The sequence below is a fragment of the Phocoena phocoena genome, chromosome 2, assembly GCF_963924675.1.
Source record: "Phocoena phocoena chromosome 2, mPhoPho1.1, whole genome shotgun sequence".
Lineage (NCBI taxonomy): Eukaryota > Metazoa > Chordata > Mammalia > Artiodactyla > Phocoenidae > Phocoena > Phocoena phocoena.
Window position 1 is genome coordinate 75,784,882 of NC_089220.1, and position 69,274 is coordinate 75,854,155.

Here is a 69,274-nt window from a genome sequence, read left to right on the forward strand (position 1 = left end):
GACGGAGATGACTGAAGAGCTTTTAAGCAGGGAAGCTATGTGGTCATGTTTATGTGGCTATGTGTAAGATCCTCCAGGAGGATGATCCTGGAAGCACAGAAACTATTTAGGAAGCTTTTTCTGTAGTAGGTGACAAGTGGTGGGGGCCTGAACTAGGGCAAGGATGGTGGTGATGAGGAGAAGACTGATTCAAGAGCAGGAAGAAAATCTATAGAGTGTGGTGAGCATTTGGCTACAGGAAATGAGGAAGAGTTTAGCATTCAGCTTATATGATCAAGTGATAACACCAGTTAAGATGGAAAATTCAGGGGCTTCCCTGGTAGTGCAGCAGTTAAGCATCTGCCTGCCAATGCAGGGGACACGGGTTCGATCCCTGGCCTGGGAAGATCCCACAGGCCGCGGGTGCAACTAAGCCCGTGCACCACAACTACCGAGCCCGCGTGCCTAGAGCCCGTGCTCTGCAACAAGAGAAGCCACCACAATGAGGAGCCTGCACACCACAACGAAGAGTAGCCCCCGCTCGCCGCAACTAGAGAAAGCCTGTGTGCAGCAATGTAGACCAAATGCAGCCAAAAATAAATAAACAAAAAATAAATAAATTTATTTTTTTAAAAAATGACGGAAAATCCAGAAGGGAGAATGGGGGCACAAAGAGAAGATTTAAGGTTTTGAGTGTGCAATATGGTTCTTGCAGGTCTTTGTTCTTTTTAAATATAAGAATCTTGGAGAAGTTAAACACTAAGTTCTTGAAATCTTTCTGATCATATCTCTCTAGGGCATTGGTTTTCATGCCCTATGGGGGGGCACTTTTGCTCCCCACGGGATATTTGGCAATGTCTGGAGAGATTTTTAGTTGTCACATTTAAGGGGAGGAGTGCTACTGGTATTTATTTAGTGGTTAGAAGCCAGGGATGCTGTTAAACATCCTACAATGCAAGGGACAGCCTTCCACAACAAAGAATTATCTGACCCAAATGTCAGTAGTGCCACAGTTGATAAACTCTGTTCTAGGGACTAGAGGACTACTTTACACTTTCGCCCAGCACCGGTCATTCAGATTAGAGAGTATGGATGGGTCTACTAAAAAAACACCACCACCGCTGAGAAACCAAATCTTAGTGTTGGAGGAGAAATTAAAGGTTATCTATTCCAACCATTCAGGTGATATTTGAAAACTTGCTTCAACAACCTATCTGTGCAGAAGCGCATTGCGCAAAACACCTCAAACAGACCCAGAGGTTGACAGCCTAACTTCAAAGCAGCTCATCTTTTGAAAGGTGTTCAGTTTCTCTTTTTTGGTCTAAAACTGGCCTCTCTATAATACATAACCATTGGATCCAGCTTCACTTCTTAGGTTCACAAAGAACAGCTTCTCTTCCTCATAATTATTTTTGAGATTTACAAAGACATCAATCCTGTTTCTCTTATGCCATGACTTTGAGTCCTCTCACTTTACCTAAAGCATAAGAGTGGGTGCAAAGCATTTTCCTTATAAAGCGAGCATCTTCATTATAAAGTGAGCACATAATTACTAAGAAGCAAAACAAATTAAATCATATCTGGGGAGCTTGGACTTGTGGAAAAATATTATAAACAAGAAAACTTTATAAAGGCAAGGAAAAACAAACAAGAATCAACAAAGATGACTCATTCCCTCTGGACAGAACACAGGAAAAGTTTCTGATAAGAAAAATAAACCAAAGATTCAGATGATAAGTAGAATCAAGAATAACATGCAACACAAAATATACATATGGCTGAAAAAATGTATGCAAAGAAGGAAAAACAAGAGAAACAGAAGACAACTCTCATTAAATAAGTGGCATCTGAATTTTAAAGAGCGGCTATGCACACCAGTTTTAGTAGCCTAAGAAATGGCGGAGGCCATACAAGGAGGCCCTTCCCCCTGAATTTTTTTTTTTTTTTTTTTTGCGGTACACGGGCCTCTCACTGTTGTGGCCTCTCCCGTTGCGGAGCACAGGCTCCGGACGCGCAGGCTCAGCGGCCATGGCTCACGAGCCCAGCCGCTCTGCGGCATGTGGGATCTTCCCGGAGCGGGGCACGAACCCGTGTCTCCTGCATCGGCAGGCGGACTCTCAACCGCTGCGCCACCAGGGAAGCCCCACCCCCCCCCCCGAATTTTTATACAGGGAAAAGCAGATTAAAACAAACACTAAAGGTAGCGGTTTCTCCTGCCCCTCCTCCTCCTCTCTTCCTTCCTCTTCCTCTTCCCCTTCCTCCTCCAATTCTGGGGTTAGGTATAAGGGGGGCCTCGTAGAGTCAGGGCTCTCCAGAAGAAGCCAAACATGTGTAAAGCATACAGGTGGGGTTAACAACTAAGGGACAGTTCTACACGTTTACTTTAACAATTGGAAGGTTTTAAACACATTATTATAATGAAAACAAATTAGCACCAAATAAAATTTTCCTGCCTTTCCTCCTGCATGAGTCACTCACTGCTCAGTCACCAGTAACCCAGCTACTAGGGCAGTCTCCTAGATTCCCTGTGCCCTGGAGATGGACCTCTGATCACTACAGTGCTCAGATCCTGTCATATTTACAGGAGACGCTGCCTAACAGTGACACACTGCCACCGTCCTGCTCAATCCAGCAATCAAACATCGAAATTGAGGCAGCACCGCTGGGCAAGTCAAGAATGAAGCGCATGTACACAAAGCAAAATGGGCCTAGACAAGAAAACGAAATCCAGAAACCTGACGGGGTAATCATCTCTTTTCACTAAGATAAAGAATATCCCAGCCCCGGATGGCGAGTGGCGAGAGGCTGCGGGGCATTCATCAGGCCAAGCAGGCGAGGTCAGCTCCGATTACTCCTGGGTAGTTGAGTTTACTGATTTCGTGGCTGGAGTCCAGGATTGCATAACACAGAGGCCCAAGGGGCTGAGAATGACCCGGAAGGGCCCTGCGCCTCCAGCCTACTCGAGACGCACCAAGCGGCATGTGTGGCTGCCCAGGTGGATTCACAGCAGGGGAGGGATTTGGGAGCACGCCCCGCAATGAGCAGAGACTCCTCCAACTAAGCCGATGACACACGCCATTACCTTGCGGGAAGGCCCTTTGTGAGACCTCGACCGGGGCAGCAAAGAGGCCACGAGATGGCAGCAGAGGACGCAGCCCAGGACACAAAACCTGAACCATCTGCAAAAGCAGATATTTCATTGCGGAAAGGTCACTTGTCTATAATCATGTATTCGAGGCCAGAATACATTACTGAATTTCAAAGAAATGAGGGTAAAATTCATCAACATGGAGAATTTCCCAACCACCACAGAATTCAGCTGCATATGAAGCCACATATTTCTCCAATGCTTAAAGCACGGATAGGGGTCAAGGCCTTTAAAAACTGACGTCAGCAGGAACCTTGTCACAGTCACTTCTTTTTGTGAAGTTCCAATGGGCAGCAATTCAAGTAAAATACCAGTGACTTTCACAGAGGCTGCCAAACTGATGAAGGGGCAGATACAGAGGTTGCTGGGCAGCATTGCAGCAAAGCAGAATGCTTTCACGGAGCAGCTAGGGACTCTGGCAATAGGCAGTGTTGGGTGGGATGGGGGGTGGGCATAATGAGGCCCACAGGCCAAGTCTCGCACAGTCTTCACTTGCAGTTGGCAGAGGATAATGCACAGGAAAGGGGGATCAGTAGTACTGGGGCTAAATCTCTGATCTTCCAACTTATCACCTAATGCTCCTTTGGTTATATATTCCTCCTCCCCCCCAAAGCTGTCACTACCAAAAACTACCAAATTACCCCTGGGGGCAAAATGCCCCCTCCCTGAGAACCAATATGAGAGGGATATGATAAAAAAAGGTTTTAAGAACCTAATGTTAAGTCTCTCCAAGACTCTTGAATTTCAGAACAGGCCTCAAGGGCCTACAAGAACCATATTGCATATCTAAAACCTGAATTTCTACCTATGTTTGTATAATGGAGAGACAATAACTGAAGGACTATAGGCCAAATCTGGTCCTCAATTTTTAAAAAATCAGTTATCAATATTTTAAAATCAGAAGATTTCACATTTAAAAAGTCAGAATTTCTGACTTTTATAGGAAAATTGGAACAATGGCAATACCAAGCCCACAATCCCACATGGCAATAGGGTAGAGATGAGTGCAGTTAGTCTTTAAACAGAATGTGGGCTCTCTAGTTTGCCATAGTTCCCACCACGCCCTATTAACTCATACCTAATCTGCTTCACTCATTTACACCACTTCTCGTCCCTATAGGCAATTTACTTTCAACCTCCGAAGTGCTTTATAGCTTTAAAGTATTTTTTCATGTGTGATTTTATTTGAGCCTTGGTACTCCAGTAAGGTAGAGAGAGTAAATAGTATAATCTCCATTTAAGCAAAATGTAGTTCAGAGAGGTCTGACTTGCCCAAATTTACACATCAAAACAGAGTCTAGATTTCCTGACTCCCATTATTATTCTGGGAGGAAAATTTCTATTAAGAACGTCATTTTAGGGGCTTCCCTGGTAGCGCAGTAGTTAAGAATCTGCCTGCCAATGCAGGGGAAACGGGTTCGAGCCCTGGTCCGGGAACATCCCACATGCTGCAGAACAACTAAGCCCGTGTGCCTCAACTACTGAGCCTGCACTCTAGAGCCCACGTGCCACAACTACTGAAGCCCGTGTGCCTAGAGCCCGTGTTCTGCAACAAGAGAAGCCACTGCAATGAGAAGCCCGTGCACCACAACAAAGAGTAGCCCTCGCTCACCCCAGCTAGAAAAAGCCCCCCACGTAGCAACAAAGACCCAACGCAAACAAAAATAAATTAATTAAATAAATTAAAAAAAAAAAGAACTTCATTTTAGTGGTTCATGGAACAAAACCAAAGAAGTAGATATGGGCATAACTGCTGGAATGGATGAATTCCAACTGCTAAGCTGTTCAAGAATCATTGCAAATTACTACCTCCCCTTCTTTTTTTTTTTTTTTTTTTTTACCTCCCCTTCTTTTAATGAAGTATTTCTACTCCCCTTCCAGGCATATGAAGAGATTGCCCTTCTAATCATCCTGAAATTGCGTGCGACTACATGACTTGCTTTGGCCCATGAAGTGTGTGTGGAAGTGATATGTATCCCTTTGAGGCAGAAGCATTTAAGAGCCCAAGAACAATTCTTCATGCTTACTTCACAGCTGGGGAAGGGAGTGGGGATAGGGGGTATTAGTCTCATGGTTACATGATAGGATCTCAAAATGGTGGCACTCCATGGGCTTGGTTACCTGAATCACCTACAAGGAGCAGAGCAGCCTGCCAGACTACCCTAGACATGTAGTGTGAGAGTTACCTTTGCAGTTTTAGGCCACTGAGATTTTGGCATTTTTACCACAGCATAACCTAGCCTAACCTGATACAAGGTTCATCTGCGTGGTGACTGAACTTCTCCAAGAACTAAAATGCAATTTCTAGACATCTGATCATATCACTAAAAGCTGTTGCTCCTAAGTGGAAGACAGTGAGAATGAACTGATTTTTACCACCAGCTTCCTCAGCTACCACCACCTTCTGATTTTGAAGAAAGCATTTTGAGTCCTTCACAGATGAGCTCTCCATTATTCTGGCATTTAGACTGGGAGGAGAAGGGGGAGGCCCAGATCTTGTTTTCACCATTCCAGAGCCTAATCCCAGAACTGTCCCCACCCACTAATAGTCACACAATCTTGTCATAGGGCGACTATTACCCAAGGTGTCGCAAACAGAAAGGAGCTGCCGCTGGCGCCACTGCAATGTCAGGGCAACGCAGCCAGGCTGCGCTCTTTCCTCACTGGTGCCTGGGCTTGGCTAAGCCCGGAGAAGCAGCATTCTCTAGGGAAAGAAGCCTTCTCAAGTGGGAACAAAAATGAGTGTGAGGCGCACACCCATCCTGGGCACTATGTGAATTTGGGGTGAGTTCTCTTAGTACTGCAGCTCTGGTCAACTTCTAGTTTTTCTAGCCGCTAGTAAGCTGTCGGGCTGGTGCTACAGGGTGCCCCCGTTTTCCTGGGCTTTTCTCAAGCCCACCTGAGCCTGCCATCCTTGCACACTTGCAAAGATCATAAACGGTGGGGTTTGAGCAAAACCAGAACTTCAGCAACCGCCCCGCAGCTGGTATCAAAGGTGGGCTGGGCTGCCGAGAGGCTGAGCCTGCGCAGTCCCGCTCCCACCTTGGAGAGAAAGGGTGGCGGCAACGCGGGCTCCTTACACCGGCGTGCTCGCAAGAGGCGGGAAACCTTAGGTCGGGTCGCCGTGTCCCTCCCTCTTCCTGACCAGTCCACCCGTCTGCCCAGCCAGTCCGTCCTCCTCAGGCGCGTAGGCCCCGGGGGAGGGGGATGAGCAGTGCTCTGGGCTTCTGACTCATCATCTCCAACCCCTTTCTCGCGCGCGCTCCAAGTCTCAGGACTTTGCACCTGGGCACTGTGGGAGGGGGCACGGCGACAGCATCTGGGAAACCCTAGCTCTGCCGACGGCCAGCCCTCAGCCCCTGCCCGTCTCCGAAGCTGCCGGATGTAGGAATGTAGACCCACAATCAGCTCCCCGTTACCGAGGTTGGGGTGGTTGCGCCCCCGCGCAGCATAGCCCGTCCGGCTCCTCCCTGCACGCTGGGCCAGTGGTCGCGTCCGAAAAAACTCTCAGCTAAGCCCCGACTTCCAGGGTTTCGCGTCACTTAGCCGATGCACAGCGCCCCTACCGCGGAGGGAAGGTTCTTTATTTCCCAGCGGGCCACAGGGTAGCTGGGCATCCTGGGATTTGTAGTCTCCGCTAGAGTAGAAAGGAACCGGATCGAAGCGAGAGAACGAAAGCACCAGTTGTGAATTGATTTCAGAGAGTGGGCGTGTACGGGTTTTTAGTGGATGGGATTGTGAAAGGTGGAAATCTTGGAAACAGTGAGATGAGGCATATGTGAAGCAGGATGGGGAGGCAGTGGGGAAGGAGGGTGAGGATAGAAGGGAGAAAATGGGTCTCGCTGAAAGTTGGTTTAAGGATATCCTGCAGGCGGGCAGATTTTCAGGGCGGTGAGGTGGTTTAAAACTCGGTCTAGGTATTGCTTTCCGCAGCAGGGGAGGAAAAAGAAAGGGGCCTAGTGTGAGTGAAGATTGAAGGCACTCCACCAGACTTCAAGTAGGTCTCAGGGGACTCCATCTAGTTTGAGTTCGGTGGGATGGGGTGCAGGAGGGTCTGGAGAATGCTCCCGCCGGGTAGGAAAGCAACACCTGTCTGCTTCCTCTTGCCAGCTCACTCATTTGTTCTGTTTGCTCTGCTAGCCACCGTGGGACCAGTCTCCAAATCAGGAACTTCCTCTAATTCTGAGAGACCCTGAAAACCAGACAGGTGTGAAGCAAGCAAACTATAAGGGTGAGAAATGAGGAATCCCAGACAGATGCAGCTTCCTCCTCTCGCATTTTTTTTTCTCGTGTTCCCATAGCCCTTCCAATATTTATGCAGATTTCTAATGCTCTCCCACATTTTTAGCCCCATTTAGATACCCGATTCACTCTTACCCACCACTAGGGGAGAAATGTCCAAAGCCAGAAAACCAACCAGTTTCAGTTTAGGACCCCTTCCTCTCCGGGCTGCCCCATTGTTTTCCCTTAAGTACCATCGACCAGGATAGCCAGTGAAAAAATGAACTGCTAGCTAGCTGCTTCCTCCCTGCCCTCAGTACCTCCTGCAGCTCCTGGTAGTGCAGATTCTGGCTCCAGCAGCATCCTGGCTTCCTCTGGCTCAGCAGGAACAGGGAGTATGCTGAGACCAGCACTCCGCCTAGGGTGAAGGCCTCAGCACTGAGCTCCAGCACCAGCAAGCCGGCTAGCTGTAGGTAGATAGGGCTGAGGGTGTGCTGCAGGGGACCCTGCACCTATTTGCCCCTGCCCTTTCCCCTCCTCTGGCTTCCTCATCCCCCCACATTCTCCTTTATTCACTTGTACCTGGGAGGGGACAGTTGGGGCAGACATCAAGGCTGTCTTCACCACTTCGACCGCCAACGTGATGAAGCCCAAGATCAGATTGAAGGTGTTGAATAGCATCATGGCGTGCACCTGCCAGTGAGTTAATTCAGCCCTGCCCAGCCTAGGGGACTCACTGCAACCCCAAGCCCCACCTGTAGCCTAGCTGAAAACAAAACTCAGCTCCTGGGCTTCCCTGGTGGCGCAGTGGTTGAGAGTCCGCCTGCCGATGCAGGGGACACGGGTTTGTGCCCCTGTCCTGCGCATCCGGAGCCTGTGCTCCACAACGGGGGAGGCCACAACAGTGAGAGGCCCGCGTAACCCAAAAAAAAAAAAAAAAAACAGCTCCTATTCTTCCACCTCCAAACGGGACCATCAGCCCTCTAACTTTCTTGTTTCCCTCCTCAGTCTTTTAGACCAGTCACGGGCAGATAACTAACACAGTTAGAAATCCACTTCCTGGGCTGAGGTGTGTGTGTGTTTTAGGGGGTGGGAGAATAGTACTGCATTCTCTTCCCCTCTCACCTTCCAGAGACGGGGTGCTCTGCGCAGCTCAAGGGTTACAATCCCAGTGAGGAGACCCTGAATGAGAAAGGCAAGTGGTGAGCTCTGGCCCATTAGGGAGGGGCCCCCAGGACCTTCTTTCCACCCTCCCGTATGGTAGTTCTTACCAGTACGCCATGCCCAAGTGGCAGTGCTGTGGCCATGTGACAAGCAGAGTTCAGGCAGGCAACTGAGATAGCAAAGGGCACCACAGCCACTGCCAGCCATAGCTGGCTCACCTGGAGGCCGGGTGCAGGGTAGTTGAAGGAGAACTGTTAGGGATTCCCTTCCTTCCTCCCAAGTGGTGGAGAGTAGTCAACCAAGAGCCATAAAAGAAGGGGATATCATTTAATTTTTTCTGCCTCATGTCATAGTTCAGTTACTTAACTATGTGTTTTCCCCACATGATGGAAGCTACTTGGAGATTAAGGGTCTTGCATTGTTTATTCTGTTTCCTCCACCCTCCTCCCACTCAGAGCCTAGCACAGTTTCAGACAGATGATAGGTGCTCACTAAACATGGGTGGAATTGAACTGGGGTACAAGTTGGGGTGGGGCAGCCTGGCCTCACCGCCAGCACCAAGAGGTGCCCACTCCGCCTGTGCCTGGCCCAGTGCTGTAGCTTTTCCAGACGAAGGCTGGGTCTGTCTTGCTCTCGCTGACCAGCTCTCTCCTCCATGGCTCCCTTGACCACTAGAGCTCAGTGCTTCCTAGCCTGGGAAAAATTCATTATGGCACCTATCAGGAGACAGGACATACAGCAACATCTCTTTCAGCTGCCCCTCTGCCTGCTTCCAATATCCAGGGAGTTGAGGCTCAGGGCCTCACACTTACCTAGTCTGAAGCAGCTGCTCCAAAGGGATGGGTCCCAGCTGGCCCTGGAGCTCCTGGTAGGGCCTGGTAGCTCAGAGAGGAAGACAAAGTTGTCCTGGCAGAGACAGGCTATCAGGGCTGGGGTGTGGTGGGGCAAAGGTCCCTATGAGGGCCTCAGGATCCAGGGAGTGGTGCTGGGTAGACATCAGCCTCAGTTCACTCCACAAGACACCAGCCCTAACTCATTCTGTTCCTGTTTCCTACTGACCCCATCTCTGCCCATCCTGGGTTCCTCTTCTGATCACTCACCTCATTCACTCACCTTATACATGGACACTACCACCCTGGGCCCCAATTTCTCCCCCATTTCCATCTAACCTGTCTCCTTTTTTTAGGGGGCTTCCTCCTCAAATTACTTGCTGTTCCCTAGGGAAATCCCACATTACTCTCTGAATTAGTCCCATCATTACTGCTTGAAGATTTGTCCCAAGACCAGCCAAGACCTGGCTTCCTGTCTCTCACTTTCTGGACAGTTTCTCCTCTCTCATTCCTTTCTTGAAGGATTTACTCTGGATCGGACACTGACTAAGTGGATGGAGAGCTCTATTTATAGTAGGGATTGCTTTTGACTCAGTGATAACCTGCAGCTAGACATGTATAGAAGATGGTCCTTAAATGGTCAGTCTCGGGAAGAACACTATTGCAACAATTAATATTTTTGAGGGACGGAAGTTGCCTTGCAGCCAGGCAAGCTCTGCCACTTTCCGAGCTGTGTGGCCTTGGATACATTATTCTACCAATTTGAACCTCTGTTGAAACTGAGTGATTAAAAGGGGGATAATAATATGACTGTGAAGGGTTGTTGACTCAGGTTAGGTGCATAATAACCATTAATGGTGCTGATGAGGTCATACTGATGTACCTCATATACTACAGGGCTTATTCAGAAGCTAAGCTGGGGTCATTTATTCATACAATAAGCAGAATCACGTGAGCCCAAATATATATTCTGTACATCAAAAATAGGAAAAGTCCATGTTGGTGCAAAGCCTGAGGTCTGGGTGCAATGAGACCTATGTTCAAAGCCCAGATCTACCTGGGTGACCTTGGGCAAGGTACTTAATCTCGCTGTTTCCTTATCAATAAAGGGAATACCAATCTCAAGAGATTGCCTTAAGTATTAAAAGAGAAAATGCATATGAACCAACTCTGTCCAGCACCTGGCACATACATGTTCAATAAATGTTAGTGGCTATTATTATTATTGATGACAGAAGACGACTGAGCCAGAAGACCCCCAGGAGTTAGTACCAGGAGGCAGGGTCCTGGGAGGCAAGTGGCCTTTGTAAGCCACTTCTGCCCTGCTCAGTGCTCGGCCAACACTCCCTGGAACACTGTGCCCACTCTTCTTTCCTGGGTAGTGGAAATCACATTTAAAGGGACCCTGAGAGCTGTTGTGTATCTACCCTCTCCTCGATCCTTATGTACATTAATTTTATTTTGTGGCAATGGCCTGATAGAATGTGAGATGTTGGGCTGAGTATCCCTGAGCTGGTAGGCCAGTGGAAAGCGACTCTTTTAGCCTCATTTCCCTTACCTGTAAATGCAGACCAATTATATTTCACAGTGTTATTAGAAAGATTATATACTATTAAATATGTGAACAGGCATTCGGTAAATATTGATTAAATCTAAGTATCCTACTTACAAGTATCCCTGTCTGGATTACAATCTCTTCCAGAGAGGGTACTACATTCCCCTCATGTGTTCATCCCCCACGGCGCTGAGCATTGGTGCCTGGTACTTAGTAAACACTCAGTAAATATTTGTTGTATTGAAGAGCCATTAAAGTGACTTAAGGAATGAAAAAATAGAATTCGAGAGGAAGGAGCAGGAATTGTTTATCAAGAAGAGAAAGGACCGGAGAGTAACTTTAATAATGTTTCTTATACGGCAGACATTAACTATCTCTATAATCGCCCCTCCTCCTCCCCCAAAAGAGAGACAGAAATTGTAAGGGAGAGGCTTTGAGATAAAACCCCAGGAAGAACTTCCCGAGTCTGTGCATGTTGGGGCAGAAAGAGCGGCAGAGCCAGCTCCTTCCCTGGTATGTCCGGGTTTAGGGTGGGAGGGGCAGTCCGCTTGGAGGCTGGGGGAAGGACGAGATGACCTTTCAAAATCTCTTCCAGTCTCCTGTTGGAATCATCCGTGCGCCCCACCCCCGCTCCCTCCCTCCTTCCCTTCGACAGCGCCCCCAGTCTCCAAACGGCCCGCACCCCGCCCCTGGCGGCCGCCTCTCGCGGCTCCCGGGGTCCCCAGCTCCCTGTCCCCGGAGCCAGAGCCCCGCTCCCGCTCTCGCTCCCGCGCGGCTCCCAGCCCCGCCGCGCCGCCCCCCGCATGCTAATGGCCGGGCCGCCTCCCGCCGCACACAATGCGGGCCAGGGCCGGGGGCGGGGGACCGGGGAGGGGGCGGGGGCCGGGCCGGGGGCGGGGGGGCCGGGGCCCGGCGCATCTCCCCCGGCCCCACGTAACGCTGACGCCCGCGCCGCCGGCCCGCCGCCCGCCGCCGCCGCCGCCGCCGCCGCCGCCGCCGCCCGCTCCGCCGCCGCCCGCCCGGGGCTCGTGAGTAGCCGCTCCCCCCACTCCCGGCCCCCCCTCCGCCACCCGGCCCCCGCCCCCGGCCCCCGCCCCCCCCCCGGAGGGGGGGGCCGTTACGCGCTCCCGGCTCGGAGCAGGTGCAGGGGGCGGGGGCGGGGGAGGGGCGCCGGCTCGGCCCCAAGCAAACTTCGCCCGGAGCTCCTGGGGGGGCGGGGTGGGGGCGGCGGCCACGGAAGCCTGGAGAGCTAGGGGGGCATCGAGGGAGGGGGGGCAGGTGGGGGAGCGGGGAAAGCGGACACCAAAGGGGAAAGGCCAGCGGGGGCGGGGGGGCGGGCGTCTTTGTAGGGGCCCGAAGGCAGGGCGCGAGGGGCCTGGGGGTGCGGGGCGGCAGAGCTGGGAACCAGAGTGGATGAGCGCCCCCCGGCCCAGGTAGGGCTGATGGAGGAGGGGGAAGGGACCCAAACTCTCTGGGAGCGGGGGGTGGGGGAGGGGAGAGGATGGGGGGTGCTTCCCTCTCTGCGTCCCAAACAAAGTGTCACAAAGAGCTCGGCCGGCGGCAGCGGCGGAGGCGGCTGCAACTCAGCTTTTGTTCTCCCGGCCCGGGTAGCTGAGCCCTGGCCTCCCAGTTTCCCAACCCTGTCCCCCATCATCCTTCTGGTTTATCTTCCCCGGGAGGGGTCTGGGGTGCTGCTGGAGGAACCTCTTGCACAGGATGAAATGTCTTGCCCTACTTGCCAATCTACTTCTGGGAGGGAGATTTTCCCAGAGGCTCTCCTACCCACTCCCCACCCCCTAATCTGAGAACTGAGGTTCATATGGGTGCCAAGACTCTGACCTTTCTAGGGTCAGCTCCAGCTAAAGGGGCTTAGGGCTGGCTACATGCCCCCTCCCCCAAATCCAGGTGTTCCAGAACTTTCAGAAGAGGGGTCAAGTTGGGACATGCCCCTGGGATAAGATTCTCCATGGTGGGGTGGCAGTAGGTGAGCAGGTGTACCTTCCTCTCACCTCATGCTGTACATTTGAAACCCATGACTGAGGTCTGTAACCCAACTCAGGGCAGTGAGGATGGAGGGAAGGAGTCTTTCCCAAGAACTCAATCTAAAAGGTGGGCAAGCTATGCTGTGGTCAGTTTGGGGGAGCCACCTGAGCAATGAGGTTCAGAGGGCCATGGAGAGGAGACCATAAAAGTGAACTACTGGCATGTCTGTGTGATAAAGGTGGTCTTGACTCTAGACCACCTAAGGAGTTCCCTTTCCTTTTAACTCCATCTAGTGCAGTGTTAACCGATTGTTAGGGGACTTGGAAGGTGTAAGGATTCTCAGAGGGAAAAACATCAAGTACAATATTAGAAATGACCAGAGGCAGAGACCTAGTCACAAATATACTTCAAGTCCTGAACACTTGCCCCTTACACTTTGACCCTAAAAACTTTTGAACCACAAAGCTTGAGGGACAATCTTCATGGTCCTCCAGTCAGCAGATGCTTCTATGTACTTGTCCCAGTTGTTTCTAAGAGTCTTCTCACCAACCCTTCCATCCTTCCCTACTCAGTAAGGTTTGATGGTCCACACCAGCTCTCCTAGCACATAAAAAGAATTGGCCTGTTGCTTTTGAAAGATTTTGGATCCCTATCCCTGGCCCTGCATCCCTATAGAACCCAAATAAGGGTAAGATAACCTTGATTCCCAGTGGGGGTAGAAAGTAGGTCAGTGCTACTGTCTGGCTAAGTCTCATGGATGGTGTTTAGGCCTGACTATAGAAATTGGCCTGACTATAGAAAACTCTTGACTATTGCCCACAGGCAATACATGCATAATCTAGGTCCCAAGTCAGTTCATAAAATCTGGGGCTCTGTCAGTGCTTTCTCCTATTGAGAAAAACTCATGGGATCAGGTTCTTGGGACCCCATTTGGTGAGGAGATGATTCAGGAGATCTTGACTGGGCCTAGGAGGGTCTCAGTGGTTTTGTTGTTGATTTGAGGCCACCCTCTGGGGAAACTTTCCCTTCTTGGGAATTCAGCTTCAATTTGGGCCTTCTTGTATATCACTGGATTTCCATCCTGGAAACTGCTATGTGCAAAGCAGGTTTTTTGTTTTTGTTTTGTTTTGGGGGGGGGAAGCTTTTGCCCAATTCCTACTCTACTTGCCTTGGGTATGAGGTCAGCCTCCCGTGAGGTATTTTGTTTACTATCCCATAGGCAGTTTTAGGGGCCCTAGAATCTTCTCAGAATCAGAGTATGTGCCCATAGGTTAGTCAGCTATGACCATGCAGTATTCCCAGCCTCCCCCCTCCTCCCCCACCATCTGCTTCCTCTGAATATACCAGATTGGCTGTACACCAGGATGTTCCGGGAATCCCCAGGAGAGCAACAGAATGTGATGGACCCAAATACGATGCCTCAGTAACTCATTCCAGGATGTACAAACTGTAACTGTCAGAACACTCCTTATAGCTAATTAAAATTCTTCTCGTTACATCTATTTTCTATTATATCTGTCTATTTTCAGTGACATCCAAAAGGCCAAAATAATCCCTCTGGTACCACTATTTTTTTCCCCCCTCTATGGTTTCCAGATAGGAATTTTTACAAATCCTCTGGCTTTTCTCAGTGCCTTATCTGTGGTGCTAAAATGGCAAATGTGGCCCCTCTAGTACTTCATTGCTCTATGGTACGGAGGTGGCCAAAGTGGCTCCTCTGGTAGCCCACTGCACTCTCCATGGTACTGAAGGAATGACCATTTGTTTCAGCATCTCTCTGGGGTCCAGAAGAATCCTGTGACTCAGAACCACAAAACTTTTGAACTGGAAGGGACCATCAGTATAAATTAGTCCAACCCTCTTATTTTACAGATGAGTAAACCAGGAGGTTAAGTGATTTACTGAGGATTGCAGGGGCTATTAATGGTCTGACTGGGCCCACAGTAGTCTTGCACCCCTCAGTCGTACTCTAATTCACCTTTCATTATACTACTCAGCGAACTTGGCTAGGCTCTTGGTCTCAGTAAAGGGGCTTATTTGGAGGATCCAGAAAGTGAGGGTGGATGCCTTAATTTGGAGCTACAGAAATACAGATATTAAAAGTGGTGCTGGAGGTTGTTTACTGGTCCTTGGACAAAGACATTTTGTTAATTAATCTCTTAATAAAATTCCCATAACACAGATTCCAAATGTAACAGGTACCTGCCCCTTCATAGAGTCTTATCCTATCTACTAAATGTCAAAAATTAAAGAAGCCTTGGATCTCCAGAGCCTTTTCTCGTTGCAGGGCTGACTCCTGGCTCAGTTCTCTTTTATTAAAGATCCTTAAGCAAAGTAATGCTGAGTCCTTTTCTTTCTCAGTAACCGATTTCAGTTTCACAATGCCTATTGTAAGGAAGTTCTTTATATCTCAAATATTCTTTGTCTCAGGCAATTAAAAAAAAAAAAGGTTAGGCCCACATTTGTCTAGCCTTGACCAGATACAATTCTGTATATAAGTAAGAAAGATAGACTGGATGATTTCTGGTCCATTCTCCTAGGCCTATTTCCATGAATCTTAATTCTGGGGTTGCTTCTAAGTCCTAATGCTAACCTCCTCTGCAGCTTAGAATCAGGAGATTCCGCCCCCCACCCCCCCACCCCGCACTGGCCACCAAGTCCTCTTCCTCTCACTGCTCTTCATCCTCAGAACTGGAGCTCTGTACATCCCAGGCCCAGAGAATTTTAGCCTGGAGAACTTTAACCCTTTCCAGCTCAGAGTATGTGCTGAGCCCCTATCTGTGCAGATGGCCCAGCCCCGCCCCCCGTCCCTCACTCCAGCCTCTTGAGCTCAGAGCCTGTGTAATCCTCCTCTTGTGTGAGGGAGCCTCTCCCCTGCAGAGAGGAGGAAAGCCTGCTTTGGAACAGCCCTGGACAAAGGGGCTGAGATGCCCCATCAAACTGCAGGCTCCAAGGTTTGAAACAAGGGGATGAATCCTATCCGGTATTTGCAGTTTTTAACCCCTTCCCAAAGCCAGCAGCGCCCCTTAACTTCCACTCCTCCCCCAACTCTCTTCATTCCCTCTCCCTCTGGCTCTCTCCCCCTTCATGCCCCTCCCCCTCTGTCTGTCTCCAGACTCTCTGCTGCTGGGAGGTGTTTCTCTCCCATGCATGAATGAGTCTCTGTAATGAATGGAAATGAATGGATCAGGAATCCAGGCGGAGGGAGGAAGAAAGAGGGGGAAAGACAGAAAGACAGGGTAAAGGCAGAAGGAAGAACTATGGAGCCTGGAAGAATGTTTGGCTGGCTGGTCAGTTAGCGGTCTGAGAGCAACTGGTCCCACTTGGATAACTGGGGAGCATGGCAAGCCCACCCCATTTGCTCTTCAAGCTGCACAGCCCAACCTAAATGAGAGAAGGGTATACTGTGATGGTCTTCTCCACCACGAGGGTGGAGAGGAAGTTGGGGGGGGGGCGACTTGGTGGTGGTAGTGGTTGTTCTGGACAAGGCATTTAATATGAATAATTTGGGGGAAGAAATCTGGGTTATCAGGGAGACTTGTGGACAAATAAAGAAGTACAAGTTTTGAAGACAGCAGCCCCCTCCTGTCTCAGGATGGAAGGAAGGAGAAGCGATAGGTTTCAGAGTGCTAAGAGTCTGGAGTTCAGGGTGACTTCCCACTGCTGAAAATCAGGGCTCACCTCTTCCTCCAAATCTGTCTCTCTTGCTTTAGCTCTTCAGCACCTGTTGCCTTCACTAGCAGCTTTTCCTCCTCCTCTTCCCTGCACTCCTCAGAACCAAAGAATGTGAAGGGGGTCCATGGAGGTGAGTGAAGCTCTGGCCTGAACCTATGAGTACCTGCAACTATACTTCCTCCCCTCCCTACCTCTCTTTCTCTCTCTGTCTGGCCTCCCATTATCAGAAGTTGTTTTCGTGGCCCTAACAGCTCAATTCCCATTCATCCCCCAGCCTCCCCAAGGTGAGTGGGAGGGGCACCCGGTGTTCATGGTTCAGGCCCTGACCCACCCTTCCTCGGGTTCCTCTGGCTCTCCATGCCCTTGCTTTCCCCATAGCCCTCCCTTCTCCACCTTTTGCTCTACTCACATCTTTCTCCACAGGGCTCACGTCCCCGCGCCCTGGGCGGCCACCTAGCGCCGTCGCCACCGGCCTTCGACGGCGAACTGGATCTGCAGCGCTACTCCAACGGGCCAGGCGTAAGCGCCGGGTCTCCGGGGATGGGAGCAGTGGGCTGGTCTGAGAGTCGCACAGGCGAACGGCGCTTCCCCTGCCCTGTATGCGGGAAGCGCTTCCGCTTCAACTCTATCCTGGCTTTGCACCTACGGGCGCACCCAGGCGCCCAGGCCTTCCAGTGCCCGCACTGCGGCCACCGTGCTGCGCAGCGGGCCCTGCTGCGCTCGCACCTGCGCACGCACCAGCCTGAGCGCCCGCGAAGCCCCGCCGCGCGCCTGTTGCTGGAGTTGGAGGAGCGCGCGCTACTGCGGGAAGCGCGGCTGGGGAGACCCCGGAGCTCAGGGGGCCTGCAGGCCACCCCGGCCACTGAGGGCCTGGCGCGGTCCCAGGCTTCTTCGTCGTCCGCCTTCCGTTGCCCCTTCTGCAAAGGCAAGTTTCGCACCGCGGCGGAGCGCGAACGCCACCTGCACATTCTGCACAGGCCCTGGAAGTGCGGCCTGTGCAGTTTCGGCTCCAGCCAGGAGGAGGAGCTGCTGCACCACAGCCTGACGGCCCACGGAGCTCCTGAGCGCCCCCTGGCGGCAACCTCGGCTGCACCCCAGCCTCAGCCTCCACCCCAGCCTGAACCCAGATCCGTCCCTGAGCCCGAGCCGGAGCCTGAACGTGAGGCAACCCCCGTCTCCGCGCCTGCTGCTCCCGAGGAGCCCCCCGCGCCTCCGGAGTTCCGCTGTCAAGTGTGTGGCCAGAGCTTTACGCAGTCCTGGTTTCTCAAGGGCCACATGCGCAAGCATAAGGCCTCCTTCGATCATGCATGTCCTGTTTGTGGCCGCTGCTTCAAGGAGCCCTGGTTCCTTAAGAACCACATGAAGGTGCACGCCAGCAAGCTGGGCCCACTGCGTGCCCCGGGGCCTGGTTCTGGGCCTGCCCGGGCCCCCCAGCCTCCTGATCTGGGCCTGCTGGCCTATGAGCCTCTGGGCCCCGCGCTCCTCTTGGCCCCGGCGCCCACCCCGGCTGAGCGCCGTGAGCCTCCGAGCCTCCTGGGATACCTGAGTCTGCGAGCCGGCGAGGCCCGGCCCAATGGTGAGGGCGCTGAGCCTGGGGCTGGCCGCAGCTTTGGAGGCTTCCGCCCACTGCCCTCTGCTCTCCCAGGCCGGGCTCGCCGGCACCGCGCGGAGGAGCCAGACGAGGAAGAGGAGGTGGTGGAGGCAGAGGAAGAGACCTGGGCCCGGAGCAGGGCGGTGGGCCCTCTGGCTTCACTGCCCCCACGCCCAGGCGAGGGCCCAGGGAACTCTGCGACTGCTGCGGGGGCCCCGGCGAGGTCCAGCGCCACGCAGGGTACGTAAGGGTCTCCTTTCTCTGAGGATTTCGGCATCCTGGGCGCACTCTGACGCCACCACTGCCCTCCTGTCCCCTCCTTTTTAAAAGCCTCCCCTGGAGGCTTTACAACCTTTTGAGGGTACATGTCCACTCACAGCAAATCAGACCTCTCAGATTCCTGCAAACATTCTGTTTCCTTCCGGGTTGGGAGGGGAAGCAATCCTGTGGGTGGGTATGGGGACACATGGCCCTAATAGGGTTAGGGCAAAGGGTCCTTCTGACTTCTTTTAATGTGTGTATTGCAGAAGAGAATGGGCTCTTAGTTGGAGGGGCCCGGCCTGAAGGGGGCCGGGGGACCAGCGGCAAGGACTGCCCCTTTTGTGGAAAATCATTCCGCTCAGCGCATCACCTCAAAGTGCACCTGCGAGTGCACACAGGTGAGGGGGGCAGCCTCCGGGGTGGGGAGGGGACTGGAGGGCAGGAAGGGGGGTGAGAGGGCTACGGGAAACGCCGGGAGATGACATTCGGCAGCCTTCGGATGGTTAGGAAACGCCTCTTAATTAAACGAGAGGGGTGAGAGAGGCGCGGTTTTCCTCCTGGCCGGGAGGTCTGTACGCGGAGTGAATTGCGGGTTAGGGATGGCAGTGATTGTGACTTGGGCCCTATCGCACCCCCCGCCCTCCAGGAGAGCGCCCCTACAAGTGTCCGCACTGCGACTACGCGGGCACCCAGTCCGGGTCGCTCAAGTATCACCTGCAGCGCCACCACCGGGAGCAGAAGAGCGGGGCAGGCCCCGGGCCTCCTCCAGAGCCGCCACCCCCTTCCCAGCGGGGTGCAACCCAGTCGTCGGGAGCCAAACCGGCTGCGCAGCCTGCGACCTGGGTGGAGGGCACAGCGAGCTCCCGGCCTCCCTCGAGCGGCGCCGCGTCGGGGTCCCGTCGGAAGCCCGCCAGCCCCGGGAGGACCCTGCGCAACGGGCGAGGCGGTGAGGCCGAACCCCTCGACCTGTCCCTGCGGGCAGGGCCGGGAGGCGAGGCTGGGCCGGGGGGTGCCCTCCACCGATGCCTCTTCTGTCCCTTCGCCACTGGAGCCCCCGAGCTCATGGCCTTGCACCTGCAAGTGCACCACAGCCGCAGGGCTCGGGGCCGAAGGCCGCCCCAAGCCGATGCATCCCCGCCCTATGCCCGAGCACCGTCCGGAGAGACCCCTCCCAGTCCTCCGCAGGAAGGGGAAGAGGGCCCCGGGCTGTTGCGTTCAGGAGAGCCTGGGCTGGGGGCACAAGAAAGGTAGGGAGCCCTCTTACGGGCTATTAGCTTAGTGAGTTTACCCCGCAGGAGCGGGGCTGCGCTAGAGGTAGTTGGGTAGAGCAGCCAGCAGGGGGCAGCGTGGGACCCATATCCCAGCCCCGGGCGGACCAGAGGTGGAGGGGGCAGAGGGCGTTAGGAGGGTGGGTGGGCGATACCCACCCAGCCCAAGAGAGAGTCACAGTGCCTTAGAAGTGGCAGGGGTGAGGATCAAAGAACGGGGTCCCAGGGCTGGCAGGATTGTTCCTGGTGAGGGGCAGCTTTGCCAGTCTTTGCTGGTCCATAGGCGTGAGAGTTTATTTTTGTACAATGGGTGGGGGTGGGGGCACTGTACCCTTCTAGCCCCTCCAGGGGCCCTGTAGACGTTGCTATTTTTGGTACGATTTCTGTCATCCCTGTCGCAGAGTTGTGTCCCCAATAAACAGGTGTCTTGAGGCACAGGGCACTGTGTCTGCCTGCCTATGTCCTGTCCTCCTTGGGCCACTGTGTCCAGAAAATAGTCATCTCTTCAGGCACTTTTTATCACCCAAAGACCTTGGTAAGAAACTTGGGCTTTACCTGCAGGCTTTGGCTTAAGTAGCTCAGGGGTGGGGCCCAGGAACTAGCATTTAACAAGTAGCCTAGGGGATTCTCATGTACTGTGGACCTCTGAGGACCTCATTTTGAGAACTGCTGAATGGTGCTGGACCCCACCTTGACTGTGACCAGCTCAGCCTCAAGAAGTGGGTACAGCATGAGAGCAGGAACTTCAAAGGGTGCATTGAGCCTCTGGAGGGTGCATATTCACCCAGGCACGGGCCCAGCTTTGGCCCAGTAAGGGGTACAGGGTACCTTGCAGCCTTGGTTTTATTTTCTGTGTTCTAGTTAATGGTTGGGTGAGCGGAAGTGCTCAAGTTAGTGGTATCACCTCAACCCTGAGGTCTGCTCTAGCTCTTCCGAGACAAAGCGTGAGTAAATATATTTAATATAACAATAGTATTAAAATAATAGTTATTACATATATAAAGTTTGCAGTTCCCTAGCCCACCCTTCTATAATGGTTTGCATAGCTCTGTTTCCTATGACACCCCAGAATGGAGTCACCAGGAACTGGCAGAGATGAGTCTTCTCAAGGAGGGTCAGGGGGCAGGACGAAGGGGCGAACACAGGCTGTCGGGGAAGGGCTGACATGGAGCGGTGTCTTGGGAGTATGCAGTGGCCCCGGATGGGGAAGGACTGGATGAGGGATAATTTCCCCACCTCCAGGGTATGAAGGCAAGCAAGTGTGGACACTCTGGTTCCTGCAGGAAGGCACCTGGCTGGGGAGAGCTAGAGACAGCAGTAGCAGGGAAACACACTGGTCCTTTGACCTCCTTTCTGTCCAAGAAGCAGAGGGAAGGAATTCAATGCTCTTCCAGTCCTCCACTATGTCCCCCCAGCATCCCAGCCCAAAGCGTGCTGAGAGGAGGGGCTGTAGCCAAATTCCGGATCTTCTCTAGAAGCCAGGAAGGAAAAGGGAAGATGGGTTGGGAGAGAAAAGAAGCTGACTCCCAAGCCACTGGGGAAGGGAAGAGGGAAGGCTGTAGGATGTGGTAGAAAGCGGGTACCAACTCACCAGTCACAGAGGTGTGGTGGGGTCACTCAGGGCTCGGGCATGACTCTGAGGGAAGAGAAACTGCAGTGAATTTAAAGGATAAGAAATGACCTCTTATATAGAGAGGTTATATAACCTTTCTGTCTCTCCCAAGCCTGTCAATTAGTTCACCGCTCTTTCCTCCCCAGCGTTCCTGAATTTTGCTGATTTAATCCAAGTCTAGGCTGTTGGATTAAAGATTCACTTCTGACCTTGAGCCCTCTCAGCCAGGCCTGGGGAAGAGGAGAAGGGCAGACTAGACAATACATCCCTCCAACCTGTAGCCTTGCTGGGAGCACAGGCTCACTGGTCCCCCTGCCCCTCATGGGTTGAATGATCAGAAGAGCCCACCCAGAAAGTGTCCGAAGAGACTACCCCATTCTCAGCCCTATCGCAAGGACTTACCTGGCGGGAAAGCCCTAAGATCCCTCCACTGGCCAGGATGGGAGTGCTGCTCCCAGGGTGTGGGCGTTGCAGGCTGGGACTGTTTCTTGGTCCTGGGGACACATCTCCAGAAGAGGCAAATGTTTCTGGGGCTGGAGGGGAAGCTAGGGTGAGAGCAGGGTATAGAACCCCTCTAGATTACCTTAAGTAACCAAGCTGCTCCATCAGGGAAGAAAAAGCTCCAGAGCAACAGGAAGCTGTAAGTCACCATAGCAATCCAGTTGCAAGAGAACCCCCCTACCAAGAGGCAGGAAACTGTCAGCAGCATCATTAGAGCAACCAGAGAGGAAGCGACAGGAAACTATAAGGATTGCCGTGGTGAACCAGGAGGGTACAACAGGAAGCTGAAGCAGTTTCCATAGAAACCCAAGGAGGGCTAGAGAGAGAGAGGTACAGAGGAAGTGCTTCTTAGCAACAGGCTGCTGTAAGCATTACCCTAGCAACCAGATGGAAGGCTCTTTTAGCAATGGGGAAGCTGTACATAGTTGTCATGGCAGCTGGGCCCCTTGGCTAGAGAAAGGAATTGCTCAGCAGCAAGCAGCCTGAACATCACCATGATGACCCAGCTGTTGGGAGCCACCCCTTGAGAGGTGCCTCACCCAGGGAAATTTGCTTGACGTCCAGATCCCAGGCCTCCTCCTCGACGCGGGCAGGCAGGGAACAGGCTCCCGGGGAAAGACCGGGAAGGGAGGGGCCGGCATGCTCAAAAGATGACACGGCCACCGAGGCCCGGGTGCGGGCGGCTGCAGAGAGCGGGGGGTGGAGGGGTGGGGTGCTGGTGTGGGAAAGTCCTCCTGGCTCCCTGAAATGACCCTGAGCTCATAGAGGGCCTCCCAGTCACTCCCACAGTTTCTGGGAAGACATATCCACTCATGACCTTTCCTCATTTTTCACCATGCCTCCTCACTGTGCTTTCACTCTCAAGGTCTTGACTGCTGGAGGCCACCCCCCACCCCCAGCACTGTGGCCCTCACCTCTTCCAGTGAGCAGGGCACTCAGCGTCCGCTCCCCAAGGGCTTTGATGTCCAGGAAGGGTTTATTCCCAATGCCCATGGAGACCATCTGCTGCACTCGGAGCTCTAGGGAACAGAGACCCTGTTACCAACTTCTTTGCTCCTTCCCAACTCTCATTCCTCCCTCTCATTCCTCTGGTGTCTCGTTACTCTTCCTGTTGACTGTTATAACATGGATGGTGATCGTGTCCTCGACTTCCCCCTCAGACTTCTGTCTCTTCTATCCTATGTGTTGCATCCTGCCCATTTGTCATTCCGGCTTCCCAACTTCTTTTTTTTTTTTTTTTTTTTTTTTTTTTTTTTTTTTTTTTTTTTGTGGTACGCGGGCCTCTCACTGTTGTGGCCTCTCCCGTTGCGGAGCACAGGCTCCGGACACACAGGCTTAGCGGCCATGGCTCACGGGCCCAGCCACTCCGCGGCATGTGGGATCTTCCTGGACCGGGGCACGAACCCGTGTCCCCTGCATCGGCAGGCGGACTCTCAACCTCTGCGCCACCAGGGAAACCCCCAACTTCTCTTCTAATACCTTCTTCCCTTTATCTTGGGCGTTAAGAGCAAAACTCATGTTTTTACATACCTTTACAGTTTATCAAGTGCTTCCATATATATCACCTTATTTAATCCTTCCTATCATACCAAGATGTAGATGTTACTTTCCATTTTTCAGATTAGTGGAATGAGGTTCAGAGAATTAAAAACAAAAACTAGCAAAAGACCCCCCAAAACAAAACAAACAAACTAGTCTTGGTAACACGGCAATCAAGTTCTGGAAGGCAGGTCTGGTGAGCACCCTCTCACTCTCTTTTGCCCAACCGTTTGCACTTGCCTCCCTGAAATCTGCTAGCTTCCTCTTTCCTTTTAGTGCACCTTAGATTAAGTTCTGTCTCAGCAATCTCTCTCACGTCAGATCTTCAATCTTCTCATACGTCATTCTCCATCCTACACCCTCTTTCCCCTGGGCACTCCCCACACTCTCCAGCTAACCTGCCATAACCTTGATCCCAAGCACACCCTCTCCCAGCTCTGCCTGGTACCCTTGTTGTGGGCCGCCTGTCTCCACAGTAGCTGGGCAATAGAACTCGTCCACTTGAGTTTGATCTCTGGTGAGGCTGCTTGCAGAGTGTACGCCTCTCGTGCACGCCGCCGCCGAAACCACAGCTCAAAGCAGAGCCCACTGTCCCCGATGTTTTCTGTTAGCCCCATGTCAGCAGTCTGAGAAAAAGCGGAGGAGAGTGGGTGAAGACGGAGTGCATTCTGGCTAGATGGTACCACGTGGAAAAGCACTACACTTAGCCTGGCATCTGGTAGATGCTTAGTAAATGTTTGCTCAACACCTACGGTGCGCCAAGTGCTCTGCATTTAGTCTTTATAACAAGCACGATTTACAGAAGGGTGCTGCCCAGACACACAAAGCAACTTGTCCAAGGGCTTATCATAGCTTATTGGAGAAAGAGTTCAAACTCATGGCTATGTTATTCCAAACTTAGGCTTTTTTCTCTATACTGGACTCTGCTGGAACTAGTGTAGGGGGACAAAGTCAGAAACTCTTAAGAGTCATGCCACAGCACCTGATCTGGGACGAGGCCGCTATTGATGTTTATCTGGATATCAAGGCTGTTTCCCTAAAGCAAGGCCTCCCACCTCTTGGGTTCCTCAGTTCCGTCAAGTTAAGCTATATTTATAGTGTCCTTTCTCTTCCTCCCCCAGGGACCATCCCTAACTCAGAAAGCATGTGTGTTCTTAATGGGAAAGATCCTCCCCGCTTCTGGTTTGGAATGCCTCATGAATCCCCTGCATAAATAAGGAGAACCCCATGGAGGAGACCAATGACAGGGACTTCTGTCACCTCGACACCCTAACCTGATGTTTGATTACAGGCCAAAGCCTGTTCTAGATGATATAGATTCTGAACCTGGGTTGGGATTGAATTTCCAGAACACCCTGCGTTCCCAAGAAGAGCATGACTCCCTGTCCCATCCCCATGGTTTCCCAGCCCCACCCCACCCCCAGGCATCGTACCTTAAAGGCCTGCTTATAAACAAAGGTCTCTGACCCCCCCTCAGGGCCCTTGAGCTTGCTGAACAGGAGGAGATGCTCAAAGAGAAAGACGTGGCGAAGGCACTTTTTCCGGCCACAGATGACTGTGAAAGGGTCCCGGTGCAGGAGTTGTCCCTGCTCCTTCAGATCTATCTGGGAAAAGCAAAAGGAAAGGTCATTGGCCCCGGAGCCCTTTGTGTATATTTTACGGGGAGTCAAAATGGGATTTATAGGGCCAGGGGCCGAATGCACTGGTTCTCAGGCAGAGTCAGGAAATCAGGGAAGCCCTTGGCCTAGAATCCATCCACTGGTCACCATGCACAGCACACCTGGCCCAGCAGCACAGCCCTGCCTCTGAAGATAGAAGGTACATCACACAGTAGGGTTTATAGCCTCCAATGGGTAAGCCTTTGCATGTTGGGGACCAAAGCACCATTTTGCCCCAGGAAGAGAATCAAATCAGCAAAGAACTGAAGGGGAAAGAGGTCTATCCTAGAGGAGGTAGGTTTCCAACCTGTTCTGGAACCTCAGGACTGGTAAGAGACTAAGGAGAGGAGAATAAGGTATATGTTGAATGTTGAGATACAGGATGAAGTGCAGGGTAGATAGAAGAATTAGGAAAGGAGTAGGAAAGCACAGACAGATAAAGGGTCACAGGATGTTGGGCAGGACATAGCTTCTTTATCTATAGACGAGGAAATTGAGCCCCAATGAAGTTCAGTGACTTGACCAAAGCTATCCAGCTGGTTAGAAATTACAGCCTGGAGCCCTCTGACCTTGAGTCTAGTTTTCTGGTCACCAGCCCACACTGCTTCTGAGGCTACAAGGCTAGGCGGCCCGAGCTGGAGTGTCTGGAGCCACGGCCTCACCTCGCAGCCACGCACCGCCTCCACAGCCAGCAGGTCTTTGCCGCGGGTCTCTTGTTCCCGGAGCAGTTGCATGGCAGCCCCAAGGGCCTGGCGCTCAGAACTTGGTTCAGGCCCAGCTTCCCTTAGGAGCTCCTCCAGGAGCCGCCCATACCTGGCCAGCTGCTCCAGAGGCTGCTGCAGGGCCCGGGGCAGATGAGGGCCCCCTTCCATGGTGCCCTAGTTTGGGGTGGAAATAGATAGGAATGAGGGGAGGGGCTGGAGCTGTTCGGGTCTGAGCCCTTCGGGGAAGATGCGTGGTACTCCGGGTTTTTAGGGGTAGGTCAAGCCCAGATACACCCAAAGGTAAGGCGAAAAACCTTCCCCCAGAAAGAAAGGAGACAGGAGGGCTGCAGGAGATTCAGCTGTCCTCTATATCTTGAGGGAGAGTGGAAGAGGAATACAAGTAATCCCTTATATTCTCTGGCTTTTAACTTTTGAAATCACTTTCACATCTTTTGATGTGAGGCCTTTTGACCCTCACAGCACTCTCTTAGTTAGCTATAGTGAATACTGCCACCATTCACTAGATGAAGAAACAGCGGCCCAGAGGAATCAATACTATTGCCCAAAGTCCTCAGGTGGGTTGGATAAGAACCCGGGTTCACCTGGCTTCCAGTCCAGTGCTCGTCCCACCCTCAGCAATTCTGGGAGATTATTGGTAGGTGACATTCCTGGGTATATCCAGGAAAGCTTTTTTTCCCTGAGAGATTTTGAGGTTGGGTGGATTTTAGGTCTTCCTGGCCCCTCCCCTTCTCATGAGGGTTGGAGAAAAAGTTACCTTGGTTGGGGGACTGAGGGCAGCCAGACCATTCTCCAGTTTATGCCGGTGCTTCACATAGTGGGCGTAAAGGCTGAACTGGTCCCCCTGTGCCGGTAGGGAAGCGGTAAGTCATGTCCAATGAGGCCCTGCAGACAAGCCTCTCCCTTTCCTCCTCCACATCCTGTACAGCCCGAAGGAGGGACAGGCCACCAGGGAACACTCAGTCTGCTTGGGGAATGACAGGCTCCCGTGGAGAGAGCGAAGGCCGGGCAGCACTGGACGTCGGGGACACATGAGCTGAGTGGATCCAGGAGCCCAGCAAACGGCAGTAGGCGCTGGCGTTTGGGGCCACACGTTCTAGTGGTGGGTGGGGTCGGGGGGCGGATACTGAGAAGGAGGGACAAGCAGATGGGGCTGAGACATGTGAAGGGAGAAGCCCTGGAAGGAGTTTCAGAGGCTGACTCACATGGCGAAGGAAGCAGGCCCCAATGCGCAGGGGGTGGGTGGCGCAGCCCTGAAGCTCCCGCAGAAAGTGTGTCCGGTGGAAACTGCGGAGCCTCTCCCGGGCGCTCAGGGCCGCGGCCCAGGTGCCCCGCAGTTCAGGGGTCAGCTCAGGCCCAGCGGGTGGCACTGGCTCACTCAAGGTGGCCACGTACTCCTGCTCACAGGCGATCAGCTCAGACACCAGACGCTGCTGGGCGCTGCAGGTACAACGGGGAGTGACAGGGGAGGTTGTGGCATGGGAGGAACATGCCAACAGTATCATATTCTTTTCCTGCGGGCCAGCTGGGCCTGCCTCTTGGGCACCAGCTGGGCTGGGCTCTCACCTGATGCTTCGCTTGCGCTCCATCCGGGGGGTGCCTACTCCCCAGGGCCCTTCTGGGCCCCCGGCCCGGCCCAGCAGCACGTGTTCCCGGGGTGAGCACGTCCTGTCTACCACCTCCGTACTGGTGACCTCCAGGCCTCGGATCAGCACGGTCCTCGGCGGTCTGCCCTCTGCTTCCGGAGCCAGCTTGGGGCCCTCGTCTTCATAGTCCTCCCCACAGGGCGCCAGGGAGCAGTGGGACGGGGCTGCCCGCGGCCCGGGACTGCTGGGGAGCAGCAGGGAACGGAGGCTGGGTGAGGGGCTGTGGGAGCCCCGCTGAGCCCCTCCACTGCTGGCACTGTCTGCCCGTCGTCGCCGGTGGCCCCGTGGACTCGCCTCCGCTCCCAGCTGTTGCTGAACCCTCTTCTCCAGCTCTTGGCAGCGGGCCCGGCAGCGGCCCCACTCTCGCAGAGCCGCCGGGCTGCCCAGGTCCAGGGCCAGGGCCCGCATCTCCTGGAAGGTGCCAGCGCTGGGCTCCGGGGTGCGCCGCAGGGCCAGGGCTGCCAGCACTGCTTCCCGCCCCGGCCCAGCTCCTGCTAGCCTCGTGGAACCTTCGTCCACCCATTCATGTGCCTACAAGACCAAAGGGGTGGGGAGTGGCGAGGGGAAGGAGTAGCCCACTCCCACACACTGCCCGATGACAGCTCCTGTCCTCCTTCGCTGATGGCTTCCCAAGGCCCACCACACCCCAGTCCTCTTAGAACACCTCCCCTCACTGTCCCGGCATCATGGCCTAGCGTGTCACTCTGAGCTGGTATGGAGACAGAGGGGCCTAGACGAAAGGATGGCCGATACTTACACAGAATTTACAAGTGGCAGACTCTGTGCTAAGTACCTGTTACATACTGCTTACGTAATCCTCACTCAGCCCTGTAAGGTAGGTGCCATGAGGCACACTCAGGTTTAGTATCCTGTCCCAAGTCATGCATCAAGTAGGTGGCAGAGCCAAGAGTCAAAGCCCAGGAGACGGCCTCCTAAGTCCCTGCTTCTAACAACTACCCGATCAGCTTCTCCAGGCAGAAGAAAGGCAGTGGTGGGCATAGAAGGAAGAGGCTCAGCACATACCTGCTGGAAGAAGCGCTGTAGCCGCAGAGCCCGGTGGAGGCCACTCTCAACCTGCTCCAGGCGCTGTTCAAAGATATCCAGAACCTTCTGGGAGGCAGGGTCCTCCTCCAGGGCCAGGGCCTCCCTCGCCTGAGCCAGGTGCTCCTGGAGAAGGGAGGCTGCTCTCAGACCTGGCCCTCAGTCCAGTCAGTCTCCCCTTCCCTCCCCGCGTGTTTCCTCTCACCTGCCCCTCTCCCGCTTCTCACCTGAACCTCAGCACTGAAAGCCCGGAATCGTAGCTCTGTCTCCTGCAGGGCAGACAGGGAGTCCCCGGGCACAGCAAAGCTCACCAGCTGCTCCTCCCCCGGGCCTGAGAGCCACTGCAGCACCTGGGGCAGACAGGGTGGGAGAGCAGGGCCATGAGGAAGAAGGGGCCATGCAGTGGAAAGGAAAGCTGAGATCCAGCTCTGACCCCACCGCCCCACCCTGTAGAACCTTGGGGGAAACCATTTCATCTCAGCTGTAAAGTGGAAATGATAACAGGGAATGGTGGTAGTTTCCACAAGGGTCAAGTAAAGTGAGTAAGCCATCTTTGTAAACACCAGTTGAAGGGGAGGCTGGGCTGGCAGGAAGCACTGAGAGAGGCATGCTAGGGTTCCAGGGCTATGCCTCCAGGTGAAATAGATGAAACTGGGGTGAGCCAGAGGCACGAGGGCCAGGAGAAATTTCACATTCATAGAGCCTAGTGACAGGGACCAGGCTTGGAGAGACACCCCAGGTGCGTGTGTGTGTGTGTGTGTGTGTGTGTGTGTGTGTAGCTCCAGTTGCCTATTATGGGGCTCTAGGGACTCTCGTGTTGGTTCTGGGATATCTGACCAAAAAGGGATGGTAATTCTTCTCTCTGAAGAAAGGTTGGAATCTGGGGCGAGACAGCCTGAGGACGGGAAGTTTGAGAATGTTCCCAATAACCCATGCCAACAATAAACACTTCTACAGTCCTTTGCTGAAATCATTTGATCACCCGAACACCCTTGTGAAGTAAGCCTTACTATCACCCCCATTCTGCAGATGAGGACTTGGGAACTCAGAGATGCTTCCAGACTCGTCCAATATCTCACTCCTAGCAGAGAAGAACTCAAGCTGAACACTTTAGACTCCAAATCCTGTGTGCTAATAGTTTTTACACAGTGGGAAAACAGCTAATAAACAAACAGGAGATACAAACCTTTGGATGTTGGGATGGAGGAAGCTAAATACGCAGAAATCTCAGGAACAGAGAGCCCTGCCCCCACCCTACTTTAACACTGACCCTGAGATGACCTTTCCCCTGAGGCCACATGCAGGTCCACGAGGTGTTCACTTACCACACTTAGGAGCTATGGAGGAGCAATCAGATTGCAGTGCCCCTGCTATCCCACAAGGTAGGGTGGAGAGCAAATCCCTATGGAGTTCTTAACCCCAGGAGAAAAGAATCAAGGCTCAGAGAAGCCAGCTTTATTCCTGAATCTTTCCCACAAAGGGGCCTTGGTTTCCAAGTCCTTTAGCAGTTTCCATTGTCCTCTCCTTCCAAGGTGGAGGGAGATGGGACCTTTCCGTCCCCAGGTTTGGGGATGACATTGCATAAGGGGTGGGGGGAGCTGGTATCGATAGACATTTGTTGCTTTTAAGCTAAGGAGGTAGGAACTCAGAATCAGTCGGCTCTTCCCAGAATCCCCTAGGGCACCTAAGCATCTCTCACAATCTCTAAGGATCCTTGATCAAACATCAGCAGTGGGAGGGGGAGATCTGGCTTCTCTTCTTTGCGGGTGCTGAGATGCTGTCTCCCTCTTGTTGAATCTCACACTGACCGTGATCAACTTCCAGGGGAGATGAGGAGAGAGGGAGGGCCGTGGGACCAAGCCAGGTTAGGAGAACACCATCAGCTGTAAGTTATCAGTGGGAAAAGGGTGCTGGAGGCCAGGCCCCCAGGTGGAGTTAAGAAGCATGGGGGAGGAGGTCCTGGCTCACCTGCTGGAGTCGGTGCAAGCGTTGCCGCTGCTCCTGCTGTTGCACGTGTAGGTTGGAAAGGCGCACGAGCTGGTGAATGGCTTCATCCACCTCCTGATACAGTGTAGCTGGGCCTGGGCCCTCCAGCCTGGGTAGGGAGCGGGGGCAGAATGAACCACTGCCTTTGTCAAGCCTGCCCCGCAACCCCATCCCATCCTTGCATCCCAAGTGAGGGGTGGCACAGCATCCTGGGTCACAGTATGGGCCTGGATCTGAATCCTTACTCTTCCATTTACTGACCAACCTTGGCCAAGACATTAAACATTTCTGCTCCTCCAAATCCCCATTGATAATCATATCTAGCACCTAGGGATGTTGTGAGAGTTATGAGATAAGTGGAGAAGCATATCTTGTCCAGATACATGCTTAGTAAGAATTATCTGGCAGCTAAGGTGAATTGGCGGCCCTCTGCTGTGTCTCCATCCTCCATGTCCACCTGCACCCACACACCCATCCCTCGTACTTGCTGCTGTGGGTGGAGCGCAGCCTCATCAGGATGGCTCCCCCATCCCTCTGCAGCTCCGTCAGTCGGGGATCTGCCAGTACCTTCTGTAGGGGCTCAGGCATTCCTGCCGCCTCCTGGGGGCCAGGGAGAAGTTGACAGTTGGGGTTCCACAAGGAGGTCCTCAGCTCAGCCCAGCCCCATCCCCACCTCATCCCCTTTTGTCCCATCTCATTTCCTACCTCTCCCTCTGGATCTGCTGCTCTCTCTAGCTCCTCAATGGCTCGCCGTACAGAGCCCAGCACACCTCGGCACAGGCGGCACAACCTTTCCACTTCCTGAGACAAACACACAGGAATGGAGTCCAGGGACAGAGTTCAGGATAAGGGGCATAAGCCCTAGGGTGGAGGAGGGGCAACCCCAGAGACTTTTATGGGGGCAATGCTGGGTTCAGTTCCTGACTTTGTCGCTTACTAATTGTATGACCTTAGGCAGGTCCAGAAACCTCCCTGAACCTCAGTTTCCTCAACTGTAAAGCCATGATAAGACACACTGGATTTAAAGGTTTAAAGAGATGATGGTAGGTAAGCAGCTATCATGGGCCTGGCACATTTTACACCTTAGTAAACATGAATCTCCTTTCCCTCATCTGCACTGGCTCTTGACCCTATAAAACCCTTTTCTCTGCCTCTTCAGATGCACTTCCCCTTTGATCCACAGCTTAGAGACCATGTTACAGACCCCCTTTAATACTTGCCTCAGATCATGCTCATACCTCTTTTCTTGAATACTCACAGAATTTAGATTCATAGAATCAGAGATTATGTCACAGTTGCTGTACTGTGAGGGCAATGATCTTGAGGCTGGAATGCTGGTGCAGGGAGCAGGTACGGAAAGGCACCATCTCCGGAAGTAAGGTACATTACCTTGCTCAAGGCCACATGGAACCAGAACCAGCCTCTCTGACTCTCAGCTCTTTCTAGAACCCCAGTGATACTATTTTGCACTCTTCTCCAGTTGTTTCGGACTTATCATCCACCAAAAATGATATGCTGTTTAATGTCATATTAAGAATTGCAAAAAGAGAAAATTACAGGCCAATATCACTGATAAACATAGATGTAAAAACACTCAACAAAATACCAGCAAACCAAATCCAACAGTACATTAAAAGAATCATACACCACGATCAAGTGGAATTTATTCCAGATATGCAAGGATGGTTCAACATCTGCAAACTGATCAACGTGATACCCCATGTTAACAAAATGTAGGATAAAAATCACACGATCATCTTGATAGACGTGGAGAAAATTTTTCACAATATTCAGCATCCACTTATGATGAAAACTCTCAACAAGGTGGGTAAAGAGGGGACATACCTCAACATAATAAAGGCTACTTGCAATAAACCCACAGCTAACATCATCCTCAATGATGAAAAGCTGAAAGCATTTCCTTTAAGATCAGGAATAAGACAAGGATGCCCACTCTCACCACTTTGATTCAACATAGTTTTGGAAGTCCTAGCCACAGCAATCAGAGAAGAAAAAGAAATAAAAGGCATCCAAATTGAAAAGGAAGAAGTAAAATGGTTACTGTTTGCAGATGAGATGATACTATACATAAAAAATCCTAGAGACACCACCAAAAAATACTAGATCTCACCAATGAATTCAGTAAAGTTGCAGGATACAAAATCTATATATAGAAATCTGTTGCACTTTTATACACTAATACTTGACTATCAGAAAGAGAAATTAAGAAAACAATTCCATTTACAATTGCATCAAAAAGAATAAAATACCTAGGAATAAACCTAACTAAGGAGGTAAAAGACCTGTACTTGGAAAACTATAACACAGTGATGAAAGAAATTGAAGATGACACAAACAGATGGAGAGATATACCGTGCTTATGGACTGGAAGAATTATTATTGTTAAAATGTCCATACTACCCAAGGCAATTACAGATTCAAGGCAATCCCTATCAAAATATCAATGGCATTTTTCACAGAACTAGAACAAATAGTTATAAAATTTGTATGGAAATACAAAAGACCCTGAATAGCCAAAACAATCTTGACAAAGAACAAAGTCAAGGGAGGTATCATGCTCCCTGATTTCAAACTATACTACAAAGCTACAGTAATCAAAACAGTATGATACTGGCACAAAAACAGACACATAGATCAGTGGAACAGAATAGGGAACCCAGAAATGAATCCACACACATATGGTCAATTAATCTATGACAAAGGAGGCAAGAATATACAATGGGAAAAGACCACCTTGGCAATAAATGGTATTGGGAATACTGGACAGCTATATGCAAAAGAATCAAACTGGACTACTTTTTCACACCATGCACAAAGATAAATTCTAAATGGATTAAAGACTTGAATGTAAGACCTGAAACCATAAAACTTCTAGGAGAAAACATAGGCAATACACTCTGACATCTGTCTTAGTAATTTTTTTTGCTGTACATGGGCCTCTCACTGTTGTGGCCTCTCCCATTGCGGAGCACAGGCTCTGGACGCACAGGCTCAGCAGCCATGGCTCACGAGCCCAGCCGCTCCGCGGCATGTGGGATCTTCCCAGACTGGGGCACAAATCCGTGTCCCCTGCATCGGTAGGTGGACTCTCAACCACTGCACCACCAGGGAAGCCCAGTAATATTTTTTTTGAGACTTCTCTTTATGCGAGGGAAACAAAAGCAAAAATAAGCAAATGGGACTACATATAACTAAAATGCTTTTGCACAGCGAAGGAACCATCAACAAAATGAAAATACTGCCTACTGAATGGGAGAAGATATTTGCAAATGATATCTCTTATAAGGGGTTAATATCCAAAATATACAAAGAACTCACACAACTCAACATCAAAAAAAACCAAACAACCCAATGAAAAAATGGGCCAAGGATCTGAATAAACCTTTTTCCAAAGAAGACATACAGATGGCCAACAGGCACATGAAAAGATGCTCAGCATTACTAATCATCAGGAAAATGCAAATGAAAACCACAATGAGATATCACCTCACACCTGTCAGAATAACAAGTGTAGGTGAGGATGTGCAGAAAAGGGAACCCTCATGCACTGTTGGTGGGAATGTAAATTGGTGCAGCCACTATGGACAACAGTATGGATATTCCTCAAAAAATTAAAAATAGAACTACCATACGATCCAGCAATTCCACTCCTGGGTATTTATCACAAGAAAGTGAAAACACTAATTAGAAAAGATATATGCATCTCTGTGTTAATTGCAGCATTATCTACAATAGCCAAGTTACGGAAGCAACTTAAGTTCCCATCAATAGATGAATGGCTAAAGAATATGTGGTATATACATACAATGGAATATTACTCAGCCATAAAAAAGAATGAATAAAAAATGAATATGTGGTATATACATACAATGGAATATTACTCAGCCATAAAAAAGAATTTGTGACAACATGGATGGACTAGAGGGTATTATGCTAAGTGAAATAAGTCAGACAGAGAAAAACAAATACTGTATAATTTCACTTGTATTTGGAATCTTAAAAACAAGTGAACAAACATAACAAAACAGAAGCAGAAAAAAAAAAAAAAAACAGAAGCAGAGTTATAGAGAGAGAAGAAACAAACGGATGAACAAATGGATGGTTGCCAGAGGGGAGGGGGGTGAGGAGAGGAGAGAAATAGGTAAGGGAGATCAAGACATACAAACTTCCAGTCGCAAAATAAATGAGCGACGGGTATAAAATGTACAATGTGGGGAATAGAGTCAATAATTATGTGATATCTTTGTATGGTGACAGATGACAACTAGACATTATGGTGAAATGCATAGAAATATTGAATCACTATGTTGTGTACCAAGAAGTAACATAGTGTTGTAGGTCAATTATACCTCAAAAACAAACAAACAAAACAAACTCATAGAAAAAGAGATCAGATTTGTGGTTACCAGAGGCAGGAGATGAGAGGGAGGGGGAATTGGATGAAGATAGTCAAATTTCCAGTTATAAGACAGGTAAGCACTAGGGATGTGATGTACAACATGATAAATATTAATATAATTAACTCTGCTGTATGTTATATATGAAAGTTGTTAAGAGTAAATCCTAAGAGTTCCCATTACAAGGAAAAAAAATTTTTTCCTATTTCTTTAATTTTGTATCTATAGGAGACGATGGCTGTTCACTAAACTAGTGGTAACCACTTCATGATCGTAGGTAAGTCAAATCATTATGTTATACACCTCAAACTTGTTAAGTGCTTGTTCAATTATATCTCAAAACTAGAAGGAAAAAGAAAGAATCTATTTAACATACTCGTCTCATCTCCCTGGTAGCCCAGGGCACATGCACAGTCTTTTGCTCATAAATACTTGTTGAATTGAATTTGCTCATAAACACTTGTTGAATTGTGAACCATAAATATTTATTGAACTAAATGGAAGGGAAACCACTTTTTCTCAACCCCTTGGTCATGTCTCAGATCTGTCCTCTCTCTCCTAGAATGTCCTCTGCTGGGTCACTCCTGGCTCCCAGTGTCCTGAGTGGGGGAGGTGAAGCTTACCTTGTGTGTCTCTACCCAGTGGCTGGGAGAGGGGTCCCTGTGACCTCCCAAGTCCCACTGCAGCTCCTCTGGCTTGGCCACTCTTTTCAGATCACTCTCTGACAGCAACTCAGCACCCTGTAGACATGTGAAGGCAGGGGGTTTCTGGCCTGGGCACCTAGGGATTCAGGGACTGGCCTGGGGCTCCAGCCAGCCTCTTCTTCTCACTCCACTACTTATGGGGACTAGGTGGGAGTGAGGGGCTCAAACCTGAAATCCATGGAGTTCAGTTGGAGGGTCATCATGAGTGAGAAGCAGCAGCCGCTGAATGACGGGAGGGTCTCCTGAGTCCTGAAGGCAGAGAAGAATAACCCTAAATTGTGGGCAACAGGGTGGCCTGGAATGACCACTAGGGAAGAGTCAGGACCCAGAAGAAGTACTTGTCTCAAGAGGTTGCTTACCTGAAGTTGACTCAGGACAGGAATGAGTGCTGGAGGCAGTGCGGGTGCCTTGCGAAGGTCCAGCAGGACGGACAGCCCCAGTACCTGTAGGTCAGGCCTGTGGGGGCAGAGGTTGTGTGTGTGTGTGTGTGTGTGTGTGTGTGTGTATGTGTGTGTGTGCGTGTGTGTGTGTTAATGTTACTCATCCTCAGGAGAAGTTAGTTCCTGGCGATGGGCAAAGTGTCAAAGTCTCGGACATGTGTCCAAGAGGTAGTGACCTAGCAATTAGGAGTCTATATTCACATGGCTACTGGGTCATGGGATCAGGGATTAAACAGTTAGAAATTCTGTGCTCTGGAAGGGTATGAATTCAACGCCAGCACCTAGCATACTGCCTAATAGGTTCTGGTGCTCAAGAAAGAGTTGTTGAATGAGCTAATCAAGGTTCTGATAAACTAGGTTGTATCTTAGGATACTGAAAGTCAGCAGTGTTGATTTTGAGGATTGATGAAGATATGCTGCAAGTTGGGTTGGTAAGGTCAGAGAGCAATGACTTGAAAATCTGAGGGTTGAAGAAGTTAGATATCCTAGAGGTCAATGTCTTGCGGAGAGAGGAGGGCAGGGTGCTCACGACCCAGGATGTTAGTACGCAAGCTGCCAGCCTGGGCCTCAGTTACCTGAGCAGTGAGTGGAGGTAATGAAGAGCAGTGCTCAGCACGTCTTCGGAGGGTGGAGGCTCCTCAGGAGGGCACGGTGGGGTAATGGTCAGCAGAGCTCGCCCACTCTGATCCACTCCTCCTGAAGACACAAAATGGTCCCGGCTGGGGGCAGGCCTTGGCTACCTCCCATCCACCCTGCCTCCCTCCCCAGCCCACCCTGGAGGCTTCTCCTTCCTCGACCCCTTTCCCTTCAGCCACTGCTGCCCACTGACCAGTCAGGATGAGACATCCAGATGACATTAAGTCCCAAGCTACACCAGGGTCATCAGAGCTGGAGACTGGAGTGGCCTCTTCTGGGATGCTGTCCCCTTTCACTTCCTGCACAGTCTCTGGGGATGGTGCCAGGGGGTCAGACAGGAGCCCTTCTGGATTGCTGGGCCCTGCAGGCACAGGCAGAGCTATGGGCCTGAAGTGAGGACAGGTCTGGCTACTCTGCTCCCACCCTCACCTCCGTTCTTCCTGCAGCCCCATTCCCTAGGCCTCACCTACCCTGACCCTTGCCCCACTGGCCTCGGTGTCATCTCACCTGCCACGCGTACCAGCCTCGGCCCCTCCAGCTCTCTTTCTCTGGCCCTCTCTTCTACAGGCCCACAGGCTTCTGGGGGCCGAGGCTCTTCTTCGTCTGCTGGTTTGAGCTCCTCTCTCGGCTCAGGGTCTGGCTTCCCCGAGCCTTCGTGCTCCTCCTTAACTGGGCCACATCCTGGAAGCTCGTGTTCACTTGGTGGGGGCGGACTGACAAGGGCTTCCTGGTGGCTGGTCTCTTCCTTGTCCCCGGGGCTCAGTGGGGCACTGTCTCCTCCTCGGTTAAGAGCCCCTCTGCCTGCAGCTCGCTTCTTTCTCCTGTTTCCTTTGCCTGCTCTCCGAGGGGTACCGGGTGGCCCTTCAGCCCCCTGGCCTGCTCCTCCTCCGACCTCCCCTGGCCTCAGGGGGCAAAACTCAGAGGCTTCCCCCAGCGCCTCTGCTGGGGGCTCAGACACCTCCAGGGCTGCTGCCACAGGGAGAGCCTCAGCCTCGGCTCCCGGGGGACACGCAGGGGAGGCTCCAGTGCTGCTCCCCTCACCCGGTGGGCGGGCTCCGTCCTGGTCCCGAGGCCCCAGGCCCTTCTGGTGCATCCACGCCCGGTGTCTCCGATGCCGGCCCTTCCCCCCAGCACCCTTGCGTGTGGGTACCGTCCGGGTCCTGGACAGGCCCGAGGAGCCGTCAGCGTCCATGGGGCTCCCCCTCACAGGCAGCGTCACCTCCAGCAGCTCCACGTACTCACCCTCAGGTCCTTCAGCAGGGGCATTGTGCCCATCCCCGGGACTCCGAGTACCCAGGGCCTCCTCAGGGAGTGGAGGGCTGGGGAGCCCTGGGGGGCCGGAGGGCACTTCTGGGGGAAGTGTGCTTGGCCGATGTCCAACCATGAGGCCCCCTTTGTGTACAAATCGAGGGCAGATGAGCTCGGCCCAGGGCAGTCGCTGAATCCCAGACGGTGCAGACAGAAGGCAGGTGCTGAGGCGACCTGTTGGCCTGTCCTTATTGATGCCTTGTAGCCACTCAGGTGTGAAGAGGTAAGCACAAGCCTCATTGGGCACAGGCAGTTCCTGCACTCGCCCACCCCCTGGGGCCAGGCACTTGAGTGCCAGGCGGGGCGCTTGGGCTGCTGAGGGCACCACTTGCAGGTAGAAGTCTCCTGGGCGCAGCAGCTGCCAGGGGAGTGCTGCTAGCTGTACCACCACCTGCTCGTGCAGGCAGAGGGGCCAGCCCTCGTGGAAGAAGAGGAAACCGCTGTACTGGGCCTGGGGAGAGAGGTGGCAGGCTGTGCTCAGGCCTCTGCTGATGAAACCAGCAGGAGGGGGCAGTTAGAATAGGGCTACCCTAGGCAGGAGTGGCCTTATGCCTGGTGGGTTATAACCCCAGGGGAGCGGGAGGAGATATCTCGGGGTGTGCATGTGACAGAGGAAAGGATTGGGACTGATTAGTTTTCTGGTGGTGGGAAGCTTCTCCAGGAAGCCAGTTCCATGAGTGGGAGAGTAAGAACTGAGTCAGTATAAAGACATGGTCAGCAGATGCCATTGTCTTGGAGGAGCCGGAGACTCTTGGAAGTTCTTTATATCTGTAGAAGTGACTCTGTTGAGTCATTTCTGGGGGAGTTAGTATCTTGAAAACTTGATATGAGGAGGGAATGTCTGGAATTGGGTCTGGAGGGTCAGGGTCTTTGGGAGCTGATGTTTCTAAGGGGTCAGTATTTGGGGAAGATGAGTGTCTATGTGTTAGCATGCTAATGGCACGTGCCTATGGGGGGACCAGTATCAGGGGAGGCGATGTCTCTGGGTGAGGGGAAATTAGTCAGTCTGACTGGTGTCTCGGGTGAGGTAGTGGCTCTTAGGGGAGATAGAACAGGGATGCATTCACTCACACAGGCTTCCTGCTGGACCTTGGCAAGCAGGTGCTTGGCGGGCACCAGGAAGTCCAGCGTGTACCTCAGCGCATCCTCTCGATAAGTCCTCTCCACCACCTGGAACACCTGGCCCAACAGTGTAGGGGCTGTTGCCTCAAAAGGTGGGTACAGGGCAGCCAAAGTACTCTGCACACAGTCCTCTACTGGCTCAGGCTCCTGGGAGAGACAAGACCAGGCTGCAGATCCCTAGAGATCCCCCTGGAGGCTGGCTGTGTCCCCCAGGGGCCCCATCACATACAGAGTGTGTGCCGAGAGACGACAGGAAATGCTGGCTGAATGAGATGGGAGTGGGGCTGGCCCAGTCGGAGTGCACAGCCCTAGCAGTATACTCTGAGACGCTGGCTTTGGAGATCTGAGGAGACTCTTGTGAAGGACTTTGATTAGGGCTGCGCCTGGTTCTTGTAAATTGCAAGGATTGCAATGGCCCTCCTCAGGAAGAGATGGGCCCCTGGGCCATCAGGGAAGTCACTGATGGCTGAGAGCTCTGGAGGGTGGAGCCCTTTTACACAGCCCTCCTGCCAGTCCCTCTTCTCAGGGCCTCCCACAGAGACCCCCGTCTTAAGTAGAGGTGCCACCACCCATGAACAATCATATGCTAGAGATGTTCATTGGGTGGGAAGAAGGAGGACTGAAGGGCTATCTGTCTTGAGTCTTTCGAGCACCCCTCATCCTCTCCCAGAGTGGCTCTAAAGCAATCACCCATTCCCGGAGCATGTGGGATTGGGTTACAAAGACTTGGGTGGGGACAGTTGAAAGAGGAAAAAGTCACAAAGGGAACTTGTAGGGAAGGGAGGAGGAGGCCTTGCTGGTATGTATTGGAGCTGAAATATTTTCTGATTCCTGTAGGGCCTCTCCACCAACCTCCATCCGGAGCCACTAAGCTTTGCTTCCTCCAGACTTGTGTCCCTAAGTGAATCAGTTGGATATCTTTCTCCATCTCATACCCTAAACAGCCACCCCTCTGGCTATTCCTCTGCAAACCTGTTTGTCTTTCAAGGTGGCTGTGAAATTCCTTTTATCAGATTTCTTTGCTGTGACGGGGCAAGGGGGAAGCTCGCTGAAGTGTTTATCTAGTTCTCTACTCCCCATTGCAACCCGCCCCCACCGCCCGCCTTCGCCCTGAGGACAATACTGCATATTTCACTTTAAGTCCTCTCAGGCCTGAGTGTTGCCTGCCTGTCCCGACCGTCTGAGAAGCGAGGCAGCCACTCCGGAGACCGACAGTCAGTGCGTCAGCACAGAGACCCGGCCCCAAGGTGTGTGGGCGAGCAGACAGACCCCCCAGTGTTCCGGGGACCCGGCCACCGCCGGGAGCGTGGGTGGGGGGAGGGTGGAGATGGGCGGTGGGGAGGCAGAGTGGGCCGTCCTCTCCGAGGCCTGGAAGGGGGAGCTAGAGTTGGAGCTGCGAGGCAGCTGCAACCCATTAGGGGCGGTGAGCTCATGGCTGAGTGAGAGTCTCAGCCACAGGAAACGGCAGCGGCAGGAGGGGAGGAGGGGTCTGGGGTGGGAGGGGGCGGGCAGGAGCTCAGAGACCGGCCTCCAGCCGGCCCGGACCAAAGAGGAGACCAGAGAGACTGAGTCAGCTCTCCCTGGCCCAGTTCCTCTTTCTTCTTGTTCCAGCCTCCCTGCCAGAGGGTGCCCTTCCTTCTGTAGAGGAGCAGCCCCGGTTGTTCTCCTCCCCCTCTCCACCCTGCGGTGAGCGCCCCCTGGCAGGGCCTCTCCCCCTCCTCCGTTCCCTGCGGTGAGCGCCCCGTTGGCCGTGCCCCCCCATCCCTCCCGCAGTGGGCGCTCTCCCTGGCAGTGCCCACACCTGCAATTACTCTTCAGAGAGTACTTTTGGAGCGAGAGTTCACAGGATAGTGTCCACTCCTGTTGGCATGGACGTCCCTTAACAGCGCCCTCCTGCTTCCTGTGCCCTGAGTTGCTGCTGCCAGGGTCCCCAACCCGCGGCAGGGAGCTCCTGCCGGTGTCCCTTCCCCTCTGCAGCGGGAATGCTCTGGGACAGTGTTTCTGTTCCCTGCAGCGTGAGCTCGGGGGCACTCCTCTCCCCCAGCACCGCATCTCGTGTCGCCTCTGGCAGCGTCACGCCCCCGGGCACTGTGAGCCCCCTCCCCACTCTGTCCACCACTCTGAGGCAGCCTCTCTTTCTCCGCGGGAATTTCCCTTTTTGGCCAGGTCCCTGGCCCCAGCCCAGCCACAGCTGTGGCCGGTCCCCCAGGGCCGGATGGGTGGGCCCGGCTCACCGGGCTGGGGACTGGGATGGAAAATGGTGGTGCCAGGCAGGTCAGTTCTCATGACCCGAGCCCGGGCCCCTGCCAGGGCCGCTGCAGCCCAATCCCGCAGGGGTCTCCCGCGGGTAAGGAGCTGGGACCGGGAGGGGGAGGGAAGATCCTGCAAAGGAAGGCACAGGTCGGGACAGAGGAGGGCGAGGGGAGGTGTGTGGATTAGAGGGAGAGACCTAAGGGAGGTTGGGGGAAGGGGCGGAGAAGAGGAGGAAGAAAGGAGTGAGGGCAATACCCAGTGGGGACAGAGCCAGACAGTGGGGCAGACAGACAGATCAAAGAAAAGAAGGGGGGATGGGAGGGAGGAGAGTCCCAGGAGCGCTCAAGAGTTCCAAGCAGGAGCGAGAGGCACCCAGCTGGGGGCTGGCGATCCACAGCGGGCTGCGGGAAGGCGGAGGGGACACCGGGTTGCGACGCGGGACTCACCATGGCTCGGCTCGGGGCCGCGTCCGACGCTCGGGCAGGCGGGCGGGGCCGGGCGCGCCACCGCCTCCCTCCCGCCGCTCGCGTCTCGCCGGGTCTGGCTAGGGGACAGCTCCGGCCGCGGTGGCGGCTCGGCCAGCTCGGGCTCCCAGGCCGCGGGGCCCCACCAGGGAGGGTCGAGACGGCCGCCCCTCCCCGCCCCGCCCTTCAGTGCCCGCCTCCGCCTCCGCGTCGGACCCCCAGCCGGGACTCCCTCTCCCGCGCCTTGCCTCTGGCCGCTCCCCCTACGCCCCCACCCGATCTGCCCAGCTCTCCCGCAACCCTCTTCTTCCTTCTCCCCGCCCTCCAGCCGGTAGCCCCGACCCTGACCCTCGGAGGCCCGTCCCGCCGAGGACGCCCCTCTTTTCCCGCCACCGCCTAGCTCCCTACGGGATCAGTTTAGTCTCCGCAAGGGACAGTCCAGAGGCTGGGGCGTGCATGAAATCCGTGGGGTCCCCAGCCTAGGACTGGTCGTTTGATGGCCGGAAGCCTCCTGACTCTAACTCGCCTGGGACCCTCTTCACCCCTCCATTGCCAGACTTTGGCAGCACCTGGGGCTCAGAAGAGACCTCCCCCCAAAACCCCTGCCCTCTTCCCGTGGAGCCGAGGGCAGGAAAATCGGGGGATTCCTCCCACTCTCCAGGGCCTTGCCCGCCTTCCTCCTTCCCCTCCCATCTCCTCGGGCCTCGAGCCTTCGGGCTCCGACAATGGGCTCCTCTGTGCGGCCTGGGGAGGGCGGAGGCGTGGGGGAATTAGGGAGCGATGAAGGCCTGGGGAGGGGGGTGGGTGTCGAGGCTGAATGCGCGCAGGGTCCCGGGATCAGGATCCTCCTGCAGGGGCGTGCGCTTCGGTGGACGTTTTCTGAGTTCTTTCCTCACTGCCCCTTCCCCTCCGCATCCCCTATATCTCCCTTAGCTAGCGGAGGGAAGGCACCAGACCCCCCGTTCAGCCCCACTATCCGGTGCTGGATACCAGACCCTTCCTTCTTATGGGGTGGCGAAAGAGAGTCTCCCAGCGCCGCTAAGGCTCTTGGCGGCGGGGATGGCTGTCTGACGCAGTAGACAAAGGGGGTAGGCTAGTTAAGAAAGTTCTATTCTCACCCATCCTCCACCGCGTCTGGATGGGAAATGAAGCCCTGGCGAGGGTCCCCCAGGAGGGCTGGGGGAGGCTTAGGCATAGCAGGGAGATGCCTTGCCCCTCCTCTGAGCAGGCACCGGGAAGTCCTGCAGGGGTGGGGGGCGTGGGGAGGGGCGCTTCTAAAGGGTGGGCATTATGAGAAGATAGGAAAGCCAAATAGACCCCAGAGACGGACGTGAAGGCAAGTACCACTGCGACTGCGGGGTAGCGTTTAGAAAACGTCCTGACCGTGGATGCAGCTCCGACGAAGTCAGGAGGCCGGAGCCTCAGGGAAGTCTTTGGCACAGAGGCGGGCGGGAGGGAAGCGGGGGGGGGGGCACGGCGTCGCCTAGGTGATGGGCTCTTCTCTCACCTCCTCAGAAGGCTAATCTCCGTCCTTTCTCCACTCCTCCAGGACTGGAAAAGAGGAGAGAGAAAATGTTCATCTTTCTTGGAGGCAAGAAGATCCCTCTGCTCCATAGCATCAAAAAAAAAAAAAAAAAAAAAAACCAAACATAATCTAGGGCATCAAACCTCAGTGACCATCTTCCCAGCAGAGTTAGAGGCAGGGAGCTGGAGATCTTTTCCATCAATGGGTTATGGGCCCTCTAGTCATCCAGACTCTCCAGCTTCCTTATAATTAGTGCCGAGAACTGGGAGAGTGAGATTTTGCTACCCCCTGGTGTCCACTCTGTAAATGCTGCCCAGTGGTTGGTTACAGAGACCAGAATTTAGGGAACTCTCTTAGGGGGTGTATTATGAACCTTATTCACTTGTTTCAAACCCAGCTCGCCCATTCCTAGTGTTGACAGAGTCTGAACTTTCCCTTACCAGGTCTTACATTCTTTTTTTTTTTGCGTTACGCGGGCCTCTCACTGCTGTGGCCTCTCCCGCTGCGGAGCACAGGCTCTGGACGCGCAGGCTCAGCGGCCATGGCTCACGGGCCCAGCCGCTCCGCGGCCTGTGGGATCTTCCCGGACCAGAGCATGAACCCGTGTCCCCTTCATCTTCCCGGACCGGGGCACGAACCCGTGTCCCCTTCATCGGCAGGCAGACTCTCAACCACTGCGCCACCAGGGAAGCCCAAGGTCTTACATTCTTTATACTCAAGCAAATCGGGGAACAGTTGGTAGAATCCAAGGTTCCCACAATTAGGAAGTGGCATACAAATTAAACTGGCTCTTGGATTCCGTGGACTCCTGGGGAAAAAATGAGTGGATCATTTTTTTCCCCATGGGAAAAAGGGAGTTATTGAAAGTTTTTGAGCCTATGGGGTGAGGGATTTTGGATGCAGCGTCTGGGATCCAGTTATTCCTTACCAGGAGTTTTAATTTGTGCTAAATTAGAAAGGTTTATTTTATTAAATAAGGTGACAGACATGCTTACAGTGGTTAAATACCACTTTCTCCAAGAATGTAGGCTCTTACCTAATAGTGGGTGTATGTGTGTGCTACCTGTGTGTCTGTGTAATAGAGTGTGTGTTGATGTGTATGTTTTTGGGGAGATGTGAAGTGGAAAGATTAAAATGAAGGAAATAGAGGCTGAGAATAGACCAGATTTAGAAGCTCTCTCCAGTATTCACAAACAATTCTCACTATATTTCTCCAATTTCAGAGCCTTTGGAGCTTATCAAACTCCCATTTTACAGATGAAATTCTGGCTTATTGAAATTAAAAAACTAGCTGTAAGCTACACAGTAAGTGGAGAAGCCAGGATTTGAACCCCAGCAGTCTGACGCCAGAGGCTTCATTCTCAACCACTAAGTTATAGGGTTTCATGTAAGCTGTCAAGGGTCCATAAAAGAAGGATTTTGAGCACTATATCACCTTTTCCACCACCTAACGGTCATGTTAAAAAGTGTTAACTTTATAGCTGATTCACTTCCTTACAAAGCAGAAACTAACACACCATTGTAAAGCAATTATACTCCAATAAAGATGTTAAAAAAAAGTGTTAATTTTTGTAGTAGCCAGTGCTGAAAGAGGTTCTAAAAGTGTTAAATATGTCACTGTGGGTCAGAAATTGAAACCATTTCCCCCCTAGTCTTGTTCTAGAGTAAGTAATAGTTAAAATAATCCCCAAGAAATTTCCAATATGGTTCTTATGGGGAAGTAGTGTTATGCAAACATGAGAGATGGTGAAAGAAACATTTGTGCCTTTAATGTTTATTACCTGGCTTATGTGCACCAAGAGCTGTAATGGCCATTCTACATAGGGTTGGGACTTCAGGCTGCTCACTACTTGTCCACTTGGAGAGTAGCAGTGACTAGGGCTCTGCTTGAGCTGCATGCCTCAAGTTAAGGGGGAATTAATGAAGGACCACAAAGGGGAATTTGGGGGACAGGAAGGGACAGACTTGAGGGAACATGTTCTTGTTACTCATGCCTTCCAAGGAAACTGGGGGCCAAACCTTAGCTATTGCAGGATAAGAAATCTGTGTAGTATACATACGTTGATTCTGTTTTTTTGTTTAATTTCCCCTTAGTTTTGGTTTTATTTTATTGCTAATATTCCTTTAAACATTTATATTTAACTTGTCTGCTCTGAAGTGGGTGTCGCCAAAGCCCACACCACCACCATCTTGCCTTCACTAGTGCATTAGTTTCCATACTGGTCTACATGCTCCGCTCTCCCCACATGAGAAGGCATTCCCTGCACCCTCACTAGAGTGATCTTCTGCAAACCTCAATCAGATCACATCAACCCTTTCTAACGGCCTCCCATTTGCATCATGACTCCTTTTCTCCTATCTCTCCAGCCTCATCTCTTACCACGACCCTGTTGTGGGAAGCCACTAGTGATCCTCCAGCCGTGGTGGCCTTCCAGTTCTTCACACAGGCCTTGCTTATTCCTAATTTGCGGCCTTCTTACTCTCTTTTCCTTCTGTTTGGAGGCTTCTTTTCACAATTCTAAGGGCTGGCTCTCATCCTTCAGATCCTAACTGAAGTTTTACATTCTCAAATGTCTTCCCTGACCTAAAGTGGACTAAACTGGTCTCTCACCTGTTGTCCCTCCCAATAATGTATGTTTTTGTTTTGTTTTCCTCACAGCATTTATCTCTATTTGATTATGTATTCATTTCTTTGGATAGTTCTGGTCTCTCATAATAGGCCCACCTCTGCCACCACATATCATTTGAAAACAAGCTTCATGAAGTCAAGGACCTTGTCTGTTTTGTCACTGCTGTATTCTAGATAGTGTCTGACAAGTTTCCAAAAGTTGTCACCAATCCAGGTGAAGGCTGTAAGGGGAGCAGAAATCCCCATATAATAAGAATTGTGGTGGGAACAGGTGAGAGAGAGAAACCAGGAGCAAGTGGGGAGGCCAAGGCATGGAGTCTGATGCTTAGCTTTCCTTTCTTCCTGGCCTTAGCTCTCACAAGTTCTTTGTCTGTTGGTTGATATTTGCAAGTGGAAAATGCACAGGACAGAATTCAAAAGAAATGTGGGGTGCAGCCCTTATGGAAAACAGTATGGAGATTCTTCAAAAAATTCAAACTAGAACTGCCATATGATCTAGCAATTCCACTTCTGGGTATTTGTCCAAAGAAAATGAAAACACTAACTTGAGGAATTCCCTGGCCGTCCAGTGGTTGGGACGTCTTGCTTTCACTGCCAAGGGCCCAGGTTCAATCCCTGGTCAGGGAACTAGGATTCCCACAAGCTGCTCAGTGTGGCCAAAAAAAAAAAAAAGAAACGAAAACACTAACTTGAAAAGATATATGCACCTCCATGTTCATTGCAGCATTATTTATAATAGCCACAATATGGAATCAGCCCAAGTGTCCACTGATAGATGAATGGACAAAGAAAATATGGTATGTATATACAATGGAATATTATTCAACTGTAAAAAAAGAATCAAATCTTGCCGTTTGCAACAGTTTGGATGGACCTGGAGGGCATTATGCTAGGTAAAATAAGTCAGAGAAAGACAGATACTATGTGATCTCACTTACGTGTGAAATTAAAAAAAAAAAGCTCATAGATACAGGGAACAGATTGCTGGTTGCCTTGCCAGAGGCATGGGTGGCGGGGGGTGGTTGTGAAATGGGTGAAAGGGATCAAAAGATACAAACTTCCACGTATAAAATAAGTCATGAGATGCAATGTACAGTATGGTGACGATAATTAATAATACCGTATCGCGTATTTGAAAGTTGCCAAGAGATTAGATCTTAAAAGTTCACATCGCAAGAAAAAATGTTTTTGTAAATAGGTATGGTGACAGATGTTAAGTAGACTTATTGCGGTGATCATTTTGCAGTATATACAAATATTGAATCATTATGTTGTATACCTGAAACTGGTATAATGTTATATGTCAATTATACTTTAATTAAAAGAAAAAAATGCACATGTGGAATGTCTTCCGGGTCAGATGTAGGTTCACTGGGCTAGATGAGTCTGGAGGAAGCATTGGTTTGGAGATGGAATTCTGGAAAAGTCCAAATTCCCTTATGGACTTTATTGGTGTACAAAACCAGGGATTCTTTTACATAGTTGTAATCCATTTGAAAATATGGGGTTTTTTTTTTTGTTTTTTTTGTTTTGTTTTTTTGGCCACGAGGAATGCAGGATCTTAATTCCCTGACCAGGCATTGAACCCGTGCCCCCTGCAGTGGTAGGGCGGAGTCTTAACCACTTAACCATTCTTAACCATTGCCAGGGAAGTCCCCTGGAAATACAGTTTTATGTTCTCTTTTCTTCATGTAGCATTGCCTACACACATTTCCATGCATTAGTGTAGTTTCTGTGTATTTGTCTTCAGTTAAAGTGATGACTTGACACTTCAGTTAAAGCACTGTAAGTAGTTGCCCCATCATTTTTTTAGTCGCTCTCAATTTTGGGGAATTTGTATTATTTCTAAGCTTTTTTTTTGGTTACAAAAGGAAAAGTATAAACGGGTTGCACAAGTTTACTCCTCCTCGCTTTGAGTTAGTTCCATTTAGACTATTTTATTAGGTAGAATTATTGGATCAAACATTAGAGGCCATTTTATAGCTTGTGCTGTTGTCTGATGAGGCAATTTTGGAGGGCAAGGGGCATGAAACACTTGAAAATATTTAAAAAGTTGAGTGTGATGAGGAATTGGATTTATTCTGAATAGCTTAAGGTGATAGGGCATCAGTGAATTGCTGTAGTGACGGAGATATAGATTAGGTTCTCCATAGGAGAATTTTTAATATTTAGAGTTGCCAGAAAATGGCACAGGCTGTCTCCATAGGTAGTAAATTCCCCCTCTCTGGAAATTTTAAAGCATAATAAGAGAGTCTTAAAATAAATTGTTTTATAAACTTTCCAGAGTTGTGATTTGTATATTTTCCTAGCCCCATTCCTTTGCTCTGAAAACAAATTGTGTTCAATGAACATTTATTAAGATCTAAATGTGCCAGGTATATCCAGTGGCAGCTGAAGCTCTCATTGGCAGACTCCCAGCTGAGCCTCCAGGGGCCGGCAACCTGGGAAATACAAGAGCATGAAGTCATACCTCCATCCCCAGTCCCACCCCCCCAGTCTTCAGAACTGCTAAGCAGGTGGGTGCAGATTTGTCTCCAGTTCCTTGACATCTCGTTTTCTGAGCTCACTTTCTACTTCCACATCTCTGCCAATATTCCACCTATTTTTAAGACATTAGTTACAAAACTTTCAGTACACTATGCAATGCATCCAAATGCTCCCAAGCCAAATGCACCAGTACCTAAGTGATTGATTCCAAGTAATTGTTACATTATCTTGTTTTTTATTTCTGCCAAAAGATATTTGTACTTCAAATGAGGAGTTTTGGTCCCCAAAGAATCTGTAATTGGTGGAATATAGCACTCCTAATTCCACTAACATAACTTCTCCCCACCATGAGCACGTGTGTTTACACACACACACACACACACACACACACACACACACACACACACACTTCCAGGCAAGCAGCCTGATTTATTGAAGGAACCAGTTGCTTAACAATCTGTTGTTTTTTTGTTTTTGTTTTTTTAAAGCCACCTTACTTGGAAATATGTAGTCTCAAAACTCCAGTTTTGGCCAGGGAGGAAAAGTCCCTATTGAGGATGGAGACTCAATTATATAGTCTCTGAATTTTACTTTTTCTTAGAGTATATTTAGCTGAACTCCTCTGCAACAACCACACCGGCCACAGGGGAGCCATGCTCCCATCTCTCAGTTCTTCCACAATGCAGTGGGAGACCCTCTTCAAGTCAGCAGAATGATCCACCTGGAGGCGGCACAATGCAGAGAAAGGGGGGCGCTGGGGAGAGATAGTTCCGGGTTCAGTTCCAGTGCCACCACTGCCAGCTCTGTGCCCGAGCCTGGCTTCAGTTATTGCATCATTAGAGGCCACTCTCTTTTCTGAAGGCTCAGTAAAACCAGCAAACATGGGAACACCAGGAAATACAATCAATGAAACTACTCTGCACTGTGTAGATGAAAACAGTCCAGAAAACGGACTGGTCTCGCAGTGTCAATGTGAATTTTTAAAATGTTCTTTTGTGCCCAGGAAAGAACGTTTAGGGGGCTACTTTGGCTTTTTCAAATGTATGTTCCCTATGTTAAAGATGCAAATCAGAAGCTCAGTTCTTCTTTAAGCTTTTATGTTTAACTTACAAACAAGTATATTTTAATAATCACTTTAAATGGTTGTATTTGATGACTATTTGGTACCATTTATAAATGTAGTTTAAAATACTCCTTTGAACATTTAAAAATATACTTTATAAGTTTAACATATTCCATGTCCTTACAAAGTAATTCAGTTATCTGTGCTAACCAACTACACATTCCTGAATACCTAAAAAAATTCTTAGAAATCTAAAAATTTATGAATATGGTGACTAAATTCCTGTTTTCTTAAATGTTCCAAAACTAATTTTAAAGGAAAATTCTATTTCAAAGCACATATCTAAACTAATTAAACGTTTAAAATTAGAATGGTGGACTTCCCTGGTGGTGCAGTGGTTAAGAATCCATCTGCCAATGCAGGGGACATGGGTTGGAGCCCTGGTCAGGGAAGACTCCACATGCAGCGGAGCAACTAAGCCCGTGCGCCACAACTACTGAGCCTGCGCTCTAGAGCCCGCGAGCCACAACTACTGAGCCCACGTGCTACAACTACTGAAGCCCTTGAGCCTAGAGCCCGTGCTCCGCAACAAGAGAAGCCACCGCAATGAAAAGCCCGCACACCGCAACGAAGAGTAGCCCCCACTCGCCACAACTAGAGAAAGCCTGTGCACAGCAATGAAGACCCAACACAGCCATAAATAAATAAATAAATAAATAAATGTATTAAAAAGGTTAAAAAAAATTAGAATGACAAGACTAATTTCTTACTGTAACAGGCTAAATTCTCTTAAACACTGCAAATACCTAAAATACCAAATATGCACAAAGTCCTTAATACAGACACGTTAATGCCATGTATTTGATTCACGTAAATATTTTTATCCTTAATTTAAAATTTTCTGGATATTAAAACAAACTTACCCACTAGGTAATAATTATGTCATCTTAAATATCTGGGAAATTCCTTCCTGAGTGACTTTTTTGCAAACACATTCTCAGTGGCTCAGAGAGTATAACCAGCAGAGATTTAGTCCCAAGGCTTTTGGGTAGCTCTTCTCAGGCCCCAACTTCCCCACTGGGCCCTGTTTTATGGGTGCTGTGTCATCAGTCTCTGAATGGGCCAGTTTCATAGTCCATGGCCCCTAGATTCAAGTTACACTCCATCTAATTCTTCAGCCTACACACGGAAGTCAGAAACTCCTACCCAGGCTGCTACACCATTTGTTAGGATATAATTAATCTATTTAAGGATCCATTCTATTCTGGATTCTTTCCACACTCTTGCCAGCCTCTGGAGCCACAACTCTTACAGATATTGAGTGGTTTAATTTCTCCTGGTGTTGCCTGACCCTGGTTACAGACCTAACGTTATGTCAGAGACATGTATCAGGAATATTAACATTTAACAGGGAACAAGGTTAGGATGAATGAAACCCTGGGAGAGGTGGGAGAAAAATGTTACAGAATCCATTTGATTCATTATACTCTTCTGTTATTGTTTGATAGTGTTTTAAAGGTATTATTTTTTCTTGCCTCCTAAGCTAGACAGTAAATCCTTGATTGCAACCACCTAGGTGTCTTTGCTTAGCTTCAATTCACAGCCCCCTCCAAAATCATAATGTGTGTTGGACCCATGTTAGGAACCCAGTGATATATGGAAAAAAGAAAATCCAAGACCTTTTGTGCCCTCCTAAGGTAGTATCTGGGATAGATGGGGAATTACTGGAAAAGTAAGCAAACAAAAAAGAATGAGTAGACACAGGTGTCTCTTAGATTAGGATCTTGAATGATTGACTCTGATGTTTCCCCTAACCAAGACTGAGAGATGGCAGGAGGAGGGGCAAGTTCGGCAGCCAGGCAGATTTGAGCCCAGTTCTGAGTGTTTTTGTTAAGACGTCTGCAGGATGCTGAGGCAGCTAGTAACAGTAGGGAGATGGATATACGTGCCTGGAACTTGGGAGACTGGAGCTGGGGAGGTGCTTTTGGGAGCAGGTAAGTGGCACTTGAAGCCATGGTACTTTATCAAGTCACTCAAGAGAGTACAGTGTGGGAAGAAAAGAGAGCTAAGAATAGGACCCTGAGAAACACCATCATTTAAGGTGCAGACAGAGAAAGTGGAGCCTGCCCACGACACTGGGGCGAAGCCAGAGGAGTAGAAGAATGTTGTTTTCCTCTCATTTTCAGTATGTCTTCCTTGGTCAGAAGCACAGGGTGGGCGCAATAGTGATAGTGATGGGCAGAGTGTGGTATGGCAGGACCGCCTAGATGCTGTTGGGGAAGCTATATTTGGGATAGGATAGTGTGGGTGTGGTAGGTAGCAAGGAGCTCTGCCTTAGATCTCTTTCTAGAAAGCAGGGAAGCGGGCTGGGAGTCAGAATTTTTGGATTCTCTGCTTTTCCTGCCATTTCCCGTTTCACCAATCATCCTTTCTTATTCTGAGCCCTAGTCTATGTAGGAAAATCTCTTTCTAAATATGGGAAGGGAAGTGTATGGGGGAGGCAGAGTCAGAAGAGGGAAGGACAGTGGTTGCCTTATGGTTGAGTGTGTGTACTTGTATACGTGCGTTTGTATTGTGTACACTCGTGCACGTATGTGTGTATGTGCCCCTGTGTATGTATATGTGTGTGGGCATGTATGTCTTATGTCGGTGTTTAATTTATATGTGTACATGCATATATTTTTCGCCGTGTATCTATCATGATAAGTATAGAAATTGAGGGAAAGCACTGATAAACTTTTATGCCAATCTGATACGCTGATTTTATGTTAATTGAATCTAATAATAAAAAATTTGGCCTTGTGTTTTCTATATCTGTATGTTGTTTCATTTTTCCAGCAATTCATTTTATTGTATTTTATGAAAGTGCTGGTCTATGACAGATTGCATATAAAACTGCTCCTTCACCACAGTTAGTTGGGGAAGCACCAGATCAGGATTTTTAGAAGGTCCTGATTCTGAAATTTCCAAGGGGGGGAAATTCACTTCAGAAGTCTGAGGTTCCTGCTTTGGGTCATACCAATGAGGCATGAGGTCAGGTCTTGAGCGTAAACAAGGGGGTCCAGCCTCAGGTCTGACTGGCATCCCAGGGCTCCGCCTGCCCTTCCTTGCCTTCCTCCCCTTCATATGACATGGGACCACCAGGCAATTTTCAAGGGGGTGGAAGGCAGAGCCCAGGCTGCTCCTCCAAGCCCTAGCCTGCTCAGGGAGCTGCCCTCCCTTCTGCCTGCAGGGCATGTGATACTGAAGCTTCACAGAGATAAGGAGGGGTTTCCAAGCCTCCATACTTTCACTTGGATAGTAATACACATACTCAATCAGGAAAAGCAGGGTCTTTTATTGCAACAAAATCAGACACATTCCTTTGCCCAGCACAGGGAACCCGGCACAGATTCTCCGGCCCTCCTTCCTTAGGTAATCTCTGCCTCCCACGATGGGGTTCCCTCTGAACTGTCCAACCACAGCTCTTCTAAGGTCCTGATGGTATTCTTCTTCCTTAAGATGGTCTCCAGGGCTTCCCTGGTGGCGCAGTGGTTGAGAGTCCACCTGCCAATGCAGGGGACACTGTTCGTGCCCTGGTCCGGGAAGATCCCACATGCCGCGGAGCGGCTGGGCCCGTGAGCCATGGCCGCTGACAGGCCTGCGTGTCCGGAGCGTGTGCTCCGCAACGGGAGAGGCCACAACAGTGAGAGGCCTGCGTACCACAAAAAAAAAAAAAAAAAGGTGGTCTCCAAAACTGCCTATGCCATAAGTCCCACAAAACCTGGATCCACCTCTGCTAAGAGCCTTAGTGCTTGAAGGGCCACATGGTATCCACACTCAGAAAGCAATGTAAGCAACAGTGAAGGGCTAAGGAGAATCACCTCTCTTCCCTCACCATTTGGAGCATCCACAAAACCCCGTAAGGAATTAAGAGTATGTGGAGTTGGCTGTGTGGGAGAGAAGTGGTATTTGCAAAAAGGGTAAGGATTAGTGAAGAACTCAAGGGAGGAAATGCAGCTGTAGCATCGGGAGTCTGCAGAGCTTGGGGTAGGGGAACACCTGGCCTTAGACAACATTATCCAAAAGCACAGGACCAGCTGGTACCTTAGGCCATCCTTCTGTTGTGGAGGATCACAGGCCATGATGCAGAATGCATCCAGTTGCTTCTCCTTGTGCCTGCAGTCTGAGCACCTCCCTGAGATGAGCTTATACGTGGTCAGGCATACAGGCTTCTGGCTCTGGTGGCAGTTTTTACAGCCATTCTTGCAGGTTATGACGGGAGTCATATGCTCTGGCTGGTGCCATCTCTCCCAAGGGGCACAGTGGCACAGAAGAAGTGGGAGGTATGTGACTGGGTCACCATGGGTGGTGCCCTGCTAGCCCTTCTAAGAATCTCATACTGTAAGTCAATTATTTCAGGGCTCCTATAGCCTCAGATATTTAAGAACACTACTGGCTGTTTATTGTTCAGTCCCAGCAGATAATGTACATTTTTATGCCCCCAATAAACACTTAGACTGTTTTTCCCTCATAAGAGATTTATGAGGTATGATTTCTTTCTTTCTTTCTTTTCTTTTTCTTTCTTTTTTTTTTTTTAATATATGAGCAAACTGAGACTCAGAAAAGTTAAGAAAATTGCCCATCATCACACAGCTAGGGAGTGTCAAACACAGGATCTGAATCAATGCTTCTTGGCTTCCAAAACCCCTGTTCTTTCCACACTCCCATGTTTCTTGTTTGAAACTCTGAGAAGTCAGACCACAAAAGGAAACTAATCTTGGAAGAAAAGTAGGCCAAGCGTCCGTACCTCACTCTCCCAGGCTAGCTCAGTCATTCCTGAAAGTCAGTATTAAGATTGTGGAGTCAGGCTAATTCCTCTCTGCTCTGTGGTCCAATTTCTCTCTGAAGCTAGAAAAAGTCACTCTCACTTCTCTAGCCAGAAAGCCGTATGGTGACTTGGGTTCTTTCTGTGGCTGACATATTGCTCTATTGGAGAAAGTCTTGGAATGATAAAGAATCAGAGCAGAAGAGTTTTCCAATCAACTCCATTTTACAGATGAAAGGGGCTGGAGGGCCTGAAAGAGCAACTGCCCTTCCGAAGGCCACCGAGTGAGTGGCAGAGCTGGGGCCAGAGCTTCTTGACTTTCAGCCCATCCCTTTGGTCTAGTGCCAGGCTGAAAAGGGAAGGAGGAAGTGTTTCCCGTAGAAACAGAGCGCAGTGAGTGTGTCTGTTTGTGGTTTAAATGAAACATGAACATTGCTTTCGGTAATTCTCTTCTAATCTTTCTGATGACATTTAGAAGAAGGTCTCCTATTAGAGCAAGAAGGTAAGCCTTTGTTTCTCCCCACTTTTCAGTACAGACAACAGACCCCAGGCTGAGTCTTCAGCTGAAAGCAATATCTGGATAGAATTTTTAAAAATTGGATGGCATTCATTATATTTATTCTTACTTCTATTTATTAAGTGACCCTAGTATTCTTTGAAATATGATGTTACACAGTTTCATTTTCAAAGAACTATTTGAACTAAATACATACATACATATTTAGTAAATTATTCTACTGGCAGTATTGCAGCAATTATCAAGGGCGGAAGCAAATGACTCAAGTGAGGGATCTTGCTTTAGCTATAGCCTCTCAGGTTTTTGCTGGTGTGTTGAGCCCTACGCAGCATCTTGACCTCCATGTGACTTCACTGCCTTTGAGATAAAATGCTCTGAGAAGTGACAAAAATCACTTAGGCTCCTATGATCTGCATTGCCAGATGGGAAACTTCTGAGATGTTTGCCTTTCTGTCTCCAAGGTGGAGCCAGGTTCATCAACAGAGCTCACCGTTTTCATGGTGGGGAATCCCTTCCTGCACTCCTCCCCACAAAGCTAACAAAACATTGATTTTTCAACCCAGGAGAACATTATCTAGCAAGCAGTTGATTTGGGCCTCAGAGAGCAAATATATATATATGTTTATTCAGGAAGTCATTTCTCTTTTGCAGGCCCTCAGCTGAGTCTTTCCCATTGGGATGGAAGGATTACCATGTGATTATTCATTTACAGTTGCAAACCCAAGCCTCTGGGCTTTTGTGCACGAGGGTAGGGATGGCAGCGGGAACCAAGGGTTGGCACGAACATTTCGTGCCGACCAAGACGACTGACCACAGACTTTGCAAGCTCTGAATCAAGTTAAGTTGCAAACATGCTTTTCCTCAAGTAGGTGCTGACCCTGCAGCTGGCCAGCCCCACTCGGGGAGGCCTGAAGAAGGGGTTCCTTTGATTGTGTATTTGATCCTAGTTATTCATCACATGTCTTCCCAACTGCTACAGTCTCAGGGCTGTTTTATCCATTAAGCACTAGAGGCCCAGTGACTAGGGTCTGGGAGGTTTTCAAGGGCCTACAATATTTGAGACTAGGAAAAAAAAATTTGGCTCCAATATAGGAAAAGTCAACTATAAAATCAAATTTAAAGTATTTACTTACGTGCTACCACAGTCACGTGGTGGTAGCAGGTAAGTTGATTTCACTTATTTTGGAATTTGGCACCCATAAGAAGTTTATTATGTTGGAAAACAATCTTAGGTTAGATTTTTTTTCTCCTTTTATGGGAATTCTCAATACCACAATTGCAGAAGGAGCAGTGCCAGTCCCAAATTACTTGGAGTCAAACAATTTCAGAAGTAAAACTTTAAAAAATCATTTCGGGTACACATCTGCAAGAATGATATTGAATGAGGAACATACATTTTATATATTCAATATGGCGTGATAAAATGTTAAAATGCCTAGTGTGGTATAGGGGTATTAAACATAGCCCTTGACATTCTAGGGCCAGTTGCCTTGAGTGTATCACTTACTGCTCTCCTAAAGTCAGCCAGGAGAATACACGCCACCTTACTTTAGGGTCAGGTCAGCACAGGGCTGTACCACAGCTGCAGGGAGAAAGGAATACTGCTAACCACCATTTAGTGAACATGTAATATGCGCTTGGCACGGTGCTAGGTACTTGGTTACAGATATTAGCTTTCATTTAAAAAGTGCCTTCTGTGTGCCAAGGCCTTGTGCTTTATGTGTAATGCTATATGCAAAACAATATTGTGTGTTCCATGTTATTATCTCCATTTTATAGAAAAGGAAACTGAGGCTTGGAGAGGCTAAGGCCACAGACGTGTTAAGTGACAGGCCCAGGATTGAAAATGAGGGAGGTCTGCCTCCAAAGCTATTGTTCTCTTCCTGCCACACTGCTTCCCTCTTTACTGATAGTTACCTTATGGGCTGACAGTCACTCTGTGACTATTCTAATAGACAGGGCATCTTTTCATCTCCTGGACAGGTTTTGCTCTCTTCAACTTTACTTCTGTTTTTCTTTCTCTTCCCTAAGGGCTCTCCCTCAACTATTACCATCCTTCAGATCTCCTCTTGGTCCTTATGAGCTTGTGCATCACCACTTGCGTGAACCTTCCTGTACAACTCTACCTCTGGTGAACCCTTCCTGAACGTAACCTCCTTCGGCATTAACTCCCGGTACCACTCATTTGGGTGCTACATCATGTACTACCTTGTTTTGTTATTTGACTCTTACGTGTGTATCAGGTCTTCCCAACTAGATGGTAAACTCGTGGGAAAGAAATCAGGCCCTTTCTTGCTTCTGTATCTCCATAGTGTCAGGCATATGGATAGCTCAGAGGGATACTCAGTAACTGTGTGTTGAACTGAATCGCCAATCTGGTCCTCTTAGTTTCCTCATCATTTGTAACCCAAAGAGTTTCAGCTGAATAATTTCTAAAAAGCACCCCCCCCCCGCCCGCTTCTAAGACTCTATGAGACAAGATGATACATCAAAGTGCTAGTGGCCAGACTAGAATGTGAGGAGAGGCCCTTCAGGAAGACCCCAAAGGTAGCCCAGAAGAGGGGGAGTAGAGAATACGCAATGATCCTGTAGAGACTAGTTTTTTCAGGATAGCCTAGAGGCATATGGGTGAGGGAGCCAGAAAAGTCTGTCTGGGTTGCTGGCCTGAGGTAGTCTTTGAACTCCAAATGCCACCTCCAGTATGGCTGTCAGGCTTCCTCCTGGAGGTGAGAGGTAGCTTCTTCAGGAAGAAGTGGGTTCTGGAAGAGTGGGGCTGGTGTAGGAGGGGCTGGGGCCATTACAAATGACCAGCAGTGGCTAAGGAGAGAACGGGCTGTGCATTTTCTGATCCTCTGCTTGGGTCCTGTGTGAGATTGTACAGAACTGATTCCTGGCCCCTCAGTAGAGGGCACTGGTGGGATCTTTTCATAGAGGTTGTGTCCGAGGACAGGTTCCACTGTGAGTAACCAGCTGGAAGCTTCGCTGCTCCGCTAGGTTAGTCCTGACAGCCTGTGAGAAGAGCTCTTGCTGATGCCGCTTTCCACTTTCCGTAGGTGCCAAGGCTGAGACGGGCTGGGGTGCAGATACCCTGAAGTGAAATTCACCGGAGAGACAAGCTGAATGAAGGTGTAACTTTAGCTTCAGGAGGCAGGTGGCTGCTAATAGTCTTCTGTTTCTTTGAGCACAGCACCGAAGATTTTCAGCTAGCTTTCTGCCGAACAGCTCACACATCCATGAGGACCACCTAGGGCTAGGACAGCTGACTGGAAGCAGCAATTACGCCTAATGATGGATGCCCTGCCGCCCTGGCATTTGACTAGCTCTGTTGTGAAACACTGTTGCGATGCTAATTCAGAAAGGAGACTGAGACTGTGAATACTCAGCTCCTCGATTACTTTGTGAGTATGTATAAGGATATCCCCAGGAGAGAGGGAAGAGGGGGAAAAAAAGAGAAAAATGCAAATAGAACGACAGTCCAGGAAGCTGGGTAGAGGCAAGCTCTGGCTGGAAAAGCCCAGAGGGAAACGAAAAGGACGGGCAGCCTGCAGGGCAGTGTCCTGCTCCAGAGCAGCTCTGGAGGACAGCAGGGCTACCTTACCCCACTTCTCTGAACGTCCTCCTTGCTCTCCTTGCTGAGACCTGTGGTCTTGGCAATAAGTCAACAGCCAGGCCAGAGGAGTTGGGCTGGTCTCAGATTGCCAGAAGCTTTCACAGGGAATCTCTCCAAGAACGAGTCTCTTCCAAGAGGGGTCCCTGACTCTGAAGGCCCATGGCCATGAGATGTTCTGGATCCTGGTTTCTAAACTCCAAGGCTCAGAGCACTATCACAGGAAATCTGGTTGCTGCACTCCTACTGGGAAGCCTCCTTCCGTACCCAGTGGCTGACCCTCTCTCCTACCAGGTCCATTTTTCTTTACTGTGTAGCTCTTTGGGGCCTGCTCAGGGAGACCAGTGCCACCATGATCTTGCTTCAGTGAGTGGAATGCCTCCCTTAGCTCCTGACTATAGGATCTGTCCTCAAGAAGGAGAGGATGTAGTCTTCAGTCCAGCCAGAGTGGAGGCATGTGGCTCCCCTCACATGTGTCTTGTTGCCTTTGACTTATTTCAAGCCTGTGTTCAGTGTCTGGACCTCCCAGGGATGTTGATGACAATGATAAAAGCAGAGCAAACACTTGCTGAGGGGTTTCTAGGTCCCAGTCACTGTTGCAAGTGCTTGATGTCTATTTTCTCATTTTTTAGCATATGAGGAACCTTCCTATTGCCCTGGCTCCATGGCTACCTTATCTTCCTCATTCAGTTCCTAAAGAGAAATACTGATCAGAGGCATAGCCCATAGCAAGCAATTTAAGGAAAACCTCATTAAGGCCAGTACACTCCTATCCTAGGTTGAATGCAGATATGCACAAAGTACACACAAAGCCACAAGATAAATGTCTTCTATCCCAATTTTACCAAAACTATTTTTTTTGGAGAAAGGAAGTAATTTAAAACATTGTTTTTATATAAAATAAAACTTTGATGGAGTATATTGAAAAATTCAAACCAACTACTTAAAAAAATAATTTTAAATGGTTCTGATTTGAAATAATTTCAAATTTATATATGTTTCAGAAATAGTACACAGAGCTCCCCATCTACTTCACCCAAATCCCCTAATTATTAACATTTCTGAACTATATGAGACTAAGTTACAGACAAAATGCTCCATTACCCCTTTATACAGAAATGAGTATTTCCTAATTACAAGTACTCTTGCCTACATAACTACAGTACAGTCATCAAAACCAGGAGATTAATGTTGATCCATTATTACCACAAACGATGTTTGAAGATAACATATAAAACATCTTTGAGGGAATTCCCTGGTGGTACAGTTAGGACTCAGCACTCTCCCTACCGAGGGCCCGGGTTTGATCCCTGGCTGGGGAACTAAAAATCCCACAAGCCTCGCAGTATGTGGGGGGAAAAAATCTGTGCATTTAGTTATTTTATAAATATTAGTTAAGCAAAAGAAAGAGGCTTCAGAGAAAGCTCATTCCTTCTGGGCATGACTTTAGGTGCTTAATTCCCCTCGGCCATTACTAGCACTTGGGGGAAAAGTCTGAGAAACATTGCTCTGTGGGCTCTAGTTGACCATGAAGACCCAGTCCTGGATGTGCCAACTTTGAGGGTAAAGAATGTTGATCCTACCTAGAAAAATGGTACAGACGAACCGGTTTGCAGGGCAGAAATAGAGACACAGATGTAGAGAACAAACGTATGGACACCAAGCGGGGAAAGTGGCCGGGGGTTGGTGGTGGTGGTGTGATGAATTGGGAGTTTGGGATTGACATATATACACTAACATGTATTAAATAGATAACTAATAAGAACCTGCTGTATAAAAAATTAATAAAATAAAATTCAAAAAAAAAAAAAAGAATGATGATACTTACCAAAGATAAAATATTTTGGATGTTTTAGGCCCATCTGGAGGTCCACCAAATGGGATCTCTGCAATGTTTTCACCCTGGCCCCAAATAGCAGATGGGAAGTGAAGACTTTTGTTCTTGCTGCATGCCCTTATTTATGTCTCCAAACAGCCAATGGCATGGTCCGGGGACATGCTTGACTAGTTTACCATCAAGTTATTGGGTGCTACTTTTTTTTCCATCTCACTGATACAATGTGAGCATTCAGGTGAAGGGGATGTGGTCCACAAGTGAGAGGCAGAAATGTAAACACCTCAGGATCATGGGCACTGAACACTCTTTCTTGAATGAACGTGCTTTTGTCTCAATCTGGGAACCTGCCCATTTGCTGATTGATTTGCCAGTCCAGGTATAATGAGTTTGACCTTGGAAAATGTCTGAGATCCATTTGGGACCATTAACTAGAATGACACTTTGGGAACATCACTAGACTGGTTCAAGAAACCTGAATTCTCACTTAAACTAACCATGTGATCTTGGGTCCCCTTGGTCTTATTTTTCTCATTTGCAAAATGCGGAGGGGAGGACTAGATGATCTCTGAGGTCACTGGATATAATCTCTTAAGACATGATTTTATGCATATCTACTGAAAGAGCCTAAAGCTATGCAGATGTGAAGTTCTGTCTTGTGCTAAATGCCATGGCCCAAGCAGGAATTTGTATTGATTCTCACTAGGTCAGTTTGTTTGCTTGTTTGTTTTGTTTGTTTGTTTATAATGGAAATATAGTTGATTTACAATGTTGTGTTGATTTACAATGTTGTGTTAATTTCAGGTGTACAGTTTATGTTTTAAATGTGTAACTTCAACTAAGTTTCTATGTGAAGAAAGTAACAAGTGTGATGTTTTCCCATTGTAACCAATCCATTGGAAAGCAGTGGACCACCATTGGTGGTAGTCTTGTGTAATGGAAGACAAACTAGGAAATGGAGCTGAATCAGAGGGTGAGAAAAATACAAGTGACCTTCCGCAAGGGAGGTGAAGGGACAGTAAGCTTACCTAAGGACTAGTTTAAATGACTCAGGAGGGGAAGTTGGAAATGTCACTAGAGCTTTCTCTCCATCAGCTGCTGTGACAGTTGAACCCTTTGGAGAGGAGCTGGTAAGGAGGACACCCTCAAAAGTTAGTGGCCCTAAATCCTCTGCCTTCTTTCCATATCTCTGGATTCATGGAAGGTAGAGATGAGAAAAACCCCCTTAAGTAGTCTTAATATAAATACTCAGTAGCCTTTATTTCCCCCTCTAATTGAAAGCATTGCCCCTACCCACCCCACTCCAAATTACCTTACCTAGAGAAATTAATACATATTGTCCTTTTTGTCTGACCTTGAACCCTACCTTATATACTCTTGGCTGGGAAGTTCTTTTTGGCAAGAGGAGGCCGAGGAGGAGTTTGGCCTCCTTTGTTTAGGTCCTTTGTTCTTCTGTCATGGAAGTCAGGCCTGCTCCATCATCACAGGTTTGGCCTCTCAACGTTTGACATCACAATAATAAATATAAATGATTACATCTCTCAAACTTTTCCTACTAAGCCCTTTATATATGTTGTCACATTAATCTGCATAATACTCTATGAAGTAGGTGACCTTTGCATAGATGAGGAAATTCCAATCTCTCTAAATCAAGAGGACTTTTCATCATGGGTGTATTTCCATTATGGGTAGCCATCTTTCCTTATCTCACCTCTTGTGAACTTCCTACAAGACCTCACTAGCAATGTTTTCTCATGCCCCCATGGCTTCATGGATGCTCCCAAGCTTACTGGCTTTGGAGTCCTGCACAGGAACACATCCTGGTAAGAGCTCTGACTGCTCTTTCTATCTCTCCATGGTAGAATGCGGGGGTGGGGGTGGGCGGGTGGTGTAGGAGGAGGACTTCAAAATGAGGATCTGGAGTCTTCGAAGCCCTTTTGGAGGCCCAGTTGTGCAGGAGCGTAGGAGGAATGTGGTGAAATGGGCCAGGGTTCTCACAGAGAAGTCTCCCTGGACGCTGTTGCTGCGTTGGTCTGTTTTCTGCTGCTGTAGTTCTAAGGTCATCCCCTAGGGCCAGAGACACTATGAAGAGGGCTGTCTGAATCAATGGGAGCAAAAGGGTTCCAGACTCAAGGGCACTTCCTCTTCCTACACGCTGCCCTTGAGATCAGGACCCTTCTCTCTCTGTTGACTCAGCTGGTCCTCTTTGTAGTGTCTATGGGTCATTTTCTTCAGAGTATGGAGAATTTGGGGAACTAGGGTCATGTAGAAAAGTATCCTACCTAGGCTATCTCAGATAGTCTCACTCCTAGAAAGCTAGTTCACACTAGCTCCAGTTCTTGGGTTACATTCTTTACAGGACTCTGTTTCTGCTCCTTAGATCCAGGTCGAAACAATTCTCTTTAGAGCCATCTACACAAGGCTGGGCAATACTCCCCTAGACACCTTCCTCCCCCACTCCAAGCTCCCACCCCCAGCAACAGAAATCTCATAACTAATCAGTCTCCTTTTCCCATTTTTCAGCCTTTAAGTAGCAATGTATCAAGATGCAGCCTTGGTAACTGGCGCAAACCTGTTACTCGTTTTGAACCTCAGCTTCAGCCTTTGAAAGGCCGAATAGCCAAATGCTTATTTCAACATAATTCCTGGCATCCCTGAACTTGGCTGTGATCAGGATCATGTGAAGGAATGGGTGACTGTCAAATCTAATCTGTTAAAGCATCTGTATGAAAACAAGGCAGGTCATTTGGGTTCATTGTTAATATCTGAATAATCTCTTTCAGATATTGTGAGTACTCTGAATGTGACTGGAAGTGAAATTCTCCTTATGAACTTTAAAAATGTTGAAATCCTATCAGTCAGGGGAAATATAAATGCATATTTATTATTTTAAGAAAAATGTTGTAATAATTAATGGTTGTAAAAGCTTATACTACATATAAATTTTATTAAGAATTTTCACGTAGTTAAATAGGAAAATTAGTTGACAGTTATACAACTAATAGAAGAGCATGGATTCGCTGGATAACTTTAGGAAAAAACCTTATATACTTTTTGAACCAAAAATATTTACAACAATTTAATAATTAGCACAACTACTATTTAATTTAACAAATAGTACAAAGCAGAACAATAGAAATTAGATTAGATCATGAGTCCATGGTTTCATTATATTATAATCTTTGTGAATTGATATATTAGCATTTCTCATGTTAAACAAACTAATCCTTAAAAACTGTACTTTTTAGGAAGATTTTAAAATTCAGGTATAATTTGCTTACAGCTCAGTGAATTTTCACAAAGTAAGCATATCTAGAGCAAGAATAGAACAGTTCCAGCTTACCTCCTACACCTTGCCAGTTAGCACTTCCCAAGGTTACCCCTATTCTGACCGCTATCACCACACCATAGATTGCTTTAGAATTATGTTTAATGTTAAGTTATTTAATACTATTTAGATCATGAGTATTTCAAGAAAAAGCCATATTTGGAAATTCTTATTTCGAGAGGATACATTAAAAGCATAATTTTAGGGCTTCCCTGGTGGCGCAGTGGTTGAGAGTCCGCCTGCCAATGCAGGGGACACGGGTTCGTGCCCCAGTCCGGGAAGATCCCACATGCCGCGGAGCGGGTGGGCCCGTGAACCATGGCCGCTGAGCCTGCGCGTCCGGAGCCTGTGCTCCGCAACGGGAGAGGCCACAACAGTGAGAGGCCCGCATACCGCAAAAAAAAAAAAAAAAAAAAGCATAATTTTATCCACTTAAAAAGTTTGTGAGGAGGATGTCTCCAAAACCATAACACCCATAAGAATATCATCAATAAAGAATAAAAAAAAGAGTTGTGAAGAAAGAATAAATTGAAAAGAAAAATCAGCTACCCCTAAGAGACTTGGTTTTCTATGCACCTCAGTTGAAAAGCATGTATTTAGAATGATAAATGTCCAGTACAGTGACCACAGGATATATAGATTTTACATTCAGTCATTTGGCATTTGGCTATAAAGTATATTTATTGCCCCTCTACTTTCAAGACTCATCAACGTATTGGCCCCTCACTCTGCTTGAATTGAATTGTTGAATGCTCTGCTCCCCTTTCTTTTCATCATCCCTTCTCTACCTTCTCTCCTCACCATCTCAAACCACCCAGCCTGCCTAGCAGGACTCTGCCTGCAGACTTATTCTCCAGCCTACTCATAAACATCATTCTAGCAGAAGAAAGACCTCAAGGAGAATTGAATGGGGTATTTGCCAAAGGGGTGTCTGCATGTTTGCCAAAGGTGAATATGACTGGACAGGGCTATTCCTACTGTTACCTACAGCTAGCTATCATTACTGAATGCTTATCAGTGCCTGGGTTTGACTAAGGCCTCATAAATGTCATTTCTAAATCTTCCTGAAATCCTGTTGGGTAGGTAGTATTACTCCCATATATGGAAACATAGTTGCAAAGAGGTGCAGTTTTCTTGAGGTCATGTAGCCACAAAGGACTGAGCCAAGATTTACACCCAATGGTATCTGGCTCCAAAGCTTACTCTGACTCTGGTAAGGCATTAAGGGAGCACTGGAGTGTGGGAGAGGGACAGGTAGAGAGTAGACTCCACAGCTGGGAAGGGAAGGTCTAACAAGGTAGTATTTGGGTGCTCAAGTAGGGTGGGCGTGGGGCGGGCATGGGGCTTAGTGCAGTTTGTCTGGGACTGAGATTAAGGAAGAGAGAAAGGGCTGGTGATGGTCAAGGCTGCAGGCAATGCTGGGTGTGAGCTAGGAGTGGGAAGCTATCAGGACCGAGTCTACATAAAGCCATAGCTTCTCCAGTTCTGCTCACCAGGAAGGGAGAAGTGGTGTCTGCAGCCGGTGTTTGGAGGGGTGGGGGGGAGGACGGGGAGATGGCATTTCCACATCTCAACCCCTCCGGCCTGGGCGGACTGCCAGAGCAGAGAGCCAGGGAAGCACCAAGGCAGGAGAGATCATTTATCGGGAGGAAGGAAGCTCTGGCAGCTCCCACCAGCTTGTTTGTGACAAGCGGGCACTGGGCCACGAAGTCCCTTGAGGTCAAGGGAAATGTGATCCCAGAGCAGGGGGATGAAGTTGGGACACTCCCCTGACACTGTGCCTTCAGGGCTATAGGCAATCAAGCTAGAGCCAGGCCCAGGGCCCCGGAAGGAAGAGCAGTGGACTAGAGAAGGGGAATGGCAGAGAGGTGGGGTGGGGGCAGAGAGAGAGAGAGAGAATTAAGATCCTTGGAGCATCTCATAAACAGTCCCTTGGCTAGAGAGGTAATGACTTTTACTGCAGCCAACATGGGGTAACTGGCTCTTCAGAGCTCTCGGGACATTGTTTCACTGGTGAAATCTTACCTGGTTCCCCTGTGGTCCCTGCAGAGGACTCTCCTTTTCCGCCCAGTGGTAAAGTAGAAAATGCGCTTTCTACTTTAAAGTCCAGCTGCTGCCGCTAACCAACCTGACAAGCTGTTTAATTAACAACTCTTTCTGCAATCTCAACACCTCATCCCTAAAGAAGATGAGTAATCCCAGTCATGTCTGTCTCACAAGGGAGTCACGTGGACACACTGTGAAAAGCATGAAATGCTATGTAAATATGAAGTGGTGCTGCTTTGTCTTCTTCCCTTCAGGCCACCTCCCTGCCCACAAGCCACGTCACTGCCAATCAGAGCTGGGGAAGAGGTTTAGTTTAGGAATAGGAGTGGCTCTCGCCATAAATCCCCTACACTCCTTTTCCATTTCTTTCCTCCTCTCGTCATGCTGCCGTGAGAAGATGGGGTAGGGGAAAGATGTAGGAGGCACAGACCAAGGAACCCACACCCCTAAGCTAATGAAAAAACAGCAATGAAAAGTTGAGAGATCGCCATCTCTTCTGGAGCTTAGCCTACTAATGTATCACCTCAACTCCCCACAGCCCCACCCTCTCAGAGGAGCCTGAGCTAGGAAGGGCCCCAAGAGATGTCAGAAGAGAACCTTCTGGGCTGAGGAGGAGTGGTCCAGAGGCCTGCAGAGGGATTTAATGTGCGGCCCAAGCACGCGGCTGGCCGGAAACCTAAAGGACATCCTCCAGGTGGACAGGAACCAGCTTGAATTTCCTAGAGTCCCCTTTCTGGGGAGGGTCACAGGCCACGATGGAAGTAAGGAGCATTCAGTTGCTTCTCCTTGTACCTGCAGTCTGGGTACCTCCCTGAGGTGAGGTTACACATGGTCAGGGATACAGGCTTCTGGCTCCGGTGGCAGTCTTTACGGCCTCTCTTGCAGGTTATGCTGGGTGTCTGACAAGTGGCGGCCACACCGGAGAAGCATTCACGCACGAAGGTGTCGAGGCCTTTGCAGCGATTGGAGTACTTGTTGATGTTTTGCGTCGCCGTGTTGCATCTCTGAGGCCTGGGCTACACGTGCTGAGTTTCAAACCACCGAGCTGAGGTCATGTTTCTGGGCTTGGCACCGACTGGGTTGTCGGCCATCCACAGGCCCAGCAGCAGGAACAGCAGCAGAGGGCAGAATCCTGCTCTGGCTGGTGCCATCTCTCTTAGGGGGAACAGTCAGAAGGGAGGGCTGGGGTCTCTGGGCACAGAGGAGGTGGAAATTAGCCTTGCTAAACCCACTCCTTCTAGCTAATCACCATCTCCCTCCCCTGCTGTCTCCTTCCTCCCTCACCCTGTGTCTTTCCCCTCCCTTCCCCTCCCTGTGCCCCAAACCACTAAGACCCCACCCCCTAACCCTAGGGCTCCATCCCCCTCACCCTGAATCCCTATCCTCCTTCATTCTGTCCCTCATGCCTCCCACTCCTTGCTCTATCTCCTCTCCCTCAGGTCCATCCCTCTGTGTCCCCATGTCCCTATGTCCTTATTCCTTTCTCTGTGTCTCACGCCCTCCATGACTCCATCCCCATCTCCTCCATAGCCCCATTTTGTGCCTGCATCCCTCAGCATCTCTCTCCTCTCTCCCCTGTGTGTATACTCACCCCCTCCACATTGAGTCCCTCCTTTGTCCACCTTGTCACTCACCTGAGTATACTGTTCTCTGGCCAGAACCCATCCCTTCCCTGTCCTCTCTCCTCACTCATGTCCCTCCACAGGCCTTACCTCCTCCCCAAATCCTCGTGTTGTGGCTTCTGCTCACCGGGACGCACCTGCCTTCCGCTGGGCCTCAGATCCCCGAGGGCCTCTTCTCACCACCGAACTCCTTAAGAGCTGGCCTGGCTTGTGGTGCTTCTGTTTGGGGGCAGGCTGGGGAGTAGCCGTGGATCAGGAAATGAATCAGGTTCATGCCTCTTCACTTACATGTCCCAAGTAAGTGGATACCTGTGGAGCTAGCACATCTGCCTAAACATCTTCAGCAGTGAGGAAGCTTGAAGCCTGAATCCTCACACTCAAAGGCTAGACTTGGACCCTAGCCACATGGTTCTAATGACTAATAATGCACCTGACTCAGGTGTCAACCCCGAATGAGAGCTGTCATTTATCATCTCCTATATACACCTCTGGTTCTGATTCTGGGAAAAGCCAATCACTGTGGTGGTAAGGATTGCTTTTTCTGATCCGAGATAAAGATGGAATAGCCTAGAAAGTTACTTCCTGTCATCAGGACTTACTGCTGATCTTTTGGAGGAGATGGAGGAGACAGGGAAGTGGACCAATCACCAGAGTCACAAGTCGCAGCACCATCCCACCTCAGCTATTCTACAATGATTCATCCCTCTGGGTCCCTCCCATTCCAGGGTCAAGCAAGGTCATCTGGCTTTACCTGGAGATGGCGCCCAACACCTCTCACCCTTCACTCTTGCCCTTACTACTTTATTAAAATTTGCAACGCTTAGTGTCCTAATTTGAAAATGCTATTGGTGGTGGTGTGCTCGACAGCCAGCCTAGACCTTCCTCTACTGTGTATTCCCCGTTGCTTGTGGCAGTTACAGTTGTGTGGAGAGCTTGGGTCCGCGCTGCTCTGGCAGCTCCAGTGAGCTTGGCATGGGAGACTCAGAAGAACTGAGACACTGAGGAAGAGAAGCATCACTATCTGTGGATGGGAAGGCCTGGAAAACTGAGGTGAACAGTGTTCTTGTTTTCAGGTTTCACCTGTAAGTAGTAGGTGGTCTCAGAATAGTGGGTTCAGGTTCATTCACGTAGTCAATATTTATTGAGCATCTACTATGTGCCAAGGTGCTTGGGATGTATCAGTGAATAAAAGATACAAAAATCCCTACCTTTGGAATCCTTACATTTCATTGGAGGAAAGGCAGTAAAAAATACATCATTGCTAAGGAAAAAAGAACAAATGGAGATTGGTAGGCAGTGATTTTTATTTTTATTTATTTTTCATTGGAGTATAGTTGCTTTATGGTATTGTGTTAGTTTCTACTGTACAGCAAAGTGAACCAGCTATACTTATAACCCCTCTTTTTTGGATTTCTTTCCCATTTAGGTCACCACAGAGCAGTGAGTAGAGTTCCCTGTGCTATACAGTCGGTTCTCATTAGTCATCTATTTTATACATAGTAGTCTATATATGTCAATCCCAGTCTCCCAATTCATCCCACCCCTCCCTTCCTCCTTTGGTATCCATACATTTGTTCTCTACATCTGTGTCTCTATTTCTGCTTTGCAGATAGGTTCATCTATATCATTTTTCTAGATTGCACATATATGCATTAATATACAATATTTGTTTTTCTCTTTCTGACTTACTTCATTCTGTATGACAGTCTCTAGATCCATCAATGTCTCTGCAAATGGCACAATTTTGTTCCATTTTATGGCTGAGTAATATTCTATTGTACATGTGTACCACATCATCTTTATCCATTCCTCTGTTGATGGACATTTAGGTTGCTTCCATGTCCTGGCTGTTGTAAATAGTGCTGCAATGAACATTAGGGTGCACGTATCTTTTTGAATTATGGTTTTCTCCGGGTATATGCCCAGGAGTTGGATTGTTGGATCATATGGTAATTCTATTTTTAGTTTTTTAAGGAACCTCCATACTGTTCTCCACAGTGACTATATCAATTTACATTCCTACCAACAGTGCAAGAGGTTTCCCTTTTCTCCACACCTTCTCCAGAATTTACTGTTTGTGATTT

General features: G+C 49.7%; 4 protein-coding genes across 4 annotated transcripts; 1 reads left to right on the forward strand and 3 right to left on the reverse strand.

Moving 5' to 3' along the window:
- Window positions 1-6,698: 6,698 nt before the first annotated feature.
- On the reverse strand, window positions 6,699-9,409 carry TMEM253 (transmembrane protein 253). Its single transcript, XM_065872600.1, has 6 exons — window positions 9,325-9,409; window positions 9,062-9,205; window positions 8,620-8,730; window positions 8,474-8,530; window positions 7,669-7,815; window positions 6,699-7,319 (listed from the first exon to the last, which is right to left on the reverse strand). Exons 2-6 carry the CDS (start codon window positions 9,167-9,169, stop codon window positions 7,239-7,241), a joined length of 504 nt encoding a protein of 167 aa, XP_065728672.1. The 5' UTR covers window positions 9,170-9,205; window positions 9,325-9,409; the 3' UTR covers window positions 6,699-7,238.
- A 7,270-nt stretch (window positions 9,410-16,679) lies between these two features.
- On the forward strand, window positions 16,680-20,112 carry ZNF219 (zinc finger protein 219). Its single transcript, XM_065871697.1, has 4 exons — window positions 16,680-16,685; window positions 16,979-18,386; window positions 18,674-18,805; window positions 19,054-20,112. Exons 1-4 carry the CDS (start codon window positions 16,680-16,682, stop codon window positions 19,656-19,658), a joined length of 2,151 nt encoding a protein of 716 aa, XP_065727769.1. The 3' UTR covers window positions 19,659-20,112.
- Window positions 20,113-21,269: 1,157 nt separating this feature from the next.
- On the reverse strand, window positions 21,270-42,847 carry ARHGEF40 (Rho guanine nucleotide exchange factor 40). Its single transcript, XM_065871698.1, has 27 exons — window positions 42,844-42,847; window positions 42,295-42,469; window positions 41,708-42,129; window positions 41,243-41,253; window positions 40,278-40,412; window positions 38,958-39,155; window positions 37,086-38,337; window positions 36,772-36,939; window positions 36,518-36,638; window positions 35,862-35,958; window positions 35,671-35,751; window positions 35,422-35,538; window positions 31,086-31,181; window positions 30,865-30,980; window positions 30,363-30,489; window positions 28,622-28,744; window positions 28,377-28,520; window positions 27,274-27,884; window positions 26,913-27,147; window positions 26,465-26,551; window positions 25,648-25,863; window positions 24,761-24,931; window positions 23,776-23,953; window positions 22,703-22,807; window positions 22,328-22,471; window positions 21,690-21,820; window positions 21,270-21,311 (listed from the first exon to the last, which is right to left on the reverse strand). The coding sequence occupies exons 1-27, from the start codon at window positions 42,845-42,847 to the stop codon at window positions 21,270-21,272; spliced, it is 5,307 nt and encodes a 1,768-aa protein (XP_065727770.1).
- Window positions 42,848-66,244: 23,397 nt separating this feature from the next.
- LOC136119327 (ribonuclease 7-like) lies at window positions 66,245-66,725 on the reverse strand. The gene is given in 2 exon segments (XM_065872800.1): window positions 66,245-66,325; window positions 66,327-66,725. Coding segments are annotated over 2 exon segments (474 nt in total). The 5' UTR covers window positions 66,720-66,725.
- Window positions 66,726-69,274: the final 2,549 nt, after the last annotated feature.

What these genes read in the sequence shown, in the direction of transcription:
- ARHGEF40 (XM_065871698.1), bottom strand. An exon ending in CTGAACTCCATGGATTTCAG is followed by an intron (nt 35,539 to 35,670) that starts GTTTGAGCCCCT and finishes ACATGTCTACAG; the next exon opens with GGTGCTGAGTTGCTGTCAGA. An exon ending in TTTATAAGCAGGCCTTTAAG is followed by an intron (nt 23,954 to 24,760) that starts GTACGATGCCTG and finishes GCTTTTTCTCAG; the next exon opens with ACTGCTGACATGGGGCTAAC.
- ZNF219 (XM_065871697.1), top strand. An exon ending in GAGGTCCAGCGCCACGCAGG is followed by an intron (nt 18,387 to 18,673) that starts GTACGTAAGGGT and finishes TGTGTATTGCAG; the next exon opens with AAGAGAATGGGCTCTTAGTT. An exon ending in GCACCTGCGAGTGCACACAG is followed by an intron (nt 18,806 to 19,053) that starts GTGAGGGGGGCA and finishes CCCGCCCTCCAG; the next exon opens with GAGAGCGCCCCTACAAGTGT.
- TMEM253 (XM_065872600.1), bottom strand. Translation starts at nt 9,169, where the DNA reads ATGGAGGAGAGAGCTGGTCAGCGAGAGCAAGACAGACCCAGCCTTCGT. An exon ending in GGCACCTCTTGGTGCTGGCG is followed by an intron (nt 8,731 to 9,061) that starts GTGAGGCCAGGC and finishes CCCGGCCTCCAG; the next exon opens with GTGAGCCAGCTATGGCTGGC. An exon ending in GAGCACCCCGTCTCTGGAAG is followed by an intron (nt 7,816 to 8,473) that starts GTGAGAGGGGAA and finishes ATCTACCTACAG; the next exon opens with CTAGCCGGCTTGCTGGTGCT.